Source organism: Glycine soja, chromosome 4 (genome assembly GCF_004193775.1).
Source record: "Glycine soja cultivar W05 chromosome 4, ASM419377v2, whole genome shotgun sequence".
Classification (NCBI taxonomy): Eukaryota; Viridiplantae; Streptophyta; class Magnoliopsida; order Fabales; family Fabaceae; genus Glycine; species Glycine soja.
In genome coordinates, this window is record NC_041005.1 from 42,976,026 (window position 1) to 43,048,114 (window position 72,089).

Here is a 72,089-nt window from a genome sequence, read left to right on the forward strand (position 1 = left end):
TAAAGCTAATCTAAACTTAATACGTTATGGTACCTAAAATTATTCTTAATCTAAAATTATTAAATTACGGTACCTAAACCTATATAAAAAATTTCAACTAAACTTAATCTATCATATAAAATTATTCCTAATTTACCATATAAAAAATTATTCCTAATTTGTCATATAAAAAATTTAAACTAAATCTAATCTATCCTATAACATTAAGAATTGAAACTAAACTATACAAAATTATTATATTACACTACCTAAACTATACAAAATTATTATCATCTTACACTACCTAAACTATACAAAATTATTATCTTACACTACCTAAAACCATTTTATTATCAGAATATAAATATTTATATAAATAAAAACATACAAAAGATTCAATATATAACTTACAAATTTTTTACGAAAATGGAAGAACACCAACAAGAACAGCACCAACCAAGCAGTTCTCTCTTCACACAATATTTCACTCTCTCGGATAACAAGTAAACTCGAAAACGCAGGCAAACAATTGAAGGCCAAACACAATTTATAAACGAAAGAAAAAGCACGAAGCGCCAATGGCACCAGCGCCTTCAACAGGCACGAAGCGCCAATGGGAATGGCGTTTCCCTGCACCTAGCTGCCTAGCCCTGCTGCTGCTGCTTGACGGGACAAGACAGGGTCAAAGCGCCAACACCACTGGCGTTTTGCAATACATGGTCAAATCGCCAATCAGGTTAGCGCGTCCCTCCAGCAGTCAACACTTGTCCGCCATGCATGAAGTCGCCAGTTCTACTGGCGCGTCCCATGCTGGGTACGTGCAAAAACAGCACCCCATGGAAAATATTTCTAAAACAGCCCTAGTTTGAGAAATTCTTTGTAAAAGAATCCCAAACAGGGAAATTTGCCAAAGCATCGCTAGTCTTCCCTGACACGATAATGAGTTGACAAAGACATAATCCAGAAATTAAATAAACATCAAAACTAATCTACCATAATCCAATGGAAAACAATAACTTAAATATATGGACCAGGGAAATTAGGAAAACAATATATTAGATATAGATAGAAAGAATTTAACAGGAATGCAACTTGTACTTGTAAAAGACCGTCTAACTAACAAAACATGAAGGGTGAAGACTACAAATTATCAAAACACCATAGAAGAGAGCCAAGGTAACATGACAAAGTTCTCCAAAATTCAAATAACACATTTTTTAATGTGCCAGTCAAAAATAAAGAATTCAATCTGTGGTTGATAAGATGAGTTAAAATAAATTATAACTAAGTTCTTCCAAATAAACTTGGCATTTTATTGAAGTCATTGATGACATTTATTTAATTAATTTCCCAGGCATAGATATATTAATTTAAAATAAAAAATTTATTTATATTAAAATTATTAGTAAATTCATCAAAATGTTTTATTCAATAAAACATTATTGCACAAATGTAAATCATTAGTTACTTTATTAACTTTTATTAATAATTGAACGAAAAATTTATAAAGTGATCTAATTTAGATATGACTAATGTAAAAAGGTTACTGAATAATTAAGGGAATAAATAATATAATAATTATTATTTAATTATTTAATCATAAATATAAGTAGATTTGTTAGTTATTACTTTTAAAAAATTAATTAATTAGCATAATAAAAACTTTTATATTCATAATGTATATCAATTAAACCATATCTAAAATTACACACTAACTATAAAAAAAATATATAATTTAGTCCAAACATTAGCATTTTTTTTGGCCAACTAAAAGCTTCATTTTTTATTTCTGGATCCATCCCTAAATTTTCTCAACCTCTAATTCATTTGTAGTATAACAAAGTAAAAAGAGAGAGGAATAAGCTGGAGAGAAAATATCAGTTTCCAATAAAGGATAAAGCTAAGACAAAAATGATTGGTGGAGATCAAGCAACGAGATCGCGTCACATAAAAACACACCACGATTGTTACTACTAATTTATATTTAGTCTTATTATTATCACAGAAAATGTCCTTTGTGTCTCTACCTCTGCATCGTCCCACGTGGCAGCTGAGTTGAGATATCAAGCAGAAGAAGCACTCTGGTTCTGAGGCGCAACCTCGTCCCAACAACCATGGCGGTCCCTGCTACATCCTCAGCCCCTGTCCTTCGACCCATCCGCACCAATCACTCCTTCTCTTCCCCTTTCCGCTCTCTCCCCTCTCCCGCCGCCAGAAAACCCCTAACCGTCTTCGCCATGGCCCCCAAAAAGAAGGTACAAATTCCTTATTTAATCCCTCACTAATCTTTTATTTCGTAAATGTCCAGTTCCACAAATTTCACGTTTGAGATGCCTAATTTGTGGCGTGAAAAGATTGTGTTAAAAAATCTCAAATTTAGCAGTGGTATGTTCAAAATTGTGTGTATGAAAAATGTTAGAAACACAGATGCTTTTTTTTTATTATTGGTTCAAATCTATTGAAAATTATAAAATTTTATAGGTCTCATTTTATTTAATGATTCCTTCTCGTGATTGTTTGGTTTTTAATAAGTATTAACCAATAAAAAAAAATAAACATGTTTTACTAATCGGAAAAATGCTAGTGATGAGCAATGGCGGATACAGAATCCTAAGTTAGTGGGAATAAAAAAGCTTACTTGCCACTAGTGTTACTGGAGAGTGAGAAATTAGAGAATACTGAATTCAAATATAATAAACTAGAGGGAGTAAAACACCAGAATTTAAGACATTTAGATGTAACTTTTCAAATTCAAGGTGCCCATAATTTCACACTGAATTATATATATAGGTCTGTGAATGGTAATTATTTTTGTTAACGAGAAAGATTAGAATCCACAATCTTTTCTTCTTTCTCCCTTCTTCTTCTATCAGCAACCTTGATGAATTAAGTGGAAACTCAAAGGTTAAGATTTGATTTTAGTTATGGAATTGAACTTGGTAGGTGAACAAGTACAATGATAAGTGGAAGAAGGAGTGGTTTGGAGCGGGGATATTCTACGAGGGAAGCGAGGAGGTGGAGGTGGACGTGTTCAAGAAGATAGAGAAGAGGAAGGTTTTGAGCAACGTGGAGAAAGCTGGCTTGCTCTCCAAGGCAGAGGACTTGGGATTCACGCTCTCTTCCATAGAGAAGCTCGGCGTCTTCTCCAAAGCCGAGGAGCTCGGCTTGCTCAGCTTGCTCGACCGAGCCGCCAGCTTCTCCCCCTCCCTCCTCGCCTCCGCCGCCCTCCCCGCCTTCGTCGCTGCCATTGCCGCCATTGTGCTCATTCCCGACGACTCTGCCACCCTCGTCGCCGTCCAGGCTGTTGTTGCTGCCGCGCTCGGCGTCGGAGCCGTCGGGCTTTTCGTTGGCTCCGTCGTGCTCGGCGGCTTGCAAGAGGCTGATTGATTGAATGGTGTGGGAATGGTATGTGGATGAATTCATCTTAGATTTTTTTTTTTTTGTCTTTGTAGTTGTAGAATTGAGGAGGAGAGATTATGGCAGTTTCTTTTGGTGTAAAAAAATTGTAATAAAAAAAATGAAAATGACAATAATTTGACTGGAAATGGTTGCATACAACATAATGTAGTAGTGTCTCTGTCTCTTGTGAATGAATTGCTGTTTTCTGATTTATGTTTCTTAATTGAATTAGTAAAATTAAGCACTAGTAGTCAGTTTAATAAATCATTTATTGTTCAGATAAATATATAATAATAAATCTAATCTTATTGTGAAATTTATTGTACTTCACTAAATGCAACATAGTTTTTTTTATACAGTGTGGACAAATGTGCGATTATATGCTTATAGAAAAATATTAGTAACACTTTTTAGTTTTAGTGGAATTTATTTGGAATCATAAAATTGTGTAAATTTTACTCCTTGTTTAACAATTCTTTGCTCATAATTTTATTGTTTATGATAAATTTAATAAAAGATGTATTAGAATGAATGTATTTTTATTTGTTGTCCTGCATTAGGGTGGTTCGGTGGTGATGTAAGATGGTTGCGAAGTGGTGTTTAGATCGACAGTGGTATTGGGTGGAGCCAAGGCTTGTCTGGAAGAGAAAGGGTTATTTGTGTCCGTTCAGGTCTTTGGGGTCCAGAAAGCAATAAAGGAGGTATAGGGAGTAAAAGCCTACTTGAATCTAACTTTCAAGCAATTGATACAAGATCCAAAATATAGGAGTCATCCTCTTGTCACTGCATCACGAGGATGTGTGGTTTAATAGGTGTTGCTATTCCCACCCACACACACACAAAAAAAAAGAAGCTATTTTCACCTAACATATTTCGAATTCCAAAAAATACTTTTGCAATTCTGTTGCCAAAAATGCAAAATTGAAACTCGATTTTATTACACATCGGGGCTACATATAAAGCCCTAAAGCAGAAATGCAAAACAGAATCTTGTGTTGTTAAAAAAAAAAATCCACTAAAAAATGTGATTTGGTTTTGTTATTTTATAACACAACATAATTGTAATTTCATTACATTTTTCATTCAGCATTCAAAAAATCTTGCATTTTTTTGTTATATTTTCTTTTTTATCGAGACAAACTTTTAATGACTAAATACGAACAGTACCCTTGACACGCATGCCAAGAATTTTAACCGTGCAACCTCTTCATCCCGATGAACTAATGTAGTCAACTGACGACCCTTGGATGACCAAGCATCGTACACTATACAAAGATTGCTCGAAGATCATATGTAGCATTTTTTATCATTTAGTCCATGGACTAAATGAGTTGATCATTTAGTTCACGGATTAGATAGTTGACTTGCGTCTGAAAGAAAAAAAAAATAGATAAATAAATTTTAAAAATATGAAATTTAACCCATTTTTCAAATCCTTTTAAAAGTAATTGTCTAACAAAAACAAATTAAAAAAAGTGACTAAAAATTAAATTAAAAATTCTTTTATTAACATTTTATAGTCCAATTGCACAAAGTATTTTGCAACTATATGTTCGGGTGCACAAAATTTACGGTGAAAAGGAAGTGTAGATAGCCGTTCTAACAATGTGACCGTATCTCGCACTCCCACGATTCTTTTATTAGTCTAGTTCTATTTTTGCAGAGTTCGCGGTTAATCCCGTTTAACCCAAAGGTTAAAGCTTAAAAAAACCCACAATTTAATGGACTAGAAATTGATGCCCATGTATTAAGGTTGTGGACGTCCAAATGCATAGCTCTAAACATAAGTCATAAGTGGAAGTAGACAAAGAAAAAATTGAACATTTTAAGAAGAGAAGCATTAGAAATAAATTCTTTTGAATATACTACTTTTTATTGGCTAAATTTTGTTAAAAACTACAAAATTATTAGAATTACTAAGATCCGATGAGTGTATCTATTGACAACATACGTGAAAAGATCTAAATTCAATTCTTACATAATACACTTTTGAGAAGAGACAATAAACTTAAAATATAACTAAGTCTTTAGAATCAAGAATTTATGGTTAACCTAAAGAACTAAAGCTTGTAGTGAGGGTCTCACCTAAGAACTAAAAATTGGTTATAAAAAATGACGTAGGACCCATAAGGTCATGTAATTTTTTTAAAAAAAGATCAATCAATAAGAGAATGTATATTTTTAAAAATATATAAAAACAAAGGACTGAAATTGAAATTTAAACTGTTGGAATACTAAAAAAAAAAATCATCATCATTTGATAAACTAAAACTAAAGTTTATTAAGAGGACGCGTGGATGCCCACAGTAACCATGTGGACAGCCCTAAATTACAGTAAGTAAACAAGGTAAAAACATGCAAAATGAACACAATGCAAAACAAACAAAGGGTCGAATCGAACAAAATCATGAAGGTTTTAATAGCACAAGGGCATCATGGTAAAGCAGCACTCTCATCCATCATTGACCCGTATTATAAACCCAGGATTCCCTCTTCTTCCATGAACACCCCCCCTCAACAAAAGGAAACTCATTCACCTTCTTCTCTCTCTCTCTCTCTCTCTTGGTCTCATACACCACCTTCCATTTTCCTCCTCCAACTCCAACCCCTGCTTCTCTTATTTATATATACATACATACATACATATATATATATATACACATATATATATATATATATATATTTCTCATTCCCCGTCTTCTGAGAGTGATGGGTGTTTGCTACCGTTGTTCCCACACCTCGCACATCACCGCCATCATCATCACCAGCTTCTTTCGCCACAAGCCTTAGAATTATACTATTATCATTCACTCACACCCTCCTCCTCCTCCCCCTTATTTCAACAACAACCGTTGACCACATCACAATCACAATCACATTGTCTTCCTCTGAGGATCCAACCTTCTTCACATGGCGGGTGGGAGCGTCTTCTGCTCCACTTCTTCTTCTTCTTCTAATTTAACAACAACCACTCAGCCTCCTCTCGATTCTCTTTTCCTCTCTGCCTCTTCCCCTTTCCTCGGTACCTTTCCTTCTTCTGCTGTTTTATTTTTTTCTTGTTTAGTTTATAAAGTCTCGTGTCAAGCTAAGTTGGTCGATTAGAGTGAGTTACTGTTAATTATTTTAAATTGTCTGTTTCTATATTCGATTCTTACAAATAAAAAAACTACTTAATTTAAGTGATCGAAATCAACTAATTCAGATTCACAACATCAGTTAAAAACTGAAAAGTACATCTTACACTTACCCCCCAGTTCTGATTGACCCAAATATAATTTACTAACATGGTTGGATAGAATAGGACTTTGGAGTAGTCTAAATTATTAATCTTTTGGTTGTTTGTTGTTATTTTTTCAGGTTCAAGATCTATAGTGAGTTTTGGAGATGTTCAAGGAGGGAAGGGGTGCAATGACTCGTTCTTCAGTTCCTACGATGAGCATGGGGATCATGAGGACATGGACGAGTACTTCCACCAGCCAGAGAAGAAGCGCAGGCTCTCGGTAGAGCAAGTGCGGTTTCTTGAGAAGAGCTTTGATGAGGAGAACAAGCTCGAACCTGAGAGGAAGATTCGGCTAGCCAAGGAACTCGGCTTGCAGCCGAGGCAGGTGGCGATTTGGTTTCAGAACCGCCGCGCGCGGTGGAAGACCAAGCAGATGGAAAAGGACTATGATTCCCTGCAGGCTAGCTACAATGATCTCAAGGCCAATTATGACAACCTTCTCAGGGAAAAGGTTAAGCTCAAAGCTGAGGTGACTTGGTACTTGATAGATATTAGATGCCACTTGTTGAATTCTACAATGTCACACTTTGACTTAACAATTTAGCATACAATTTAGCTCTTGAATGTAGTAACTTTTGTTGAATTGTTGATTTGATAATTAATGTTCATGATTCTACAAATTGGCAATCTTCTAGCAAGTTTGTTGTGTATTAGATTTCAACTAGCAATATATGTGTGCCTTGGTTAGAATCTCACTAGCTATGTCATTACCCCAAGTGCAATATTTTTTATTGATGTTGTGAACTAGTTTTCAACTAGCAATATTTGTGTGCCTTGTTTAGAATTTCACTAGCTATGTCATTAGTCATTACCCCAAGTGCAAATTTACCTTACCAAGTTGTCAATTTGTGAATAATATTGTTCAGTCTAAAAGGATTAATTTACCAAACTGTATGTTAACTTACACTGTTACACTCCATTTTATGATTGATGTAAATGTTTGTGATTTGTGGTCTTTCAATTTAGGTGGCAAGGCTCACTGAGAAGGTGCTTGGAAGAAAGAAAAATGAGGGGAACTTGGAACAGGCTGAAACCAACGGATTGCAGGAGCCACTGCAGAAGTCTTTGGCTGATTCAGCCTCAGAGGGTGAAGGGTCCAAAGTGTCTATTGGGGCTTGTAAACAGGAGGACATTAATTCAGCCAAGAGTGACATATTTGATTCATCAGAAAGCCCACATTGCACTGATGGAATCCACTCTGCACTTCTAGAGACAGGTGACTCTTCTTATGTGTTTGAACCTGATCAATCGGATGTGTCTCAGGATGAAGAAGATAACCTGAGCAAGACCCTTTTGCCTCATTACATCTTTCCCAAACTTGAAGATGTTGATTACTCCGACCTGCCTCATGGTTCATGTAATTTTGGAATTCCGGAGGAGGATCAAGCCATTTGGTCTTGGCCTTACTGAATTTTCTGTAGTAGTATACAATATGTCTCTACCTTCTACTCTCAGGTTCTACTGTTTAGACTTGAGTTGAGATCATGTGTACATGGGTGAGTGAATAATAATACTAAGCCAAAGAAAAAATGGCACTCTACGGGTTTGTTCCCAAATGGTGGTTTCTTGCCAGTTTTTTTTTTTTTACTTTGCAATGTAACTTTTGGTTCACAATGTAATTAAATAATATGTTCTTGTTGAGGATGTAGTTCTGAATTTCATTTCAAGGATGAATTTACATAGCAAACTAGATGAGAAAATGTTGGACATTTTAGTGTAATTAATCTCTTTATTATGTTAAAATAAGAGTGCACGTTTGTTTTAATGTAATAACGAGATGCTCGGTTTAGGCAAATTTTGGAAGTTACATGGAAGTCAAATTTTGGAAGTTACATGGAAGTTATTTTTCAAGAAAAGACAGTTTTTTAAAAAAGATAAACTTCCATCAACCGCCAACCGTTTTTTTTAAAAGGATAAAACTTCCATAACTTCCTTCAACCGCCAAAAACCACCTGTTCTTTGATTATAAATAATCATCCTGGTTCAGAAAGCATAAGATGTGAAAAACATACAAGACCAAAACAAAACTCTTGAATTATAATCTTCTGATTTTATCCGATTGAACAATTTTGGTTGAACCCCGAAATTTGATTCAATCTGAAAGTGTTTATACACGACTTCAGATTTATCCAGGATTATCTCGATTTTCAAATTTAACCAACAAAAGATTGAATCAAATCTTTCGAGATGACGAACGATAGTTCGAAGATGACAAGCAAGTTTGCGAAGTTGGACAAGTTTGAAGGGCAGGATTTCAGAAGATGGCAAAAGAAGATGCACTTTCTCTTGACAATATTGAATGTGGTGTATGTGCTGAGTACACCGATGCCGGTGTATATGGAAGGCGAAACTCTGGATCAAACAAGGAAGCGTTCGAAATGGGAGAACGACGATTACATTTGTCGTGGACACATTCTGAACGGTATGTCTGACTCTCTCTTTGATATTTATCAAAATGTTGAGTCTGCTAAGGAATTATGGGACTCTCTTGAATCCAAGTATATGGCAGAAGATGCCTCAAGTAACAAATTCTTAGTTAGTAATTTCTTTAATTACAAAATGATTGATTCGAGGCCTGTTATGGAGCAATATAATGAACTGCTGCGGATTTTGGGTCAGTTTACTCAACATGATTTGAAAATGGATGAATCCATTGCAGTTTCATCTATAATTGATAAACTGCCTTCTTCTTGGAAAGACTTCAAGCATACCTTGAAACATATGAAGGAAGAGTTGACTCTGGTTCAACTCGGTAGTCATTTCATGATTGAGGAGTCGCTGAGGGCTCAGGAAATTGACAAAGTCAATGATAAAACCGTAGCAGGTTCCTCTTTCGTTAATATGGTAGAGGAAAGTGGAACAGTTAAGCAAAATTACAATGCTAAAGGTAACAAACGAAAATTTCAAGGAAATAAGAACAAAGGTCCAAACAAACAGACAAAATTGTCATGTTGGAAGTGTGGGAAACCTGGTCATTTAAAGAGGGATTGCCGGGTGTTCAAAGGAAAGAACAAGGCTGGTCCAAGTGGGTCTAATGATCCTGAAAAGCAACAAGGTTAGATTGTAGTGAATAATTTTAATTCGAATACGAATTCAAATTATGTATCACTAATATCTGATGCATTCTATGTGCAGGATGATGACGTTGCTTGGTGGTTTGATTCGGGAGCAACAAGCCATGTGTGCAAAGATCGTCGTTGGTTCAAGGAATTTAGACCAATCGATGATGGCTCTATTGTGAAGATGGGCAATGTTGCAACTGAACCAATCCTAGGATTAGGTTGTGTGAATTTAGTTTTTACTTCCGGAAAAAGTTTGTATTTGGATAATGTCTTATTTGTACCTGGTATTCGTAAGAACTTATTGTCTGGTATGGTTTTAAATAATTGTGGTTTCAAGCAAGTACTTGAAAGTGACAAGTACATCTTGTCAAGACATGGCTCGTTTGTTGGATTTGGTTATCGTTGTAATGGAATGTTTAAATTAAACATTGATGTTCCTTTTGTTCATGAATCTGTTTGTATGGCCTCGTGTAGTTCTATAACTAATATGACAAAATCAGAAATTTGGCATGCTAGATTAGGACATGTTCATTACAAAAGATTAAAAGATATGTCAAAAACAAGTATGATTCCTCCTTTTGATATGAACATTGAAAAATGCAAAACTTGCATGTTGACCAAGATCACTAGGAAACCTTTTAAGGATGTTAAAAGTGAGACTAAAGTCTTAGACCTTATTCATAGTGATTTGTGTGATTTGCATGCTACTCCATCATTAGGTCATAAAAAATATCTTGTTACTTTTATTGATGATGCATCAAGGTATTGTTATGTATATTTATTAAATACAAAAGATGAAGCTCTTGATAAATTTAAAATTTATAAGAAAGAGGTAGAACTTCATCAAAATGGGCTAATCAAAACTCTTCGTATGGATAGGGGAGGTGAGTATTATGATCCGGTTTATTTTCAATCTACTGGAATAATACATCAAACTACAGCTCCCTATACACCACAACAGAATGGTGTAACCGAAAGGAAGAATAGAACCTTGAAAGAAATGGTGAATTCCATGTTATCCTATTCGGGTTTAAGTGAAGGATTTTGGGGTGAGGCTATGTTGACAGCCTGTTACTTGTTGAACCGAATTCCTAACAAAAGGAATAAGGTTACCCCATATGAACTTTGGCACAAAAAGACACCAAATTTGAGTTATCTCAAAATTTGGGGATGTAGGGCTGTAGTCAGGCTTACAGAACCTAAAAGGAAAACCATAGGTGAAAGAGATATAGATTGCATATTTATTGGATATGCTGAACATTCTAAAGCATATAGATTCTATGTGCTAGAATCTAATGATTTTGTTGCTGTGAACTCGATTATAGAGTCACGGGATGCTATCTTTGATGAACAAAGGTTTACATCTATACCTAGGCCAAAGGACATGAATTCCATGTCGAAAGTCTCAGTTAATATTGAGGATATACCTTCAACTAGTACTGAAACTAGAAAGAGTACGAGAGTAAGAAAGGCTAAGTCATTTGGTGATGACTTTCAACTCTATTTGGTTGAAGGGTCAAGGAATGATATTGAATTTCAATATCAATATTGCCTTAATGTTGAGGAAGACCCAAAGACTTTTAGTGAAGCAATGGCTTCAAGGGATGCTGTATTCTGGAAAGAAGCAATCCAAAGTGAGATGGATTCCATCATGCAAAATAATACCTGGAAATTGGTTGACTTACCTCCTGGATGTAAGCCATTAGGATGTAAGATGATCTTTAGGAGAAAGATGAAAGTGGATGGTACTGTTGACAAGTACAAAGCCAGATTGGTTATCCAAGGCTTTAGGCAAAAGGAGGGTATTGATTTTTTCGATACATATGCTCTTGTTGCTAGGATATCCACTATTAGACTGTTGTTAGCACTTGCTGCTATCCACAATCTGGTGATTCACCAAATGGATGTGAAAACTGCATTCTTAAATGGTGAATTGGATGAAGAGATATACATGAAACAACCTGAAGGGTTTGTTATGCCAGGAAATGAAAATAAGGTGTGTAAACTGATGAAATCTCTTTATGGCTTGAAACAAGCGCCTAAGCAATGGCATCAAAAATTTGATGAGGTTGTGTTGTCTAGTGGTTTTGTTATAAACCAAGCAGATAAATGTCTATACAACAAGTTTGATACTCATGGCAAAGGAGTTATCATTTGTCTGTATGTAGACGACATGTTGATCTTTGGTACCGACCAAGATCAAGTTGATGAAACTAAGGCATTTTTGTCTTCTAAGTTTGATATGAAAGATATGGGGGAGGCGGATGTGATCTTAGGAATAAAGATCAAACGTGGAAACAATGGCATTTCCATCTCTCAATCACATTATATTGAGAAGATATTGGAGAAATTTAATTTTAAAGATTGTTCTCCGGTAAGTACTCCCATTGATCCTAACCTGAAGCTATTACCTAATAAAGGTGTAGCAGTGTCTCAACTTGAATACTCAAGGGCGATAGGATCACTCATGTATGCAATGATTAGTACTAGGCCTGATATAGCTTATGTTGTTGCTAAACTCAGTAGGTTTACAAGTAATCCTAGTTCTCATCATTGGCAAGCTATGAATAGAGTATTCAAGTACTTAAAGGGAACCATTGACTATGGTTTGACATATACTAGATTTCCTTCGGTTATTGAAGGTTACTCTGATGCAAGTTGGATAACCAATATGGAGGATTATTCATCCACAAGTGGTTGGGTATTCCTCCTTGGAGGAGGTGCTATCTCTTGGGCATCCAAGAAACAGACCTGCATTACAAATTCAACAATGGAATCTGAATTTGTAGCTTTAGCAGCAGCTGGTAAAGAAGCTGAGTGGCTAAGAAATCTGATCTATGAGATTCCATTGTGGCCCAAACCTATACCTCCCATGTCTATCAGGTGTGATAGTCAGGCAACTTTGGCTAAGGCATATAGTCAAGTGTATAATGGGAAGTCTAGACACTTGGGTGTTAGACACAACATGGTTTGGGAGTTAATCATGCATGGTGTGATATCAGTGGAGTTTGTGAGAACTCAGCATAATTTGGCTGATCATTTAACCAAAGGGTTAAGTAGAGATCTCGTGAAAAGGTCGGCTGTGGGATTAGGATTAAAGTCCATCTGAAATCTCTTATGTTAAGATACCCAATTCCCATCTAATATGACATTAGGTGCTGAATTCAATGTGGAAAGCTTAACATGTAGAGATTGGAACACATCATGGAAAGTATCCCAAAAGGAATGTGTTCGGTTCTGTAAGTTAAGGAGGTTGAAGTATAACTTCTCAATGGTTCTTTTGAAAAATTGCATTTACAGGTGCAAGAAAGAAAAGGACTACCTATATAAGCATAAAGTTTAGCCGCTTCAAGAAGCTGGGACTTGGCTTTGATATGCTTATGAAGGATAGGGACACAGGCTAGTAAAACTAGTGTCGAGCAAGAGTAATGTTATAAACTATTGTGCAGATTATCTTCATGTATTCATTATGAATAGAAAGGGTTCAATCCTTAGTGACACCCTGATATTCGAATATTTGAAACGTGTAATTTGCTAAGATGAAATTCAATCGTCACGATATTTCATCTATGCAGTAGTTTGTTGTATATTATGACTTTGGTGATTTGATCGGTAATTACACTAAAATGGGGGAGGTTTGTTGGACATTTTAGTGTAATTGATCTCTTTATTATGTTAAAATAAGAGTGCACGCTTGTTTTAATGTAATAACGATATGCTCGGTTTAGGCAAATTTTGGAAGTTACATGGAAGTCAAATTTTGGAAGTTACATGGAAGTTATTTTTCAAGAAAAGACAGTTTTTTAAAAAAGATAAACTTCCATCAACCGCCAACCGTTTTTTTTTTAAAGGATAAAACTTCCATAACTTCTTTCAACCGCCAAAAACCACCTGTTCTTTGATTATAAATAATCCTGGTTCAGAAAGCATAAGATGTGAAAAACATACAAGACCAAAACAAAACTCTTGAATTATAATTTTCTGATTTTATCCGATTGAACAATTTTGGTTGAACCCCGAAATTTGATTCAATCTGAAAGTGTTTATACACGACTTCAGATTTATCCAGGATTATCTCGATTTTCAAATTTAACCAACAGAAAAGTGGGAAGAAAAAAAGGTTGTCTTCCATTCGAGGCCAGATATTGTGATTCTGTTCTATTGCTATGTGCTCATTGTCTTGTTGACATTTAATTGGTTGAGAACCTCTAGCACTTGGGTGATTCCTCTGTCCACTTGGGTTATGGGTCCCTGTTGATTCAAAATTCAATAGGTGGCAAGCTTGCATGACTTAACGCTTTGAAGGGTTACCTTCCAGAGTTGAGGGACGAAAAAATGGTCACGCTTCTCCTTAGAAGCGTCACTTTCACCAAACTAGCCAAATCACAGTAGTGGCTTCCAACAAATTGAGGAGAATCACCGACTTTTTTTTTCTTCACTCCTCCTTGCATACTTTTGAGAAAAAGTTTTCGAAGTGGTTCCGGATATCGAGTTCATGTTTAGATTATACTATTTCTTAAAAAATGTAGTATTCACACTTCATTGCAAAATTGTTTTAGATATCAATTTACTCGTGTTTAAGTAACTTGTCATTTTATTTTTTTAGTATATTTCTTTTAACAAATCCAGAAGCAATCATTTTTCTCCTCAGCTTTTAAGTACCTAGATTTCAATAATTTATATGTGAATATTATGATGTTTGTTTGATCCATGTAGTTAGTCCCACAAAATGGGAAAGGACAAATTAGGCTTTGTTGTTGTTGATAATCAAACGATTTTTGAAGTCATGAATTCAGTAATATAAGAAGGTCAGCTCAAATTGGCCTTCAAATTACCAAGAATGATTAAAGTAAATTGTGGACTTTGGCGAACTTTAATGTTATTGGTTTTGAATCATGGAATCATCCGTATTAGAAAGACTTTATATATATAAACCATTACTCTAGATTTTTAGAGTGAGTCTCACAATTGTATGTTTGTAGAGATTTAAAAAAAAAAAACTTTTCAATTATAGCTTATCATTAAAGTTGAATCCCCAAACAATTTATTTGATTAAGTTATAGAACATACATGAGTACGTGCGTGAGTTTAATTTCCAACAAGGTGATGCCCTTGTTTCCATTCTCCTATCCCTTACGACTCAAGCCTTTCATTGTAAAAACAAAAAAAAAATATTATCCTTACATTAATTAGTAAACAATAACTTTAAATCATTTTATTATCAAAAGAGTATGTTAGAACAAAGCATGAAAGTTTAAAAAAGAAAAAAAAAAGACTTCAAATCTCACATCGCTAAAATATAAAACTCAATTAATTTATTAATTGAGTATAAAGTATAATTTACTGTAAATGATTTGATATTGTGATTCTCAATGATAAAAAAAAGAGAGTATAATTTGAATACTAATTTAATGCAATAATCTTTAGATGATTAATTAACATTTCAAATTAGCAATTTTCTAAACTACGATGAACGTTGAAACATTTTTTTAATCATATGAAAAAAGTTATTTATTTGATATTCTTTATATACTAACCTTGAGATTTTGTGGCTGAGAAATAAGAATGATATTTTTAAGGTCAACCCCCGACCACTTGTGGACTGCGGGGGTTAATTATCGTCACGTAAATTGATGTTTGAGTGAAAAAGAACCATTCGTGGGTGGTAATTAATAGTAGTAAGGGCCATCATCAAAGTTGAATTGAGACATGAGATGAGATGAGTGAACACAACAAAATGACAAACAGTACTCACTCGGGAACATGAAATAAAAAAACTCCCTTGGACGAGAAACCAGGTGAGTGAATGTTGCGTTTTTCAATGGCCTTATTCCCACACGTTCCATCATAGTACTACCCTACGCTGTACAGTAAACCATGCACCCTCAAATGAAAATATGCCACGTGCACAACATCGTTAAGATTGAGGTTATGTGCACGGTCATGATGCAACAACATAACCGTCTGGAAAAAGAAATTAAAAATAAATAAATTAAGATAAAAATTTTAAATTAAAATAAAATATAATTAATGTGGGTCTCACATTATTTTTTATTTTATTATTTATTTATCTTAATTTTCATTTTTGAACACACCATTGGCTGATAATGATTTTTTGATTTTCTTTTCCTTCTCTGGAAGCAAAATCCAGCACAAGAAGCAAAGGAAAGGAAGATTGAATTGGAGGGAAACTCGACAAGTGGAATCCGGTGGAGCAACGTGACGTGTAGTGTGGGGATCAGGTCCAAGCGTATGATAGGGACCACCACTTTGTTGTTTCGTTTGGAAGTAATCGAGAAATGAAAGGGTTTTTTGGGATGTCGATAGCAATAACCTACGTGAGAGAGAGAGAGATCGTAGAGAGTCATATTTGTCATCATATACACTAGTAGAAAATTACATATAAGGGTCATAAAAAACAAAAAGAAAGAAGATTACAGATAAATATAAGCAATGTGATCAATAGGTCGGGTCGATCGCATTCAGACTCAAGAAGCCCAATCTAAACAAACCCACGGTTGACGTTTTTAGACTTGAACCCACCCAAGTAAACTTTTAGTTTGGAAGGTTTCGTTTTAGGCGGATTTCGGATTAAGCAGTTGGACTAGTGTGGTTGTGAGCTCTGTTACACCATCATAGACGATCGTGCTTTGTTACATTCAGCTACTATTGTGATTTTCGACAACATCTCCCTCCTAATTTCCTCCATTTTTTCTGTCTCTCCAAATACAAAACAACCGTCGCACATGTGGTTACAAACATTTATCGCTCAACAGTAAAAATATACATTTAACATCATTCCATTAACATCAATTATATGAAAACTAATATTAAAAAAAATATAAAAATATTTTTGAAAATAGTAGCCTCTCGTTAACATTGGTTATTTTATAACCTCCATCATCATATGAGAAGTAATATCTCATGTGGGAGGCATTTATGTAAGGACTAATAAATAAATAAATAATAATTAAAGACTAAATTGTAATTGGGTTAAATGGAAAACATTTCTAGAGATAAATGTTATTTGATAAGAGTAGTGATTATAAAGGGATTAATACATTCGTGACAAAAAAAAATGTTCTCTCTAACTCCTAGTCATCATGAATGTAGAGAGACGAAAGAATAGTCAAGGAAGCGAAATATTGTTTCTCTCCTCCTCTTCCAAGGAATCAAAGTACACCGCATTCATTATGGAGAAAGGTACGCACTGTTTATCTATTATTTGTGAAAATCATATATTTCAAGATCCTATTGGTTTCCTATAATTGCTAATCTAGGGAACCCTTAAGTTTTACATGTGGTATCACAACATATGTTATAAAATTTATTATTCTTCAAGAATGATTTATTTTCTTCCAAATATGCATGAATCCTAATTATGAAATTTAGAGATTTTAATTTTTCGCTGCAAGTACGTGTTTTCGTTGTTGTATCTTATGCTAATTGATATATAATAAAGAGAAAGTATTTTAATTTGAATGGAACCAAAGGAATTCAAAAGGTGTAATCTTTCTCCCATGTTTAAAAGTAATTCTTGTTAGAATTCTTTTGGAAATGCTATTCTCAACCCACTTTTTGTTATTCTCAATCCCACGTGCTCATTTTTTTTAACACAATTGTTGAATGTGATTAAAAGATTGAAATTTTATGCCCTAGAATTAAATTAACGTGAATGCTTTAAAATTGTCGGTAGCATTAAATATGTATATGTTATATATATTTGCTTGAATGTGTTTGAATACAAAAAAAATATGAATATTATTTTATGGCCTGGAATAAAATTAATAAAATGGTTATGAATTGTTAATAGCAATAAGTACGTGCAAGTTGTATATTTGATTGGAATTAAGTGTATGATGGATTTGTTAGTCACCAAAGTAGTCAAATCTATAAGGTTATTTAATTTCAAATTAATGATTACTTCAGTTACTCATAGAATAATGAAAGCTAAATTATATGATTATTGGTTTATGGGTAATTGAAATTCATTGTTATAAGTCATTTATGGATCGCCCAAAGGTTGATTAGTTATTCTGATAATCAATGAATATAATTGTAAGTAATTTATGTGTACCATTAGTTTATTTATATATCCAAAGGTAATAGATACTACTAATTGGTGCATATTTAATTGTCTAATAATGTTAAAAAATTTATTAGCATCATTGTATTTGTATGTTGTGTGTTGGTGTATCACCCAAAGGAAAACATCAATATACATTGAATGTTATCTAAATGAATTATATGTATGACATGTGTTTTATCTCTCAAAACGCTTATGTGAATTTTATTATGTAATACTTATTCCCAATTTACTGAATTCTCATGTATCATCTATGTCAATTTTTAATGGGCTTAACTTCTTTGACTGGAATGAGCAAGTCCAATTTTACCTCGGTGTATTGGATCTTGATCTTGCTATATTGGAAGAGAAACATGATATTATTACTAATGCTAGTAGCAATGAAGAGAAAACCTATTATAAAGCTTGGGAAAGATATAACAGACTTAGCTTAATGTTCATGAGTTTGACTGTTGCAAACAATATTAAGACAATTCTCCCTAAGATCAATAATGTTAAAGAGTTTACGGGGTTAGTGGGAGAGTGCTCTCAAACAACTGATAAGTCTCTTGCTGGGACATTAATGAGTACACTAACCACCATGAAGTTTGATGGTTCACGTATTATGCATAAGCATATCATTGAGATGACAAATGTTGCAACAAGACTTAAGACCTTGGGAATGGTTGTGAATGAGAACTTCCTTGTTCAGTTTATTCTGAACTCATTGTCGTATGAGTATGACCCATTCCAAATGAGCTATAATACCACGAAAGATAAATGGAATGTGCATGAATTGCATAGTATGTTAGTTCAGGAAGAAACGAGGCTTAAGAATCAAGGAAGTCACTCAGTTCATTATGTAAGTCACCAAGAGAATTAAGGAGCTGGAAAAAAATTTGTGAAGAAATATGATAAAGGAAAAGGGTCATTAAAGATCAATGTCAGCTTTTTGCAAATCCAGAAGAAGGTATCAAAGGAAAATAATTATCATTTCTGTAGGAAATCTGGACACTTCCAGAAAGCGTATGTCTTGGTTCTAAAAGAAATGTGAGCTTAATGCTCATGTATGTTTTGAATCAAACTTAAATGAAGTTCTCCATAATGCATAGTGGATTGATATTGGATGTATGACTTATGTATCTAATACTATGCAGGGATTTCTTATGATTCAAACCATAAGCCCAAATGAGAAGTTTGTCTTCATGGGGAATAGAGTAAAAGCTCCAGTGAAAACAATCAGGACTTATCATTTAAAACTCGACACTGGACATCATTTAGATTTACTGGAAACTCTTTATATACTTAGTTTATCTAGGAATTTAGTTTCATTATCTAAACTTGATATTACTGGATACTCTTTTAATTTTGGTAATGGATATTTCAGTTTATTTAAGCATAATCATCTCATTGGTACTAGTGTTCTTTGTGATGATTTACATAAATTGAAATTAGATGGTTTATATTATGTAACTATTTTAGCTCTGTATTATAATGTTGGCACTAAACATAGTTTAGTGAATGAACAATCTGCTTTCTTGTGGTATAAACGTTTAGGTCACATTTCTAGAAAAAGGATGGAAAAATTAATAAAGGATGAAATTCTTCCTGATCTAGATTTTACGGATCTAAATATTTGTGTGGATTGTACTAAGGGAAAACAAACAAAACACACAAAGAAAGGAGCTACAATAAGCATTCAGCTTCTTGAAATTGTATATACTGATATTTGCCGGTCTTTTGATATTAATTCTTTCAGAAAGGAAAGATACTTTATCACCTTTATTTATGAGTATTTACGTTATAGTTATTTCTACTTGAATGGAGTAGAAAGACAATTAGACAGAAAGGTGAAAGTTGTTAGGTATGATAGAGGTGGTGAGTATTACAGAAGATACGATGAAACTGGGCAACACCCAGGTCCATTTGCTAAACTTCTTCAAAAACATGGCATTTGTGTGCAATACACAATGTCTGGTGCACCACAACAAAATGGTGTATCAGAAAGGCGTAATAGAACTTTAATAGATGTGGTTAGGAGCATATTAAGCAATTCAACTTTACTCGTATCTTTGTGGATGTATGTCTTGAAAAGTGTCATACATTTGTTGAATAGGATTCCTAGTAAGGCGGTTCCAAACACACATTTTGAACTGTGGACGAATAAGGCACCTGCATGTTTGGGGTTGCCAGACAGAAATAAGGATTTATAATCCATAAGAAAGAAAATTGGATAGGGTTCCTAGTAAGGCGGTTCCAAACACACATTTTGAATTGTGGACGAATAAAGGCACCTGCATGTTTGGGGTTGCCAGACAGAAATAAGGATTTATAATCCATAAGAAAGAAAATTGGATGCAAGAACAATCAGTGGATATTTCATTGATTATCCATAAAAGTCAAAGGGGTATATATTTTATTGTCCTAATCATAGTATGAGAATGTTGAAACTGGAAATGCAAGGTTCATTGAAAATGGTGAAATCAGTGGAAATACAGTTCCACGAGATGTGGAAATTAAAGAAGTTAAAGTTCAAGTCCCTTTAGCTTGGGTCTCTAGCAGTAAGGTGATTGTTCCATTAGTTATTGTTCCAAACAACAATGAAAAAGAGCAACACAATAATGAGCATATGATACATAATGAACCTATTGTGGAAGAACCACAAGAAGTAGCATTAAGGAGGTCTCAAAAGAAAAGAAACCAACTATTTAGAATGACTATGTGATATACCTACATAAAATAGAAGCAGACTTAAGCATGAATGATAATGATTCAATTTCATTTTCACAAGCTGTAAGTTGTGATAATTCTAAGAAGTGGTTAAATATCATGAAAGAAGAGATAAAATTCATGGAACATAATGGTGTTTGGGATCTCATAGAATTGCCAAAGGGTTGTAAGAGAGTTGATTGTAAGTGGGTCTTCAAGACTAAACGTGACTCTCATGGAAACCTTGAATGTTACAAGGCTAGACTTGTTGCTAAGGGATTTACTCAGAAAGACAGCATTGATTATAAAGAGATGTTTTCACCGGTCTCACGAAAGGATTCTTTTAGGATTATCATGACATTATTAGCTCATTATGACTTGGAGCTACATCAAATGGATGTGAAAACTGTCTTTCTTAATGGAGATTTAGAGAAGAATGTTTATATGAACCAACCAATGGGGTTTTCATTTAAAGGAAGGAAACACATGGTGTGCAAATTAAAGAAATCAATATACAGTCTTAAGCAAGCTTCCCGCCAATGGTATTTGAAGTTTAATGATACCATTGTTTCCTTTGGATTTAAGAAAAATATTGTTGATCGGTGCATATATCTAAAGGTCAGTAGGAGTAAGGTTATTTTTCTAATTTTGTATGTTGATGATATCTTGCTTGAAACTGATGATCTTGGTCTTTTTCATGAGACTAAGAAGTTTCTCTGTAGCAACTTTAAATTGAAATATATGGGTGAGGCAAGCCATGTGATAAGGATAGAAATATTCCAAAATAGATCACAAGAATTGTTAGGCTTGTCTCAAAAAGCAAATATCAATAAAGTACTAGAGAAATTCATGATGGAATAGAGCTCAACATCATCCGTTCCAATTCAGAAAGGAGACAAATTTAGTCTCACACAATGTCTTAGAAATGATCTGGAATGAAAACAAATGGAAGCAATTTCATATGCATGATTTGTTATTGCATCTACCATGGAAGCTGAATTTGTAGCATGTTTTGAGGCTACAATTCAGGCTAATTGGTTGCAGAACTTTATTTTAAAGCTTGGAATTGTCAACAGTATTACTAGGCCGCTGAAATGTATTGTGATAACTCTACATCAGAATTTTTCTTTAAGAACGACAAGTACTCTAAGGGTTCTAAGCATATAGAATTGAAGTACTTTGTCGTAAAGGAAGAAGTTCAGAAATAAAGAATGTCAATAGAATATATTAGCACAAACCTTATGATAGATGGTCGTTTGACAAAGGGATTACCACCCAAGACATTTATAGAACATGTTGAAAGTATGAACATTATTGTTATTGATGATCATTAAGTGTAATTTAACTTATGTATTTTACTGACACTTTGAGCTCATTGTTTCTAATTACATGTTCTCTATGTTTGCATGCATATTTGTATTAAAGTAATGTTAACATGTTTTGTCTTGAATAAAGACATCATGTTGGACCAATTATGTACTCCTAACTAATGGTCATATTAAGGAGAAGACTAATTTGTAGTACATGAATTAAATTGTAATTGAGTTAAATAGGAGAAGTTTCTAAAGATAACTGCTACTTGATGGGAGTAGTGGTTATAAAGGGATTAATACCCACAAACGTGAGACAATGTCCTCTTCTTGACAGAAAAATGTTCTCTTTAACCCCTAGAGATCATGAACGTAGAGAGACAAAAATAATAGTCAAGGAAGCGAAATCTTGTTTCTCTCCTCTTCCAAGAAATCAAGGTACACCGAAGATAAGCCTCACTATGGAGAAATACACACATTGTTTATCTATTATTTGTAAGAATCATATATTTCAAGATCCTATTGGTTTCCTATAATTGTTAATCTAAGGAACCCTTAAGTTTCACATGTCTAGCTTCTTTAAGAATCTTATTCAATTAAAAATTTTCAAATAACTTCTTCAACACTCAACTAACCACTACATTTAAAATTCTTTCAAGTCTATATATACCTTGCAGTAATAATTCATGAAAACAACTCATTTACATTTTTTTATTTGTTTGATCCTTTTACTTTCACCATCCATGATGTGCCAAATGATTGCATGGACCATATGTCACCCCTCCTACTTACACCTACATCATCCTAAAATCATTTCACTCTTTACACTCCAAACATGATCAAAAGAATGAAAAATGACATGTGTTTTGTGTGTCACTATAGGGTCATGTCCACTTAAGTTCTCTAATACCCAATCTTTGAATAACAACATAAAACTACAAATACGAAAGAAAATAGGGGTACAATGTATTACACTTGTCCCATCAAAATGGTATGAAAACAAATGATTTTAAGTTCTAACACTTTCATTTTTATCCCTTTCGTGATTCATAAGTTTTTTAACTATATTTTCATTATTAATGTTATTCCATAAAATAAATTAATTTAATAATTTATCTATCATTCTACATGTATTAATGGCATATAAGATAATAGTTTGATTTGGGTATAAGATTTGGTTTGAAGCTTTATAGAATTTTGTTAGCAATGTTATGTAATCATTCATAAATTAATTTCATACTTATAATATAATTTAAATGACAAAATTGGTAAAATGAAGGTTAAAATATGAGGGATAAAGAATGAAAGTGAGAATATGATAATATGATGCATGCTAATAATTTACATGCAACATATGACTTAATTGAAAATTCAAAAGTGCTTTCAGGAATCAAAGCGATAATACATGATTAAGTTTAGGGACAAAATATCAAAAAAGATGTGTTCATTTGCAAAGGAAGAAAGAGAAAAATGAGAAAAATGAACTATAAAATGAGGTGAAATCCACACTTTACACTATACTTTAATTCAAAGTTTTCATCTCAATTCACTTTCTTTCCATTTTTTTCCTTCTACCGAATAGACCCTAAGTGATTAAGCTCAAGGATTAAAAGGATAACAAGTTGTTAAAATTAAATTGAACAATCAACTTTTTAACATATGATAATTAAGTGAATACCATATGACATTTGTTAGTTTAAAAACTAAATTAAAAAGTTAACTTTTAAACATGTGGCATTTGTCTAATGCCATGTCATCACTAGAATTATTAGGTAGGCACATATGTTAAAGTTAACATAGATAAATTAATGGTATGATTAATTTGTCATACTTTTTGCACAATAAAAAATAAATTCAAATTTTTAAATTTTTATAAACTAATTTGTCAGGGCCATACGAATAAAAATATGCATTTATCCTTATACATAAGCTTCAAAGAACATTTTCTGATTTTTTTAATAAAGGCAATTATATTTTTATTGAGAAGAAAATAATGCATCCTTATTTGCTAACATGATAATTCATATACTGAAAGATCACGCACGCACTTGATAATCCTTTTTAAAAAATTAAAATAATCATTTCTTAAAATAAACTGAATTAAGAAGGCTAGAAAAATTAATTAGTACTTTAGAAGACGTGCTGCAGCCTGCGGGTTTTCTCATTGAAATTTATGATATTCTTGGTAACCTCAAGAATAAAAACTCGTGAATGAGGAAGAGAACACCATCATCTTTTCTTCTTTTTTTTTGACAATGAACCGCCGTCATTGAAAAAAGAAAATAAATGAAATAAAGTTTAAACTTATTCTTAAAAAGGGAAATAAAGTTGAAACTTGAGAATTGAGATGATGAAAAATAAGATTATTTGGTTGATCGGAAAGAAAATAAAAAAATAACAATTGCCGAAACAGAGCACTTTTCAAATAAAAAAAGAAGGAAACAGCATAGTAAATTTCAGCTATTTTCGTTCATGTATTGCAATAAAATGAACTTTAGTGGAGCCCAACAAAATTTTAAAACTTTGACTCTTTCCTCTTCCCGTTGTGTGTGTGTCTATATATATATATATATAATTTTTTTCTTTTTTTACCGATTAATTAAGAGTGTGTTTAAAAGATATTTCATCTGGTTTAATTTTTTTTACTAATTGAAATTTTTTTAACTGTTTAATAAACGAATTTTTTTAGTAACTTTTAATTATTTTATGTTATTTGAAGTAAGATTTTTTAAAATGATAACTTTTAGTTTTAAATTTTTTATATTTATTCTCTTTTTATTTTTAAATATATTTTTTAATTTTTTCTATTTAAGGTAAAATTATATTATTTTTATCATTTATGTAATTTATATTTTTTAACTATTATAAGATAATTTTATCATTCGATAAGATAATTTTTTCAATTTTTAATAAGTTCTCTAACTTTGAGTTAATTTTTCAGTTAGTTTTATCAAATGTAACTGAATCATGTTAATTAAATTTTTTTATATTTTATTCTATTTCTTTTCTACCAAACAATTTATATTTTTTATCTTATTTCTTTTTCTTCTTCTTTTTTTTACATTTTCACTTTCATTTCCTTCTTCCTGTGACAACCATAGACAACAAAGATTGTGTCTACTAACATAACGAATAATAAGTTTATGAAACTCTTCAAATAAATTATGAAATATTTGTTTTATCAATATTTAAGATTCCTTTCCTCTAAAAAAAAAAAAAGATTCCTAGCTTTCAAATGAACAACTCAGCAAGGTACAAGGTTGTCGGATGGATAAGGCTACTCCTCAATCTTATTTCCACGGCATCTTATTCGGATCCACTACAGTTTCAAGCGAAACTGCACGCCATGCTAGTATCATTATTAAAATCAAAATTGTTCCTATGATTAATTAAGTCTTATCCCATGTAATTCAAAAGCATTCAACTCAAATTAAAATGTAATCCCTTCTTAGATCAGCCTTGGGGATTCTTATCCTCATAGTCTTCCTTACGATAAGAACGATTACTTTTGTCTTCAATTTTTCATAAATCACTATTATTAATATCATATAAGAAAGTGTTTGGATGGGAGAATTTAAAATTCTGAAAAATTTTAAATTCTAAGAATTTTAAATACTTTAATTAAAATTCTTTTATTTTCAAAATTTTATATTTGGATAAAAAAAAGTTAAAATTATGAGGATGAAAAAAAAGAAAAGATATGATTGGTGTGTTAGTTATACGTGTTCTTCTATGCTTAGACATGTTCCACACTCTCATACGGTGTTTCTTGAAGAAGACTATAAAAAGAGAATTTCAATTTCTCACATTTTAAAAGGAAATTGAAATTCCAGATTTTTAGTTGTTTAAAATTTCAAAATTTTAAATTCTTCACAAAAAAACATCCAAACAATGAATTCTAGATTATAGAAATTCAAATTTTTTGATAAATTACTTTCCTCAATTAAAATTCTGTATCCAAACATACTCTAAAAGTTTTTCCTAGGTAATCATTATGACGCTAGGCTAGGGGATTACAAATGTGACTATTAGTGGTGTGGGGCGGGTCATCCAAAGACCAACCACTAAGGGATGAATGAAAAGACCGATGAGACGGATGGAAATAGCTAGATGATAGGGGACTATATAATGAAAGCTTAAGTTAGTTGGCATATATGTACAAAGAGATGTGAAGTCTTGAGCCCATCGACATATGATAAGTATAATAACAATCGTTTGGTAACTATCATTCCCTAAACATAGATAAGTCGATGGACTATCATAATGAGGCAAATTTCCCAGTTTAGGCTTCTTTTACAAAGTATTTCCCAATCTATGGCTATTTTTAAACTTATTCCCCGGAGGTGTTGTTTTTTACGTAGATGCCATGCATGGCGCCACCACCACTGGTGCCTTCGGGGAAGAGGTGACACGTGGCATGTCGCCACTGCAACTGGTGACACAGGCAGTGTTGTCGCCACTGGTATTGACGCATCCAGGAGGCTGCATGGAAGCGCTGGTTTGACCAGCGACTTCAGCTTTGCAGAGCTTTGCAGGCGTAGGCTGCAGCACCTGCAAGTGGTCAGGCGTAGGCTGGAAGGCGCCATCCAGGCTGGCGAGTTGCGTCTTGGAGGATGTCGCCATTCGTGGTAGCGCTTTCAACTTTAGCTTGGTGGATTTATATATCCCCAAGTGCAGAGAGGGTGCTTGCTTGTGAAATGCTTGTGTCGAGAAGGTGAAAAAAAAGGGTGCTTGCTTGTGTCGAGAGAGAGGTAGCTAGTGTTGGAACTTTGTGTTCTTCCATTTTCTAAAAAGCTTGTAAGTCATATATTGAATATATTTTGTATGTTTTATTTATGTAGATGTTTATATTCTGATAAAGGAATAGTTTTAGGTACTGTAAGCTAATAATTTTGTATAGTTTAGTTTGAATTCTTAATGTTATATGCTAGATTAGATTTAGTTTAAAATTTTTATATGGTAAATTAGGAATAGTTTTACATACTCTAAGTTATTAATTTTATGTAGATTAGGAATAGTTTAAATTCTTATATCATAGATTAGGTTTAGTTGAAATTTTTTATATAATAGATTAGAAATAGTTTGAAGTACCGTAACTTATTAATTTTAGATTAGCTTTAGTTTAAATTTTCTATATGGTAGATTACATTTAGTTTAAATATTTGATATGATAGATTAAGAATAATTTTATGTACTGGAAATTATTAATTTTAAATTAGGTTAGAATGAAATTTTTTATATTACGTTAATTTTAGTTATTATTAGTTTCATATGTTATGTTTAAATTATAATAGTTTTACATATTTAAAATTATTGATTTTGTATGTTAAATTATTTTACTCGTGATTATTTAAAGTCATTAATTTTGTATATGGTAAATTATATTTAGTTTAAATATTTGATATGATAGATTAAGAATAATTTTATGTAGTGTAAATTATTAATTTTAAATTAGGTTAGAATTAAATTTTTTATATTACGTTAGTTTTAGTTATTATTAGTTTCATATGTTATATTTAAATTATAATAGTTTTACGTATTTAAAATTATTGATTTTGTATGTTAAATTATTTTACTCATAATTATTTGAAGTCATTAATTTTGTATATGGAGATTACATTTAGTTTAAATATTTGATATCATAGATTAAGAATAATTTTATGTAGTGTAAATTATTAATTTTAAATTAGGTTAAAATTTAATTTTTTATATTACGTTAGTTTTACTTATTATTAGTTTCATATGTTATGTTTAAATTATAATAGTTTTGCGTATTTTAAATTATTGATTTTGTATGTTAAATTATTTTACTCGTAATTATTTGAAGTCATTAATTTTGTATATATATTATTTTAATTTTTATTCAAAAATATAAATATTATTTTATATATTTAAATTTATATTTGTATGAAATTTAATTTATTTATAGAATATATATAAATTAGGTTATTTGTATAATATATTTTTTTATTGAAATTAAAAAAATATAATTTGTTATTTATGTAAAGTTGTGTTTGGATGTGATTTAATTTATTTGTATAATACATTTAAATTTTCGTGATTGTATATTATATTTTGTTATTGAAATATGTAATTTTTGAAATATTGTATATTACATTTAATTTATTATATTTTGTTATTTATTTTAAGTTGTGTTTGCATGTATTTGAAATTATTTGGAGAGTATATTTTGAAATTATTTTAATTAATTTTTTGTAAATATACTTAATTTGTGTATGTATAATTAATGTATAAATTTTATCGTTAATTAATTGTATTATATTTTATTTTGTAGGATCAATGACATCTTCGTCGTCATGCTCATCAAGTATACAAACTAGGTCTGGTCCAATTGATGGTGACGTTTTGTGGATGCAACCCAAGCATGTTTCAGAACATGTTTGGAATGAGGAACCAGACAGAAAATTACATATCAGACAAGCAGTCCCGACGTATCAAGGTGAAGAACAAATATCATAGGAAATTGTTCCTCTGCTTTGGCAATCTGGGTTTTATTGATAATGAAGATGGGATACCTAAAGATAAATGCGGCATTAATTAGTGCGTTCATTGAAAGATGGAGGCCCGAAACACACACGTTTCACTTGAGATGCGGAGAGACTACCATTACTATTCAAGATGTGTCAGTTTTATTAGATCTTCGTACTAACAGGACACCATTAATTGGTTCAACAAATCTTGATTGGGCCGATTTATGTGAAAAATTATTAGGAGTCAGACCACACGAAGGCGAACTTGAAGGCAGTGTTGTAAAATTAAGTTGGCTAGCTCACCATTTTTCTCACATAAATATTGATGAGGGTAACGTTGAACAATTACAAAGGTTTATTCGTGCATGGATCCTTCGATTCATAGGAGGTGTCCTCTTTGTTAACAAAAGCAGTAGCAGAGTTTCCTTAAGATACCTACAATTTTTACGTGACTTTGAACAGTGCAGCACGTATGCGTGGGGACTTGCCGTGCTTGCGTATTTATATAGAAAGATGTGCAGCGCCACCGATTACAAAGTTAAATCAATCGGAGGTGTGTGCATCTTAATCCAAATGTGGGCATGGGAACGATGCACGACTTTGACTCCAAAGAGGATGCCTCCCGTAATAGAAAATAAACCACTCGGACACAGGTTTGTCATTTAAAAAATTCGATTTGAATTGAAAATATTTAATGATGGAACGTGTTGACAATGATGATTTCATTTTTATTGTAGGTGGCTGCGACAAGGAAATCAACATATTGGCAATGATGATCTTAGAGTTTTCCTTCGCAAATTGGATCTAATTAAACGACATGAGGTAACAAGAACGTAATGTATTGGTTAAATGAAATTTTAATATGTTATGTTTGACTGAAAATTGACAAGTGTGTTGTTATATGCAATTTGTCTAGGAGCCATACACAACAACTGTGATGGCAACGTTGCCTCAAATTTGTGTGGTTGGAAGTGTAGCCTGGTTCGCGGTGGTGCCACTGATTTGTTTCCATGTTGTTGAGTGGCACCAACCTGATAGAGTTTTACAACAATTTGGATTGCAAAAACCTATTCCCGGATGTCCTTCACAACCGCAGAATCTCCATGGCATAACACTGAAAGGCAAACAAGACGAAAATTGGTTCCACCTATTGGCCCCGATCATCAGTCAATGGAACAATAGAGCTGAGTTTAGGGTCGACGTTTATCCTCGACAGGAGGGCCTACTGGGTTTTAACTCGGACAACATGGTGTGATATAGGCGTAAAACAAAGATGTTTGTCGACCCAAACAATGCAAACACAGCGACATTGGTATTTATCTGTTTTTCAATGTTTAACTTCAAATTATTTTGTTAAGCATGAACATTAATTTCTTGACGCTAATAATTGCAAGATGAAGTTGTGGAGACTTTACAGTATATGGTGTCACCACAAGGGAGGAACACATGGACAGTTGATGATCTCATGCCTTACGTGGAAAAGTTAGCGATTATATCCGAAGAGCAAGAGAGAATCATTGAGCCAGTGTCACATGGTCCAACATCAGAGCGTGAATTCTCAGCACAAGAGTTTCACATTCTTCAGTCAAGTGTTGAAACTCAGGGCATAGGCAGACGAAGGGAGCTTGTTGAAGCGGAACAATATTCCCAACAAATGATGGAGCGTGGTCATGGAATGTATTACACGCCAGCAACATTTTCCCAATATCCTTCACAGATGTATCAGTATTCTTTTGAAGGTCATCACACTGATACTTCTGCGAGCGAACATTCGTTCGGTGGTGTTGCGGAAACACAGTCTCATTTTTCATGGCCCACTATGACTCCTTCACAGCAACACGATGCCCCAATGGCAACACCTAACGCCCCATTTGCTCTGCAATGGAATGTACCCGAAGTAATACCTCATATGGGCGACTTATTAGGTGTTGATTTGCGTCAGGAGTTTTCTGCTGAGGCTGAGCAAGCAGAAGCGGGGAGACAACGCGGCAGAAGAAATCCTGATCGTCAAGCGCGAAGATAGGATCGACCATGTGGCACATCCTCACGACATCACGGACCATAATGACTGATTTTCATGTCTCTGTGTAATTTTGTTGTTGTATGTATGACATTTGATTTTGACAGTTAATTTATCGCATCTCATTTATTATGCCTTACTAATGTATACAGTTTATGTGGCGCATCAAACTATAATAATAAAGAAAGTTTAAAAATAAAACTAAAGTAGACAAAAAAAATAGGTAGTTTTAGTAACTAAAGTCGAACACCAATGTCATATGTGCAGATACTCCACATTGACTAAGTCCATAATTCATCATTGTAGCTAGTTCTCCTTTAGTATCAATTTGAATACCCTTAACTACAACATTGGACTCCCCACTTTCACTCAACCAAGGTTTAGGGTTAAGGGGTTATTGTGTAGGGTTTATCGATTTAGGGTTTAATGCATAGGGTTAGGGTTTGGGATTTATGGTTTTTGGTCTTGGGTTTAGGTTTATGGCTTAGGGTTGCGGATTAGGGGTTAGGTTTAGGGCTTAGGGGTTACGGTTTGGGGTTTAGGGGTTAGGGATTAGGCTTAGGGCTTAGGGTTTAAGGCTTAGGGTTGTGGATTAGGTTTTAGGTTTAGGGCTAAGGGTTTACGGTTTGGGGTTTAGTGGTTAGGTTTATGGTTTAGGGTTTTATGGTTAGGTTTTAGGTGTTAGGGATTAGGCTTAGGGCTTGGGGTTTAGGGTTTAAGGCTTATGGTTTTGGGGTTTGGGTTAGGGTTAGGGCTTAGGGTTTAAGTCTTATGGGTTTGGATTAGGGTTTATGGTTAGGTTTTAGGTGTTAGGGATTAGTCTTAGGGCTTAGGGTTTAGGGTTTAAGTCTTAGGGTTTTGGGGGTTTGGTTAGGGGTTAGGGTTTAGGGCTTAGGGTTTAGGATTAGGGTTTAGGGTTTAGGGTTAGGGTTTATGGTTTTGTTTTTAACTAACGAATTCATTGTACCCCACAAATAGCTAATGTACACAATCCAAAATAAGTAATGTTTTTAACTAACAAATTTATTCAACCCCAGAAATTCAATACATTTAAGAGAACTTAAACAAATACAAGTCACTCGACTAACATACATAAATCAATGATTTGAACAACTCTCACGCTCAGATTGCATTGGACAGCGACGCCTGTTATTCCCTTCGGCTCCACATCTACTGCATTTTTGTCGGTGCTCAGATGGTTCGACCCAATCCATCTCATTCCTTATCCTTGTTGATTTTGGTCGACCTTTCACACGAATTGTAGTTGGGTCAGGGATAAGTGTCCATGTGTCATTAGAAGGAGGAATAGCCGCTTCATTCCCAAGAGGCCACCATTGTGCGGAGTAAGCTTTTAAGATGTGCTCATTTGTATAAACAACATCTATATATTGGTATTAGTTCAGGCTCACGTAACCACAAGCTGCAATAATATGTGAACATGGATAGTGAAGCGCAGAATACCTTCCGCATTGACAATAATGACCATTCAAGTTAACTGCCCACTTTTGTCTGCCACATTGCGTAATAGGATTGAAGGTCTCCTCTACTTCAAACCTTGTGGAGTGGATGTCATACACGCGAACAATGTGCGAACAAGCTTGTTCTTGATTGTTTCTAAGTTCTTTAACAAGCTTTGAACAATATACTTGCCAATGTTCAACAAAGTACTTTCGACACCTACTGTACATTGATTTGACCAATGCTGTTATGGGAATGTTGCGACAATCCTTCAAAACCTTATTGATACATTTTGAGAGGTTGGTTGTCATGTGGCCATATCGACGTCCTTCTCTATCATAAGCCATCATCCATTTTTCCTTTGAAATGCGATCAATCCAGGTTGCTATGGCTGGACTCAGTGCACGAAATTTTTCTAAATTTTGATAAAAAAAAATGTGCTTGCAAGGAGTGTAGGCTGCATAAAATTAGTTATGAATAAAAATTTTAAGTATATATGAAAGTTAAATAAACGTGACCATCAAATATGAAATCTTACCCAATTTCTTCAACATTTCTTTTTGTTTGGCATTATTGAATTTCCGATTGAAGTTGCTTGCTATGTGTCACACGCAGTAGACATGATAACCGCAGGGAGGTTGCCAACCAAGTGCTTCGTTAGCGACAACGGACTTTATACTCGCGTGTCGATCAGATATCAGACAAATATCATTTTTATCTGTGACGTGTTCACGCAAGTGTGTCAAAAACCATGACCACACTGTCAACGTCTCACCTTCGACCACCGCGAATGCTAGAGGAAGGACACCACCATTTCCATCTTGTGATGTGGCCATTAAGAGGGTCCCACGGTATTTTCCGTACAAATGTGTGCCGACAACTAGTATGATTGGCTTACAGTACTTGAAAGCCTCTTTACATTGGCCAAAAGTCCAAAAAACTCTATGAAATTGACGGTGTTTGCGACTAACCTTATTCCCAACGATAAAATCGTCATGTAGTATTTGAAAATATGATCCAGGAGAATGATTTTGCATGTGTGTTAGCCACGACGAAAGTTTCGCATATGACTCATCTCAATCGCCATATTCAATTGCAATGGCTTTCTGTTTCGCCAACCAAGCTTTTTTGTACGACACCTTGTACGCAAATTCACTGTTAATCCTCTCTTGAATCAAAGAAACTTTTATTGATGGATCTTCTCTGATCATGCCTGTCAATAACATAACAAAATTTAAATGACAATTAACAAAAAATGAACATAATATGAACATAAAATACGTACCTACTACACAAATGGCAATTAAATATGAATCAAGTTTCTCGTTATCTTGTGTCATGGTCATATTCAGACATGTGTGTGGTCTACCCCATTGTGTGACTTTCCACCTATCTGTTTTTTTTAGATAAAATTGCCCTCATATAGACAGGGCAAGGACACTCTACACTTATATTCAAGCAACAAACCACATACTTGTTCGATTTGCTTTCAACAACTTTGAAACTTTGATGCTCCTTCATAACATATTGTTTGACTGCATTTTTGACCGCATCTTTACTATCAAATTTCATGCCAACATATAATTCTTGGCCAACATTAAAGGTCGACGACATCTCCAAACCGCAAATGTCCTCCTCATCAGGATAACTCCAGTTGATATTGTTATAATGTAAAGCATCATTCCAAAATGGATTTTCAATTCGTTGTGCACCTAACAGTTCAAAATAAAAATTCAAATCATACTTATTTAGCATTAAATACAATTGTCATCAAATAATAAATGTATTGTCTAATTTTTTTATACAGCAAATTATACCTTCTGCTGGGTGAACAATTCTTACTGGTTGAATCATGTCAGTGACTTCATCGTCTGTATCAGATATACCGTCAACACTGTCATCTTCGTCAAAAGACTCTTCAACATATGAGTTAGACACAAGATAATCATCATCATCATCATCTTCGTCTATATGTAAATTGCTCATATTTGTTGGCGGTTGTGTCTCATCATTAGATAAATAATTTCCACATGATGTAAGCGAATTTGCAGAATGAAACATTGAACCACCAGCCACATCCTTTTCTATGTACAATTCCAGAACTGACATTTGGTCTTGTTGTTTAAAACTTTCTAGCATCGTTTCAACATCTTCGTTATCGCAAATTTGCAAGGCAATATATTTTTCTGACACTAAAAATCTACAGCTGATAGCAGAAATAATTTCATTATTTTGTAACTTTACCTTATCTCCATTTTTTTTCTTCAAAGCATTGAAACTAATTTCACGTTTAATCTGAATCGCTTTTTTACTGCCTTCAAATATTACACCATCATTATCTTCATATACCCTTCCATTGAAATACAACACTGTTATAACCGAATTCATCGTGTACCTACAAAAACAACATTTTAACACGTCAAATAAATTATAAAATGGGTATCACAAAAAGTCATTATTGGAACTTCAAAATAAAACTTTATTTTAAAAAAAAATTAACTTCAAATCAATTTCAGATTAAGACACTTTAAAAAAATTAACAATTTCAATGTAGTAATTTTAAACTAATCAAGATGTAATCAAAATTATTAACTTTAAATAAATTTCACATCAACACACTTAAATAACACGAACGATTTTATAAAACTTTAAATCCAAACTAATAAAATGTAATCACAAAAGGTCCATTTATTGGAACTTCACATTCAATTTCTCTTTTAAAAAGATTTAATTAACTTCAAATTAATTTCATGGGACACACTTAAAAAAATGAACAATTTCGAGATAGTCATTTTTAACACAAAATAAAATAATTCATGAACGAAGTTAGTAGTATAAATAATAAATCTTAACATTAATAACTTTAAAATGGAAAAAGGTAATTACAAAATTACTATATAGTAAAATATTTGTAGTACGAGAAAAAACAAAGCATCAAATAACACTTTCAAGTTCAACATTTATAAATTTTTAACACACCAACAAATCAACCTAATCTAATTAAAAAAATACTACAACTTCATATTAAAAAAAATCGTACTCAAAATACTTACTTCAAATAAATATGATCTACAATTTTTTTTTATTCAAAGTTCAAACGTTCATCAATTTTTAACACACTAATAAATCATCAACACCAACCTAATTTAATTAAAAAAATAATACAAATTTCATATTCAAAATATTTTATTTTGACTGAAAATATTTTCTTCAAATAAACATTCTTACACAATTTTTTTTATTTTTTACATTTAAACACACACTACCAAGCCTATCAAACATAAAAGCTAATTTAATTTTTTAAAAAATAAATACTTCATACCACAGAAATTTCCAAAGCCACGAAAATGCCAAAGCCACGAAAACGAAAGCAAAAATAAAGTTGAAAGGGAAAGCGCTAAAAAAATGAAGAAGGGGATGGGGTATTTAAGCACCCTAAAATGCAAATGCTGGTGGCGTTTTCAGGTATTCTGGTGGAAACTACACCTATGTAAGTCGCAGGAACGAATGGCGCCTCCCTCTTGCAAATCGCAACCCCCAATGGCGCGTCCCTGAGCACTCTGTAATGTTGCCCCTATCCCTGACTTGCTGCAGTCTGCCTTAGGGCCTTGCGTTTGACTGAGCCATGACCAACTCGCCATTAGTGCTGGCGCTTCCAAAGCCACGTCAGCAAAAGGGGAGGTGCTGGTGGAAAATTTACCATCATAATGATATAAATTCAGTTACTCATTAAAAAAAATAGTAAAATTTATTTTAAAATATTAACTTATTATAAGAAAATAAATTCATTAAATTGGATGATGGATGAATTCATACAATTTCACTTCTAAAGGCAGAGGATCAAAATCCACACGGAATCATAGTTTTTTTTTTTTTTAAGGCGAATGAACGATTGAAAAATAATGTATATATACTTGTAAAACAATCATAAATTATTTACACGGAATTATAGTTGGCTTCTACAATGGACTCCTCTTCTCTTATACATTTTTTTTTTAATAAGCATCCTCTTCTCTTATACATGATTACATGTTAAGGGCTCTTTTAACTTCGAAGCCGCTAAATTGATTTGTTTTTAGTTTTCTTTTACAATGATTTTTAATTGTAATCCATAATCGTGGCTGTAACCTTTTTATTTTTAATTCACACAACCCTGTCGTGATTGCATTTACAACTAGTATATTAGAAAATATTTTTTTTAATTTTTTATGAAAATGTCACATTTTCATTCCTTCTCCTGAAAATAAAAGTGTAGGAAAATATAGTAACAGTGAAAGTTATAACATTTATCAGAATCAATAATCCCCAAAAATAATTTGTTAAAGTTTGTAGCAAACACGAGTATGTAATATTCTCATCCGACAAAATATGATAAGCTACAAGTAGTTTGGATCCTTTAAGTCATATGTCAAGGGTTCAAGCATTGACTATGGGAATAGAATAACACAAGTGGGGAGAGGAATTTCTCCTTAGTTGGTATTCTATTTTTTCGAGAAATTAGTCTCATGACTTTCAATTGTAAAGATGTTCTACTGTTGGCAAAAAAAATTAATATTCTCATGTTAGATTTATCGAAACAATAATTTTAAATTCTCATATTGTATTTTCTTAGAGCATTTTTAATGCACATATTTCATGAGTTGCTTAAAATTAAACAATATTGCTTAATAAGTTTTGATCATTGGAGTAGAAGAGTTACTAAAGTGTTGCTTAAGCGAGTTGCTTATATAAGCAATCATTGCTTAATTCATCCTTACCAATTAAAGAATAATTTTTCAATTACAAAAATTAATATGGGTCAAGTTTAGCACTCACTCTAGTAACTTTAGTATTGAAATAAATTTTGTGTAAAATTTTTAAATTTATGTATCATTGTAGGACTTACAAATTTAAGAAAAATAATCAATGTTCTTACAAATCTTCCTACTACTTTTTATTGTAAGTTTTAAACATGTTTTATATTTTCAAGACATTATATGCATTATATGCATGTACTTTTCATTCAATACTTACTATATAAAAGGTAATAGAAGGATTTATAAAATGATATAACATTACTCTTATGAAAATCAACTTTTAGGTTATGTTTAACAAAACTAACCAAAAAGTTAATTGCAAATTAAAAAGTTAACCGGTAATTAAAAGTCAGAAGCTGGAAGCTGCAAAAATAACTTATTAAATTATGTAAGTGTAGGATAAAACTAAGTGTTAAAATAATTGAAAAACATATAATGAAAAAATAATAATAAAATCATGATCTATTTAAAAATAGTAACTAAGAAATTGGATAAATAGAGGATAAAAATGAAAAAATATAAAAAAAAATCAGAAACTAAAAGATAGCATTTTAAAAATATTACTTAAAATAACATTTTAAAAATTATTAAAACAATTTATTTATCAAATAATCAAATAAGTTTTTCAAATAATAAAAAAATTAAAAATTAATTAAATTATTTTGTCGAACACAACTTTAATATATGAAACAAACACACTCAATGTAACCACAACACTAATTTAAAATTATGAGTTTGTTAAAATGTATTATTACTATTTGTCATTTTATCCTTGTAAATTTTGATTTTTTGGCCAAACCAATCTTTAATTTACGCTAAAAATTTGTCTCTTTCACAAAATGTATTACATGATAATTGAACCCATTCTTTCCACAAACTCAGCAATTAATAAAATTCTCAATACATTGCTCAAAAACAACATAATTCATTAATCATTATTATTTGAAACTCATCAACAACTTCTTTTGTTCTTTATCTCTCCTTATCATATTACTCTATCAAATTCCTTATTTCTTTTCACTTCCTTTCTCTCTTAAAAGGTATCTAAAAAACACTTTTCTTATCTGAAAGAAACAGCAGAAGAAAAAAAGATGGTAAACACTAATAAAAAAACTAAATACTTGTTTATTTTACCGTTTCAGATCGTTGGCACTAAATTATTAGTTCTCCTTATCCTTGAACGTACATTTGAAGCTTTTCAACTAAAACCAAACACACTCTAAACACCGTCAAAACAACCGTCCACCACAAGATCGTGTCCGGTTACAAACTCGGAGTCACCGCACGCAAGAAACAGCACCGCATCCGCGACATGCTTCGGCGTCAAAAAGACACCTTTCAACCTAGAGCTCTGCGCGTACTGCTTCTGCAACTCCTTCGTCTCCATCGCGGCATGCGCGGCACGTGTCAGCGGCGTGGTCAACCCACTCGGCGAGACGCAGTTCACCCTAACACCATGCGCTCCAAGCTGCGCGCTGGCCGCGTGCATGAGCCCCTTCACCGCGTGCTTCGACATCACGTAGTCGGTTCGCCGCAGGCCGCCGTGCGACGCTGACACGCTCGCCGTGCACACAATGCTGCCCCTCACGCGCCGCTCCACCATCGACCGCGCTGCGTGCTTCACGCACGCTGCCATGCCCCGCGCGTTCACGGCGAGGAGACGGTCGTACGCGGAGAAGTCGAGGTCGAGGATTGTCTGGTCGGAGGGACTGAGGATGCCCGCGTTGCTGAACATGATGTCCAGCTGGCCGTGAGCGTTGACCGTGGAATCCACGAGGTTTTTGACTTGGTCTTCGTCTGTCACGTCACAACGGACATAGCTGCACCTGAAGTATACACAAATACAAATACTGAAATACTTATCTTTCTAAACTATATTTTCACTATTTTATGGTAGTGACCAAGATTATTAAACTTGAAAGTTTACGCAGATTCGTTAAAGTTTGATAGACTCGACTCATAAATCCAACTTATAAATTTATAAGAGTCTATTTTGTATAAAAATAATAATAAAATATATATAAATAACATATTAATTAAAAATTTCAATAATATAATAAAGCAAAACACTAAATTATAAAGTTTCGAATATTTAAATAACCAAGTCTAGTAATAATACATCACTACCAGATAATAACTTGTAGAGGTTATAGTAGTGGTAGATCATTCTCATCGAAGGTTTGATGTTATTAGAAAACAAAGATTTGACATTATTAAAGGTGAAAATTTGTATTTGAGAATAACACACTAAATAAAAGTATGTTGAATACTAAACAGATAGAAAACAATAAAAAATAACTTACATTTGATCTAATTTTTTTAACTTGCTAACTCGTTGACTAGGTGGTAAACTCGAGAGTTTATTAAGTTTACTCAGAGTTTATAGAGTTTACCCTAAGAATTAACGAGTTAACTCGAGAGTTTGATAACCATAATAGTGATTATTAAACTTAGGATAATCATATATTATCATTTATTTTTAATACTCTATTAATATATTTTTTTATCATATTATAAATCTTATTATAATTATATTTTTCTTTTTTTTTCTCTTTTTAGATAATTAGATAGATTATTGAAATTTTATCAAACATTATTCTTAACTGTCTACTTTTCACTATTCACCATTTGAAACAAAATAATCGTTGTCTTTCAAGTTATTTTACACATATTAAGAAAATAATAATAATAATAATAATAATAAATAAAAAAGAATAATTATTTTACTTTAATATTATTAGAAATTTTTAAAAAGATAATTAAAGTTATATAAAAAAAACTAAAATCATAATTATTTTAAAATAATTTTTTTCTGTTACGCACTAATTATTATAAGACAGACAGAGTATTATAATTTGTAAAAGTGTAGAAGATTAGTCAATATATTAGGGGTATTTAAACCTAAATCGATTTAAATAAAAATAAAAAATTACTAAAAAAATCCTAAAATCAAACCAAATTGATCTTTTTATTTGTTTAGATGTTTTTTTTATAATTTATCGGTTTAGTTCAGATTATAATTTGTGTTTTTAAAACTAAATCAAACCTAAAACACTTATATTAGTACTTATATAATGTATACCATTTTATTTTTTCAAACAACTTTTTGAAGATATATTTAGTTTAAAATAAATAAAAATTTGATAAATTTTTATTATAAAAGAATTAAGATTCGTAGATTATTATTAGCAATTTTTTAATGTAACTTAATTTAAAAGATGAAAAGAAACTATATTAATTTTAATAAAATAGTATTTTAGTAAAAATCACAAAAATCAAACCAAATTAAATTGTAAAATATTGGTTTGGATTTTTTAAAAATGAAAATTGAACCGCATATGTTTTATAAATTTGGTTTGACTAACTTTTAAATGAAAAATCAAAGCAAAACAAGCTACCAACATTCCTTTAATATATAGCTCAAATTTAGAATTATTCAATTTGTAAATTACTACCCTCCGGCCTCATATATATGTAAAAAAATTGATTTTTATCTTGGACTAAAATATAATTAAATCTAACTAATTTTATCCCTATTTAATGATATTATTTTTAAATATTTTTTCATTTAATTACAATTCTATTTTTAAGAACTCTATTTTATTCCTATATGAAATTTTAATGAAGGACATTTTAAAATTACTTGACATTTTGTTTATACATAAGTAAAGTTGAATTTCTATCATTTTTTTTTTGTTACACTCATCTAAATTGTAAACTATCATTTGACCAAACGTATATTTTATCATTTTCACTCAAATTATATATGATTTAGATAGTATTTCTTTTTCTACTCTTTTAAGTAAAAGTTAAATTAAGCATACATTAACAAATAACTTTAATAAAGAAAAATGAAGAAATATAACTTCAAAAAAGAAAATGACTAAAATAATTTTAAAAATAGTTAATGCAACAAAACTTTTAAAATGAAATATTGTCGAATAACTTGTATTTTACTTTTATAGTTTTTATTTTAAAATTTATCTTTATAACTATTTTTTTTAAAAGGTTGGGTCAATATAAAATTATGTCCAAGCATAATTTAATCATAACTTTATTAAACATACTATTATTATCAACCTAGCCAACAGTGAAGAGTTTGAGTAATTTTACATTAAAAGTTTTAGTCCAAACCATTATGTGAAATGTGTAAATTACAAAGCCAAACATGAACTTAGTAATAGTAGTAATTTTTTGTTTCCACAGTAAGATTATGCAAGAATATCTTGTACCTGTGAGAGCCAATGGATGCTGCTACTTGGATACCCAGGTCATCTTGGATGTCTGCAATCACAACCATTCGTGCACCATGGTGAGCAAACAGACGCGCCGTCTCTTCGCCGATGCCGCTGGCTCCGCCGGTGATTATGGCAACTTTGCCGGCTAACTTTTTCTGGCCACTGTTGTGGATTGAGTTTGCTGATTCAGCCATTCTATATTATCTTCTCAGTAATGTGAGGCTCTATGGATAGAGAGGACCAAGCCTAATTAATCTCATGTGCTCATATATATATACTCTAGTTATGTCAAGCTTTCTCACAAACAATCACATTAATTATTTCACCTACTACAACCACTGACGTCACAGTACACTCCCACACTCATATTGATTTTAGGAAATAAATAAGTTTTTTTTTAGTCAAAGATTATGTATTGGTGTCTTCTAATCCAGAGAGACTAATTTTACTCCATGATTGTTACTTGTCCCGAAAAATCTCCTACCAGATCTTATATCACTATATATGGATCCTATTAATTTGTAAATAAGTTTTCATAAAGATTAATAATACGTTCTTATCCATTATTGAAATTTATTAATGATTGCAAATGTTAGTGGATTTTACTTCCTTTTAAGGAATAAGTTAATTGACACCTAAACTTATTATAGCCTCATTATCTTAGCAAAGGAATAAAGAAAAAAGAAAAAAGTTTTATATTATTTAAAGGTCGAATATATGTTAAGTTTATCGTTATTTCTCGTTTTAATCTTATATTCCTTTCGAATACTACCACAGAATTATCGTACAAAAGAAACACTACTCAAAATGAAATTCGAAGTTTGATACAGAAAAGTTTTTTTTATCGGCCTATTTTTTTTCTATTATATTATTTATGCACAGAATTTAAGGGGAAAAAATTCTTGTTGGTACATAATACATTGTGTTTAATTTTCCTACATTATCGCTGTAAATATTTGTATACTTTAATTGATAAAAAAACCATTTTAAATATATTTTAAATAATTATTGTAAAGTCTACAAATTTAATACACACAATAATTTTTTTTAAGAATACACATAATAATTAATTATTAGATGATAGTATAAAAACATATTTATACCATGAATTATGTAACAAAAAAATTTATAGCATGAACGTTTTTTTAATTAAATTCATACTTCTATTAGAATTTAATATACACATCTTTAAATACACACACAAAACAACAATCTAATTTAAGGTCGTGATAAAATTTTTTTTTTGAGATAAAAGGTCGTGATAAATAAAGTTATAAAAAAAAGGTCATGATAAATAACAATAAATATGCATGTGCAAATACTGACATGCAGTGTACTAAATTAAATATGCTTTTTGGCACTGGTCTACATTGACATACTGCAAAATAAAAATATTTTAACGTATAAAAAAGTGAACACTCAAACAATGCAATATTTACTATTAATTTGTAGGGTATTAACCGTTGAGTTTAACTGGTGCATGAGTTAATACTTGTGATATTGAGTTTGAGTCTCGATTATATTAGGTCAATTATATTAGAGGTGTTTGGTTTGATTGTTTTTTGTTTTCATTTTTTTAATTGAAAATATAAAATAGTGATGAAAATGTGTTTGGTTGAATTTCTGAAAATATTTTCAGTAAAATTAAAAATAGGAAATGATCAGAAAATGAAAATAATAAATTCTTATTTTTAATTAAGAACAGAAATCTCATTTCGGATAAAATGAAATTGCGGTGATAATAAATGTAATTTTAAGCAAATATAAAAATACAAAAAGATAAGAAGTCAATATATCATAAATTTTCAGTATTTTTATTTCATAAAAATAAAAAATAAAAAGTCAAATCAAACATATTTTTAAAATTTTAATATTTTAAAAATGAAAACAATTTTCAAAAAATAAAACAAAAAATAAAATTCAAACATACCCTTAAATATTCTGAGAGAAAGTACTATTAATTATTACTACCGTAGTATTTTTTTATTTTTTTTTAGTGTTTATATGCCACTTTATTGCATGTAGGTGACACATGAATCAAAGAGCAAAAGGGCAGACCTCTAGCTAAAACCTTACAATCCTCTACCACGAAACCCCAAAAGAAGTAACTATTACCAATTATTTTCGCCATCTACCAAGCAAGAAACAAAATGATAAGCAGATTTAACTCTATATGTTTCCAAATCAGAACATCTTCCATGTCATTCCTCTATGTTGGAATCTCAATGTCCGAAGGAAAAAGAGAATTAATCAAATTAATGTCCCAAAGATAAGTGCCCTTCTAGAAAAGGTCATGAACCAAAAGATGTTGCATATCCGAATCTGGAGCAGGAATGTGAATTTTATGTTCTGGCATAATTGACACCCATTTATCTCCCCATACCTTGTAATTTTACGATCATCCTCCATTAATTCTCCAAAAAGTTCCTTGGTCAATGTATATTAAATATTTGGCTTGCAGTGATAAGATGACTTGCTTGCTTGCAGTGACTCACATTGGGGATCGATAATATTTAGCTTAATTTAGTTCTATTTTTGAATCAACATCTGATGTATAAAAAGTTACGTTGTTCAGAGATTACAACTATTTTATTTATGAGCCAAAATTTTGTTCAAACTAAATATATATATATTATTATTGTTACCATTGTGTGCAGCATGATTTTTTTTTTCAGAATACTTAACATAATAATAATAAATAAATAAACAAACATGTCCCACGAACCACTAGTACCATACTATTACCTTGTCCTATTATAATTGTTATTTTAAATTATTTGAAAATGATCAAGAAAAATTAATAAATACATAATAATTTTACAAAGTTAATTTTATCATATTAGTATTTTTTTTCTCCTTTTTAGCTAATATCATTAATATTATAAGGGCCGGAAATAAGTGAAAAATAATTAATATGTATTATAATAAAAAATTAAAATAATAATTATTTTAAAATAATTTTTTTCTTCTTACAGTATAATTATTATAGGATGAACGGAGTACGATATGACTTCCCTGATTATATAACGGAAAAATCAGATACAGAATTGTGTTAGAGAATTGCATTTTGCATGTGGTATAAAATCTGGTCCAAGTGGCCAACTGAAATGAATGAAAAACACGTTTTGTCAGTTTTGCTTTTATTTGACAGCTCAATACAACTCAATATGTGTCCTTTTTCTTTTAGTTTTTAATATAAAAATTATATATAATGTTTTTCTTTTTATTCTTATACTGACTTTCTTAATTATTTTTTACGTATTTCAATAAAAAATTACTATAAATTTTAAACAAAAAATAAAAAGACTTATATACAATCTCAAAAAATTTCAAGTTGCATGGTGCAATTCACTGCTTTTATTTTATTTTATTCCTTTAAAAAAATTATATTATTTCAATAATACTTTTCTTAAAATATTTTTATTTCTCTTTATTGCATTAATTATTTTATTTTACATTTTTATTTTCACCTTCTCTTTCTCCATTATAGAAAAAAATATAAAAAATTGTTCCAATTGAATTTCTACAAGTTAAATGGTTAATGTAAAATATTTATTAATTTTATTAATAAATTTTTTTGTTAAATAATATCACTTGGATCAATAATTTGTGAGTAACTAAACAAATGTATAATTTATTTATTTTTTTCTGCTCATTTTTTTATATCACCTTTTCCTTGACAAAGTGCATATTTCCCACACGATAACATTAAAAAGTCAATACCAAATAATTGATAATTTACTTTAAACTCTGATAGTTGGGAGTGACTTTTGTACTTTAGTTTGAATGTGAAAAACGTGTTCTTAAATATTTCATGTCTAATTGTGATATGTTATAATAATTGGACAAAAACGTTAAATATAAATCTGTATTTTTATTTTTATTTTCAAAATCAAAGAGTAATTATTTGATAAATTAAAACCTTAGAGATTACTTTTCCCTGAGAAAGCTAATTCGAAGTAACGTATTGGTATTTGCGGACTGAACTAGTTTTAATTTGTTGGATATAATTATAAAGTTTAAATATTTTTTTAGTTTTTCTAATTTAATATTTTTTGGCTTTTTATACCGCATAAAAAATTATTTTAGTTCTTGTAATTTTTTTTGTCCTTTAAACGGTTAATAAATTTTTTTTTTACTATTTAAAGTGTTATCTAAATCACTTTAAGATGAAAAATAAAACAAATATTATTTGTAAGGATTAAAATAAATAAATAAATAATTATAAGAAAAAAAAATACTAAATTAGAAGGACTAATAAAAAGTATTTGAGCCATTCTATTAATTATTACTTTTATCATTCAACTTTTTTAAAATCAAGTTTAATATATTTAAAGCATACTTAAATTGAACAAGATCTTTTTTTTCTTTTCACTCGTTTGAGAATATTAAATTTACTTTTTAATAAAAGACTAAAAAGATATAGAATAAAAGAAAACATGAGACACGAACAAAATTGATTCAGTAGCCAAACGAACAAACTTAAAATTAACTCAGAATTTAAATTATTCACAAATATATCAATATATAAGATGCAATTTAAGAAATAAGATTTTAGAAAATATTACCATGATAATACTAATATGTTAATTTTATCAATATATTTTATATATACAAATAGGTTTAGTTTGAATTGAATTAGATCATTGTTTAGAATTGGATCGAAAATCCAATCTAATATGTAATTTATTCTTCTATTAAAATAGGAAATCGTGTTATTGAGAAACAACACTTTCTTGATTAAGGCAAGGAGGCAAGGGTTCGGGTGATAGCACGGGATGAAGTCCAAGTCTAAAGAACACAAAAAAATAACAAAGTGCTACAAATGCAACTAAAAGGGACATTTCAAGAAAGATTGTTCAAAGTTGAAGAAATATGGTGAAGGGACATCCCGCTTAGCAAATGTGGCAGAGATTAATGATTCAGATTACTACAGTGAGGGAGATGTCTACTATAGCGAAGGAGATGTTTTATCTGGTTCTTGCAGTCAACTGACAGATGCATGAATTCTTGATTTTAGATGTTCTTACAATATGACTCCTAATAGGGAGTGATTCACCACATACAAGTCAGGTAATTTTGGCAATGTCTATATGGGTAACAACAAAGCATGTGTTGTTGTTGGAAGGGGACAGGTGCAGATTGCTATGGATGATGGTGGATTAAGAACGTTATGTTATGTATGATATATCCTTGAGTTGAGGAATAATTTGATCTTACATGGTACCTTGCAGGCCAATGGTTTTAACTATAGAACTGATGGAGATCGAGATACCCTCAGAGTGTGTAAAGGGGTGTTGACTATGATGAAAGCACAATGAATTGTAGGAAATATTTATAGGCTACTAAGGAGTACAATTATAGGCTGAATTGCATCTATTGAGTCTAATGATGATGCTACCATATTATGGCACCAGCGTTTGGGTCATCTCAATGAGTGTGGGATGCCAGAGCTTCATAAGAGAGGACTTTTGAAAGGAGTTAAGAGTTGAAAGTTAGACTTGTGTGAGTATTGTGTGCTTGGGAAACAAAGACCAGAGAGCGGTTTAAAGCTGTGAAACACACCACCAAGTGGATTCTAGATAATGTGCATATTGATGTGTGACATCCTACTAGAGATTCGTCCTTGGGTGGTTCTCACTATTTTGTGACCTTCATTAATGATTTTTCCCGCAAGGTCTGGGTGTACTTCATGAAACAAAAATCTGAAGTCTTTGAGAAGTTCAAGTTGTGGAAGGCTGAGGTGGAGAACCAAACATGTAGAAAGATTAGGTACTTGAGATCCGATAATGACAAGGAATACACAAACTCACAGTTTTAGAAATTCTATAAGGAACATGGCATTCAGAGGCATTTCTCAGTGCGAAAAACACCACAATAGAATGATGTTGCAGAAAGAATGAATAGGTCCCTTAACAAAAGGGCATGGTGTCTAAGGTTGCAAGTTGTCCTTTCTAAAGGTTTTTGGGCAGATGCGGTGAATATGGCATGTTATTTTCTCCATTGATCACCATGAACATCATTGGATGGGAAAGTTGCACAAGATGTTTAGACTGGTAACCCTGTTGATTTTAATAACTTGAGATTATTTGGGTGTTCGGATTTTGTGTATATATCCAGTGATGAGAGATCTAAACTTGATCCAAAGTCCAAAAAATGTGTTTTCGTAGGTTATTCCAAAGGTGTGAAAGGGTTCAAGTTTTGGGATCCAATTTCCAAGAAGATGGTGATCAGCAAGGATGCAGTGTTTAATGAGCAATTCATATTACTAGAGATAGTCAAGACAAATATGCCAATGTTTGATGGAGCTTCCCCCAACTCCATGGAGGTTCAAGTGGACTTTGAGCAACTGTTAGTGATTCCTGAGAGGGTAAAACCATGTAGACCAAGACCTGAGGCCATGACCCCACACCTAAGCCTAGATTGGTAAGACTAGGTGAACCACATTAAGAGTGCAATCTTGTCAAAGATAGAGATCGTCACACCATTAAACCCGTTATCCAATATGGGTTTGAAGAATTGGATAAGTTGGTTGCTTTTGCACTTCTCAATAGTCTTGTAGATCCTTATACTTTTCAAGACGCTATGAATAGCCTGGAGAAAAATAGATGAACGATGGGTGCTATGGTGGAGAAGATGGAGTCTTTGTAGAAGAATCATACATGTGAGCTAGTTGAGCTTCCTATGGGCAAGAGAATCATAGGATACAAATGGGTGTACAAGAGGAAACCTCTAGTATCAAAAAAAGAAGGGAAAAAGTTCAAGGCTCGCCTAGTAACAAAAGGATATGCACAACAAAAAAGGGTTGATTATGATGAGATTTTCTCCCCAGTCATAAGACGCACTTCTATCAAGGCAGTGCTAGCCTTGGTAGCTAGTCATGACATGCACTTAGAGCAAATGGATGTGAAGACAACCTTTCTTCACGGTGATCTAAATGAGAAAATTCACATGGAGCAGCCAGATGGGTCCAGTAAAGATGGACCAGGTCAGTTGGTTTGTAAGTGGAAGAAGTCTTTGTATAGATTGAAGGAGTCTTTAAGGCAATGGTACAAGTGGTTTGATTCCTATATGCTTCAGATTGGCTATAAATGATGTGAGTATGACTGTTGTGTTTTCATGAGGATCCTTGATGATGGCTCTTTTATTATTCTGCTACTATATGTTGATGATATGTTGATTGTTGATTATCATTTGTGTGATGTGAATGAGTTTAAATCAATGTTGAGCAAGGAGTTTGACATGAAGGACTTGGGTTTTGCCAAAATGATTCTTGGGATGGAGATTCACATGGACATGAAATCCAGACGACAATGGCTCTCACAACAAGGCTATGTTGAGAAGGTGCTAGACAAGTTCAACATGAGCAATGCAAAGCTTGTGTTACTCCATTGACAAAATACTTAAGCTTTTTGTAGACCAATGTCTGAAGAGAGATGCTGAGGTGGACTACATGTCAAAGGTTCTTTATGCCAGTGCAGTTGGTTGCTTGATGTATGCTATATATGCACTAGACCAAATGTGGTCCTATTTGTTGAAAGTCCATAATTCAGTCTCTTTTGGCAATGTCAATAACTAAAATAGAGTATATGGCAGTAGTAGAGGCTAGCAAAGAAGTTGTGTGGTTAGTGGGGTTAGTGAAGGAGTTGGACATTGAACAAGGTGAAGTTCAATTGTATTGTGATAGTCATAGTGCTATTGATTTGGCAAAGAATCAAAGATATCATGCTAGAACCAAACATATTAATGTGAGGTTCCGATGGATTAGGGAATTGATGACATTTGGTCAGGCTTTGCTTAGGAAGGTCCACACTTAAGAGAATGCAACTGATATGTTTACCAAGGCGATCACAACCGACAAGTTCAAGTGTTGTTCGAACTTGTTGAATGCTGCTTAGTGCTAGACATTACAGGACCCCAAACTTAGAACACTATGAAGTGTACTTGTTGTTTGGAGTGGAGTGTAAAGGCCACATGTTGTTGGGTTACGAAGCAAGTTGGGGGTGCAGGGGCAAAGTCCCCGTAGAACATGTAATATTGTGCGCGGATTAAAATAAGATCATGTATGCAATTTTAAGATCATGTACATGTATATTATATAGTATATCATGATATAACCCCATTGTTTAATGAACAAGAAAAAAATCGTTATGCTGTCGAGGACGTAGGCACACTTGTTGAACCTCGTTAAATCTTTTGTGTTTGCGTGTGTGTGCGATTTCTATCATTCTCTTTAGAATTTTGGGTGCTATTGCTAATAATTGGTATCAGAGTCGATGGTTCAACTTGGTGATCGACTCGGATGAGTAAAACAGAGGCAGTGGATCCACGGATATTGGGATCCTGTGTATCAAAAGTCTACCTAGCAGGTGAGTCCATGCATGGAGGCCATATAGCGGGTCACGCAGGTGTTGCAGCAGTACAAGGTACTAGAACATGTTGGTGATAATGGCTAGGTAAGCCGGGACAAACACGATTAAGCTCTAAGAACCACCATTAGATACTCGTGGGTTAAAAATGGCTTCCGCTCAAGGGGAAGGCTACCATGTGGAAGGGACTCATATTTGAGGAAGAAATTGTTAAAGTATAAATGTGAGGTGAAATCCCACATCGGGTAAAAATAGAAAAGTTAACTATCATATAAGTGAGGACAAAATCCTTAAAGTTGAGTCTTATGATTTTGGATTAAAATGTGGTGTCAAGTTCATTTATACCTTTAAATTCCAAACATGTTTCATCAATTTCGAGATTTGGGTACCAACCACTCCTTTACATTTTCTCTCACATTCAAGGTATGAAAAATCACAACCTTATGTATCTTAGTTCTATAAAATACAAGGTCATGTCAAGCATAAGGTGGTCCAAGCCTAGCCCTTCTCCCCCTGCTGTTGCAGTACAATTGATTTTTAAGGTAAAAAATCGATTCTTTAGACAAAAAAAAAAATCAATTTTCTTTTACATAATGTTATTTTTCACTTATTTCTTTTAAACCAAACAATATAATATATCATTTTATTTCTATTTTATTTTATTTTTTAAATTATCTCTCTTGTATTTCTATCTATTTTATTTCTTTTCTCCTCTAAACCAAACATTACATAAAGTGTTATGTATTACTTTCATGTGAGCTAATTTCAACTGGAAAAAAATTGGCACACTGAGAAAATGCTTTTGCAGTGACAAAAGAGAAACATGAAATTGAACTTAACCCTTGCTTGTTAAACATGAAATTCCAAGTAGCTAGAAGATATTACGTCGTTCCATAAATTCATTTCTGGTTAATTAAATAATCATGCAGAATGCTAAAAGAAATAAACAAAATAATTAACTGCTCCGTTTGTAATCAACAAATACAGGTTGGCTAACCAAAATGATCTCAATGGAGGTCATTCATTCCAAATACCAGACCATTGCAATGTTGAACTACTACTGAGGTTGTCACATTTGCCATTTGCTACAACAAAAAATTTACAGACCCGCAAGAATGGGGCAAAAGAACACTTGCCAAAAGTTGTTAGCATAGCCATCTTGGAATTGCTGGAGTCATTTAACAGTGATCTGAATGTGACTCATAAAAATCACTTGGGCATGGAGACATAACCTCTTGTTCCAGTATCTGTAACACTTGGTTCATCGATGGACGTTCATCCGCGTTTGCATCAGTGCAACTTGCTGCTAGTTCAAGGATTACTTCAACAGATTCCAAATCTGCATCAGTGCATCTTTTGTCTACTACGTCTTCCAGTCTATTTTCTCTCAGGAATGTGTTCATCTGCAAAATATTATCCTCAGTTTATTAGCTAGGAGTGAAAAAAGAGGAGAAAACAAAAGTTCATGTGACTCTTGTGCATTCAATGAGTTAAAGCTTACCCAACCAACAACATTTACACCTCTCCTTGCAAAGGAAGGATCTGTTGGTCTCTTTCCAGTTACAAGTTCTAGCAATAGCACTCCAAAACTATACACATCTGATTTCTCAGTGGCTCTCCCACTTTGTAGATACTCTGATGTTGACATATAAGAAAAAAATCATCAACTATAAGTTATTTCTCATGAGATTAGTTACTACAATTTAGAATAGTATAAAGTATATAACACTGCATAAAAACATGTTACATTTACAAAAGGAAAGTTAGTAGCTACATTCAAGATGTTTAACCAGATATGAATGGATATTATTTAGAATGCTACTTAATGAATAATTGGGTGAAGTATTTTACATGATTATTTATCTACAAATTTATACCTAGGTAATTTATCTCTCAAAGACACATCAAATATCTAAGTTCAAACAATGACACACTTATAGAAAATTTCAGTGTCCTAATGATTGTACACCCTGAAAAGAGAGATCAGAATCCAGATGCCAGTGGTGTGCAGAACTAAATACATACCTGGAGCTAGATAACCAAATGTGCCAGCAACCACTGTTGTAACATGGGCATCTTCATCTACCAAAAGTTTTGCAAGACCAAAATCAGAGACACGGGGCTCCATGTTCTCATCAAGAAGGATGTTGCTGGATTTTATGTCGCGATGCACAATTTTTGGGCAGCAGTCATGGTGCAAGTAAGCCAATCCCCTGGCAGAACCGAGAGCTATCTTTAGGCGAGTACTCCAATTCAGTGATTGCTCAGTATTTTCTAAAGCAGAAAGGATTCATGAAAAGGTTAGCAAATGAAGAACTGAAGAGTTTGTCATCATGAAACCCCCACACCCTTCTCCTAGACCTCATTCCAAACAAAATTCATAGATCACGAATAATGCTGTCCCACCAAGAAATTTTTTATAGGATTCAACTAGACTTTTGACAAGATTCAAAGGTGGTAGCTAGATAAGTCAAATAAATAAGGACCACTCTGCCATGTAAGAGTCTAACAATGCCAACTCATTCCCACCAAATTTTGCATTCTTATGTAATGGCACAAAAAGATAGATGGTACATAATACATACATAATGAATCATACCATGCAAGAGATCATCTAAGCTTCCCATGGCTAAATAATCATATATTAGAAGCTTAGTAGAAGGTAGGCTGCAGTAACCACGCAGGTTAACTAGATTAATGTGCTTGATGCTACCCAATATTTCTAGTTCCCTTTCAAACCCCTGATCAGAACCTTCACGGCTTCTATCAATCCTCTTTACAGCAAATGTACCACAATCATTCATCACCATTCGGTAAACGGTACCAAATCCTCCAGACCCTACCACATCATCTTCATCAACAGACTCCAACTTTTCTATGATCTCCAACGATGTGTATGGCATATCACCATGGAAGGTGATGAGTTTTGTACCTGTTACAAGACCATTTTAGTATTTACAAAGAAGAAAAGGACAAAAATTTGTTATGTTCTTTTCTGTGCTGAATAGGAGTGTTAAATTTGAAATACCATCATCCTTCCTACTTGATTCTGGATTGACTTGATCCTTCACTTCTATGTATCTCCTGGCAGCTCTTTCCTTCTTTGATAGCAAACAAATCCATAGTAATGAAAGTGTTATAACAAGTGCAAGGCCCATTAGTGTTATTGCACCAACTAGCACCCACTTCACATAATGTGAAGATCTTTTGTCAGGGACTGCATCATACAAATTCAAACAGTGATTACTCTATGTAAATTTGATTATAAGATCTACCAAGCCAAAGTGTACTTAAAAGTAGAATATTTCCAACTCTTAATACAACAATACAACATCTTCCTGCTTACTAAATGAAGAAAATATTGAATTGAATGTTTTTATATTTTCAAAGATATTAAATGCATTTGCTTTTTATATTTAACATGGCTGATTAAAAATTGGGAGAATCAATATTAATATGAAGATATTGTAGGAGGATATAGCATTATTGCTGAAAATACAAAGCACTGGATTCGACTTGCCTGCAGCTTCATCACTTTCAGCATGTGGTAGCACCACTGGGAAACCAAGTGATGTCCTACATGGTTTCTGAACTTGCCTCCCACAAAGATCTAAATTCCCAATAAACCTATTCATATGCAATGAATTTATAAATAGAAGCATATACACAGACAACAAAGCCAACCTTCCACCACTTAGTGCGAGGACCAAATAGGTTAGCAACATAACAAGAACTGATTTAAAAGAAAGTTAACCAAAAATGAATGTTATCTCTAAGAAATTAAAAGAGGAAAGTTATTATTAGAAAGTGTAGCATTTAATGTTATCAAAACATCCCTACTCCAATTGTAATAAAAGCTTTCTATTTATTCATTCATTAATCATTGCCCTAAGGGCAATGCATAACAAAGCCTTCATTACATTATGTAACAGTTTAAATATTACTTGGTCGAAAGGGTAAAACGTATCAGCCTAGACACAACATCATTGGGCAAGAGTGCTTACGCATTGCTCCCAAAGGTGCTCAGTACTCCAATGTCGGGGATTTCACCGGAAAAGAAATTGGTTGACAAGTTCCTAAGACAAGCAGAATAGCACATACTGAATCCCAAAGCTATGGTTATCAATATCATTATCCCAAAGCTATAGGTTGAAATAAACTTACAGAACTCGCAACTGTGTAAGACGGCCAATAGAAGAAGGAATAGCACCCTTCAATGAGTTGCTTGATAAATCCCTGTATTTGAACTTTCCGTTAAAATCTTTAAATTGAGAGTTAAAATGCAGTTGAAATATAAAACCATGTTAAGAGCCCAAACACAGACAGTTCCATAAGAAAGGTAAACACCAATTAAAATCATTGCAAACAAATAGGACAAAATAATGGGGAAGAAATAAAAGATAGGGCCTTACAATACATGTAAAAAGGAAAGATTTCCAATATTTGATGGGATGCCTCCTTGTAAATAATTAGCTCTCAAGTACCTATCATTAGAATCAGATGAAGTATGTCCACAAATTACAACAAAAGGAAAATTCACATATAAACATAAATTTCTAACAAAGCACTGAAGTAATTTTCACTTACAGTGCTCTAAGCTCAGTACAATTGCTAATTTCATTAGGAATAACTCCATGTAAGCCATTTTGATGAAGTGCCCTGATTCATTGCAAACACAAATCAAAGATGTTACATTTTTCAACTTTGGGCAGTGAATGAATTGGAAAGGACAATGTTATACTACTACTTACAGTCTATGCAGTCTACTGAGTTTGCCAATGCTGGGAGATATAATCCCCCCCAGTTGCATATAAGGTAAATTTCTGAACCACACAAGACAAAAACAAGTGTCACACACTCAAACTCAGGAGGAAAATGAGAAAATTAAGTGTCCTTTAGTTTGAGAAATCATTAATTAATGATGAAAAAAATCTTTTTTTTTTCTTCTCAAACCAAGTATAGATATCAGAGAATTTGTACAGTGTGTGCTGCTTACATACATTGATCGAACTCGTTGTTCCCCAAGATGACAAGTGATACCAGTCCATGTACAGTGAGACTCATCAGACTTTCTCCAGTTGCTGAGAAAATTCCTTGTGTCATTCAAAGTGCTTTTGACCTCCAACAATGCCAATCCTAATAGATGAATAAAAAAATCAGAAGTTTGAAAATTTAAATCTGCATTGTTAATTTTATCCCATCTTTGAATAACAAAAGAAGTTAGAGAAAGGTGACAACTGAAAACTACCCAAAATGCAATAATCATTCATCATAAACAATTAAAAAAAATGAAAAACAATACTATTATTAATGCCTTGTTTATTTAGTGACTCAATGGCAACCAAAGCCAGAATATGTATTAGGAAGGAAAAAAAAAAGTGAAGCACCAATAGAAAAGGGTTTAACTTCAACCCAGAAAGAGACAAAAGGGGTTCATATATAGTTCTTACCATCTAGCGTCAGAGCAAGAGAAGAAGGGCACAAAACAGTGGTGGGAATCACCACCATCAACATCAACACTACAAGACCCATTTCAAATCCAGCCTTCAAGATGGACTCTTTTGCTCACAACTTATTTGGGTGGTGGAATTGAAGTGGAATCACTCAGTGAGAAAGTGTCAACAGTGATGATGATTCCAGTTGGTGGAGTTGTGATGGCAAAATGGACCTCAAAGGGTCACCACCATGATTAAAACTTTAAACTAGCCAAAGCTAATAATTTGAACTTTTGAAGCATGGAGAGAGAGAGAAAGCACAGGGAATGCTTCTTTTTCACTCCAATAAATAATTGTTACTAAATTAATATTAATATTTACGTGAAAACTGAAAAAATTGAAACTAAAATGCAGTTTTTTGCGAAAGGTGGCATAAAAAGTGATGCAGTGTGAACTGTGAAGTAGCCGTTTCAACAGTGCAAAATTCAAACATGAAAGTTTTTTCTGGTTTGTATCGTAGTCTCGCGTAAGTGGTGAAGTACTGTACGCGCCAGTAATTCTCAATCTCTGTTACACGTGTCTAGTAAAAGGTGGAGAGTATATTGAAATTAAAAACATGAGCGCGTGGTCTCATGTGGTTGGAATTTTCATACTACTAACTAGCTCCGTATTATTGGGGCAACGGCGTACAATGTTCGAAATACGCCAAACATTTTACGGAGATGCTTATGCTGTTATACAGTTACTGGATGCCAATGACAGCCTCAAACATGGAGCATCGTTTTGGTGATACCCACACCAAAGATGTGACTCGTCAATATGAATACAAGTTTTTAAAGATGTGAATATTAATGATTCAACGGTAAACAGGTGAGTGCCACATGATTAAAATTTGATTTGAAATTAATAGTGATAAATTACATGTCAATTTCTATTTTGTTTTTATTTTGTGGGTCACAAATTGCAGATTTAAGAACTCACATCTTTTTTTCTCCAATCTTAGAACCCATTTTAATTTCTTAATTTACTTTTTAGTAGATCCTACATACTCATTATTTTTAGTCAAAATTATTTTTAATGTAAATTGAAAATTTTATTTATATAAATTACTTATGAAACAACAAACTCGTAAAAATTATAAAAATAATATGATTTTTTTTTATTTATCACTAAAAGTTAAATTCATGAGGAATACATGTATAACAATGGAATTGAGATTAAAAAAAATCATTATTCTCATTCTAAAACTTTCTAGATATGTTCCGTCAAGTTTGACTTAAAATTATTGATAAATCTTTCCCAAATATAAGCTTCTGTTTATAGGTATGGAGCATAATCCTGATCACCATTTGATAATTCTTCGATTGAGATTTCGTTATTTATATAAGCATAATAAAAATTATTATTGTATGTATTTTGTTTATTTTCACATTACGTAATATAATATATGTTAATATTATATGTTTCATTATATTCATATGTCAATTATGTGATGGACAACGCATAATTATAAATCATAGTTCAAGTACATCAAATATTCATTTCACATCATTGATCTTGAGTTGGTCTTAATAAATGTGACATATTTTGAATAAATATCATCTACAAAATAATATTATCGTATTATATGAAATTCTTTTAATGATAAATTATACAGCAAAAGTTTATCCTTTTAAAATATCAATTAACACATTAGATTAATTTATCACATTGTTTAAATCCACAACTCCAAAAAAATATAAGTTAAATTCATAAGTCTTGATACGTAACTTTGTCAAGCATGATCCTGGGTTTAATATGACCATGTGGACAAAATTGGTTTTTTCACGTAACTAAATAATTTTTTTATTCTTAATGCATAATATCAATAGAATCCAAAATATTTGATAAATCATCTGTCTCCTCCAATTTGTATAGTAGACAATCAATGTCACTGTTAAGTCTTCTCTGTTATGTCTTCTCAAGTACTCAACCGAAAACATCTCTTTTGCACCCTTTATAGATAGTGTTTTTGTTAATTCTAATGTGCTGATTTCATATACATTGTCAATGGGTAATCCTTATAGCAACAATGTAGTTTTGTAACGGTAAAAGACTCATTATACCAACTATACCCGCTTTCTTTAAAAAAAATATTCATCATGATTGTTAAGAGAATCTACTATTTAAAGGAATGCAGGCCTTCACATTTGATGCATTTTTATTTATCTTAAAAATATTTTAGATTAAATTATAAAAAAATATCAATTTAAACCAATTCTCTGCACCGATTTCACTAGTTTGACATATTCCCATTGATTCTAAAATGTCTTGATTTTTTATTGTCTAATGGGTCACTATACGAGTGCCTGATTGAACCGGTTCTGTTCCATACAAGATCAAAATTGGAGTGAGCACGGGTCACGTGAGTAAGTTTAATGATTTTATCAGGAATGTTAGATTACAATAAAATGAATGGTTAAGGTTCAGTATTACATTGAGATAATTTAATTCCTCATCTTCTAAATTTTAATAATTACTTAGAAAGTGAAACTTTTATTTTAATTACTTTTTTCCATTTTTTATATTCTCTTTGTTTCCCTTCGTTACATAATGATCTCCCAAAACTTATGGGAATAGAATTAGTTTTTTTTTAAAAGATTTTGCTATTTTAAAAAAAAATTCAGTTATTTCTAAATTAATTATTTTTATTATAAGTATATTCCTATTTTTAAATTTAAAATAAATCTTATTTTATTTTATATTCTAACAATTTCTATTATCTTTTTCCTTCAAAAAAAGTTCTATTATCTTTGAAATATTTTTTATAATTATATTATTATCATCAAATTAAATTTTTTATATTAATTTGGTTTATCGAAAAAATATAATAAAATATTTTAATTTTATATATAATAAATTATTGTTTAAAAATTATGAACGCTACTGTCAAAATAGAATTTAGATCAAACAACACTTTCATGGTAAACTAAAGAGTGTGTCTGTAAATTATTATAAATTTTTTATATCTTATTTCAATTCCTACAGAGTTAATAAAAATTAAAAAAAAAAAAAGGAAAGAAAAGCTCTTCCATAGTCACTTTTCTGCACCAACAATTAATTCGGAAGGATGATTGTCTTAAAATTATCTATGTAGCTTTTAAGTTTTAACACGAAAAGGACGAGAGCTGACAATAGTGTCAAATTTGCATGCTAAATATCAAATGTCCCTGGAAATAAATGAAACCTGGATTGAACATTGACCACGCTTACCTTTAGTTTCACTCCTTTCAAATTTCTTGCCACGCAATGACATACGAACCAACCTTTGTTTTAAATACCTCCCTAATATATATATATTTTTTAGATCTTTCTTTCTTTTAAGTCACAAATTCTATTATATTTATATTTTTTTTTCTTTTCTTTTTCAAGTGTTAAATAAGATACGACGTGTCTATCAATTATTTTCCTTTCTCCCCTGCTTGGTCTTTCATTGCAACTAATTGCAGTGGTTGCTTTCCCATATATTATGCATTTGGGTCAGCCATTGATTCTGACTGATTACCTATTTATTCTGGCATTTGCCAAAAAGGCTTAAAAGTCATGACCATTACCTAATCACCTACTTGCACATGATAAAAAGAAAAACTGATTAAATGAATATGTGCACGTTTAAGAATAATTAATACCTATGATCAACCCTCCCTAAGAGTAAGAAAAATTAAACTTTTTAACAAAAGTAATTAGAGTCTTTAGTTTAATGGCAAGACTCTAAAATATCTTCATAAATTTCGATCTTTTCAACCCCTAAAAATTAGTACGAAGTTTCATACTAAAAATTATATACGTATAAAACTCTTAAAACTCTGTTGCACTATAGAGATTATGTAATGTTCCTAGATTCTAATTTAGGTAACAGCCAAAAAATTAATTTTCATCTAATCTCTTTTGTCTCTTAACCTTCCATTTGTCCTTTTCAATTTTTGGGTAAATTTAGAATATTTCTCAGTCTAAATAGGAAACTTAGCATTAATGAGTCTCTGTAGTGCAAAAATTAGACTTATTCTTAGCATTAATAGTTTCAAAAGAATTATACATTTAGAAAACTATACGACGTTTGACATATTCTAATATTATAAGATGATTTGATTCTTTTATAAGTAAATATATTGGTTATAGAAATATTAAAATTTAATGTGATTTTTGGCTATTATATTTTTTAATTATTTCACTTTGGTACATTAAATTTTAAAAGTTTTATTTTCGTTATTTATATTTTTTAAATGAATTATTTTGTGAAACATAATAATTTCATTTAGTTCATAATCATCTTACTTGAATTGAATATGATTATCTCTTTAAAAAGTACGCGTTGTTTATACCAACATGTAATTTCATTTGGTTATTGTTAAAAAAATTAAAATTAAGATTAATAAAATGTTACCTACAATTGATGAAAATGAATTGATAAATATATTATGATAGTCACAAAGTTTCACGTGGCTTAAAAGTTAAAGTTAAGGGTAATTTATATATGTCTTCCTCCCTTAACCCACACAGGTCCATTTTACAAAAAACAATTATGACGATTCACCAAACACTAGGTAGATAATACCTTGAATACAAAGACCTTAACAATGTCACTAAATTTGAGGTCGGAATAGAATAAAATTGATTATATAAAATAGAAGGAATGTGTCTACACTAGGTCTCCTATCCCTAAGAACAATCTAAGCAAGAACAGATATAATGAAATATTTACTATTTTTGCAAAATGACTGGAAATGAAATAAATTGTTCTTGCTAAAATGTGAAACAAAATAGGACGTTAAAAGTATATCGAATTCCCAATTTTATTTGTAAATCTCATTTATTTTCCGATTCCACTCTAGGTTGATTCCTCTTGTATTTATTTAGAATTTTGTTTACGATCTACAAAAATAAGGCTTTCTTTAGATGAGTTTTTTTGACCGTCTTTCAAATACGTATCAAACTCTTGCATTACTCACGCACACGCAGGGACATAGTATACCCACATGCATAATAGTATAGGCAGACTACCTTTTAAACAAAACTGAATTCTCAACAAAGTACGCATCTCCTCCTAAACAAACACCATAAAATAACGTGATTTTCTTATATTCAGAACTTCAAAGTTTGAACTCTAAAGGGTTTGAGAGTAAAGTACAAGGGAAAATGGGTTTAGAAACATAGAAGATGAACGCCTCTCCCCGTTGCAGTATAAACAATAAAACTGTAGAAAAAAAAGTGACAGCTATAGTGACCACAGGAAACAAGAAGCATATGTAAATAGACCTTACAAAGCACTCCTTTTAAGTGCTCAAAACGGTGAGAGGACATTGAACTCAACTCGAGTGTAAACATCATTAGGTTCTATTCCTCTCAGAAGTCGTCAGCACCATTGGATTGTGCCCCCACCCTTTACAGTATCAGTATGCAAATATATATATAAAAAAAAAAAAAAAAACATATTCAGACTGTGTATGCCTGCTGAATTGTGTCTACATCAATCCCCTTCAATTTCAAAACTGATTCTACGTGCCCCTTTAGTGTATGCAGTTCTCGCAGCCTGAAATCGATTAGGAAACAAATAAGAATTTAATTAGAATGCACTTACAAAATATTATTGACTTCTGTAATAATTACTTTAAAAAATCATATCTTAAATGATTTCTAATCGATTAAACTGAACAAATAAATACAGTTATTTGCGGCTTATATCCTACTGGTAAGGAATGAATTGAAAACTCAACCTTCCATGTATGCATTAAGGAAAATTTTGTGTGTTTATCTCTAACTTATTTCCTTATCACACAAATAATTAATTAAATAGCGATGTCTACCTTGCAATTTCGGCTCTCCTTTTAGCTTCTTCAGCCATTTGATTGAGTTCATTGAAATGTGTGCGCTCGGTGAACATCTTGGTGTCAGGTGGCTGAAGTCCATGCAATGTTCTTTGTGCATGGGCCCATTGAAGTTCCCTTTGTTCCTTTCCAAAGTCCTTTTGCCTTGTGAATGCAATCTACATGACAATGAAATCTATGAGCATGGAGCCAAAGGTACTGAATGCCCTCCTAGGATACAATTAACCACAACAAAGCTCTACTTACCCTTTGCTCGATGACAAGCTCCCAAGCCCTCCCGCTCAAAGCATATCGAATTAAAAACTTGATGGGGTCAAGTGGAATGTAGAATATTATGTTATATAACCATATTACACCAGCCCAACCCCAACCTATGCCTTCAATTGCAGCAAAGCTCCAATTGGCATATACTGCAATCAAAGTGGCAATCTGCAAAAAACAGATTGATCAACAAAGTGATCCTTGATGTAATTGGAAAAATTGTAACAGAACAAGTGCTTAATTATCTTACCAGCTGAGCAATCACGAAAGCTGTCACAAGCAAAATACCAGGACGTTCAACATAAGACCAACCCCGCGACCGAGTCACGAATATTAGGGCCTGACTAATAGTGCTCACTTGAAGATAGATTGCAGAGGCCAGTTTTCGGAAATCATCATGAGCAGTTTTCTCAAGAGTAGAAACTCCAAATACTCGCTGCACAAGTAGCAGGTAATGAATGAACCATCCAAAATAATCAATTGTAGCGGGCATAAATTGACATTGACTAACAATTAATTAGGAATCCTTAAATTGTAACAGTTGGCAAATCATAGGACTCATGGTATAAAGGATCAAGTTACTTCACATGCATGAATGTCGCACAATAAACTCTAATTATGACCAAATTTAATTAAACTAAAGAATATTTTGGGATTGAATGAAATCATCAAAAGATATACCGGGAAGAAATTGGTTTTGTATGCTGCCCAAAAGAATATGACTGTCATCATTGCCAAGTAACTTCCAAGCACAACACCAGTTGTAAATATCTCAGCTAGCTTCCAGCTATCCGGCAGAGGTGATGGTTTTACTCGATCTTTTGAAATAGTCATGATAGTACCTAAAATTCATAGATGTCATAATATTAGCTGCAAATAAAACTCAGGATCACAAAGGCAAGCTGAGGGAGAAAAGAAACAACTAACCGTCATTTAGAATGGCGATAATAAGCACCATAAAAGGTGGAAAATCAAACTTCCATATGAGAGCCAGTAACATGAAACCAAGCTGCAAGCATGTCAAAGATGTAAAATATAGTAAGAATAATATTAGACCTATTTCATCAATGATGATGACATCTAAGGTAGAAATATATTCCAGAGCTGCAAGTTCACTTACTACTATACGAATTGTAATCGAGACAGCATAAATCTGCATTAAAATAAACAAATGGGTCAAAAATTGGTTCTAAGGTACGAGTACAAGGCCAAGTGCATCAGGCCTAAACAAAACAAGTTTCCTCAAAATCAATAGAAAATATGATGAATTACTATAATGGCATAAGTAAAAAGTGATTAAAAACTGCAAAGTTTAATTGCTCACTGTATAATTTTTCATTCTCTGGAAGATAGCTCGGCTTGTCAACACTGCACTAATAATAACACTAAGACCAGGTTCTGTTAAAACAATATCAGATGCACTCCGAGCTGCATCAGTTGCATCAGCAACAGCTATACCAATGTCTGCCTTCTTGAGTGCAGGCGCATCATTCACTCCATCACCGGTCATTCCACAAATATGTTTCCTAGCTTGCAGGCGTTTCACAATCTCATACTTGTGTTCTGTCAAAATATAAACCAATATCCAAAAATAAGCATATACTGCTCAATTACCCCAACTGATGATTAATCTTTCTTCCAATATATGCTCAAAAGCTTTCAAAACAATCAATTGCAATTATCATCATAAAAACATACCAGGAAAAACACCAGCAAATCCATCAGCCTTTTCAATTAGTTCATCAATGGGTAAAGCAGATATGGATTCATCCTTATCCTGCCCAAGCAATGCAGATGAAGGATACATATTGGTACCCATTCCCAAGCGACGGCCGGTTTCCTTTCCTATAGCTAGCTGATCCCCTGAGAAGAAAAAGGAAGACATATAAATGACATCATGAGGAGGATATGGTGTTAACAAGATTAGAAAAATAAATTATGATGTGCCCTTGTTGGAAATCAGATCCATTGCTCTAAACGCAGAAGTTAGAATGAACCAGGAGAATAGATAAATGAAACTTGGAAAGGTGTACAGTATGTTGGAAATAATCCATTACTCTAAGCACAAGAAATGCCAGTTTCTCAGGGATCATTCTTCCACTACAGGATGTTCATGATAACATGGTTATGAAGTTATTTCCCCAAGTCACCCCATGCAAATCAAAATTGTTCATCTACTAGCATGTTGGCTTTGAATCAATCAAATCTAGTTCAATCATGACTCTTGACCTATATACATGATAACTTTACTTCCCCAACAACATGTTCCGACTTCTGAATCACAAAATAACAAGAATGGGACTCAGAAATCACAGGACTGGGATTGCTTGCTTAATACAACTACTTGCTCCAAAGCTTTTAAGAAATTAACTAGCTATAAAGAAAAGTGATTCCAGTGCCACAATACAAGAAACTCAAGGGCTTTCATCATTATATGTAATATACCTGTAATCATTTTGACATTCACTCCAAGGTTTAGTGCCCTGCGTATTGTTTCTGCACTGTCATGCCTAGGTGGGTCGAACAGAGGCAAAAGACCAATAAACTGCCATGGGCCACCTGTACTCTCTTTCCTTCCATCAGGAACATCCTGTGTATAAAATGCAAAAGACCAAGTAAATATCTTTAGCATAAAGTTTAGATATATAAATTCATCAAATGATTGTGCAAGAGAATATGAAACAAATCAATTACCTGGAATGCTACTGCAAGGGATCGTAAACCACGCTCTGCAAACTTATCTATAACTGCATGAACTCTACGTTCAATGTCCGATTTATTGTGTGCAAGATTAAGGATCTAGCAATCACAACATAATTGTACAAATCAGAATGAGAATATGAGAATTTAACAGAAATTTATGAGAACAACATCAACAAGTTACCTGTTCTGGAGCACCTTTGCTTACTCTATGCATTTTCCCATTACGATCAATATAAGTCAATGCTGTCCTCTTATCAGTGGGATTGAAAGGAAGAAAATGTACTTCTTGGATACCAAGACGAGCCTTTGTAGCAGTAAGTTAGACAAGAAAATTAAAACGCAAACTAAAATACAGTAACAATTATGATGATCTGCAGATTACAGTTAGAGGCTTGCAGCTAATAAATATGTCATCAAAAGAATCGCGGTGAATAATATATCAATGACTAACCTCTTTTGGATCAGCCAACATTCCAACTATGGCAGTGTCTATTGCATCTTGATTCTCAAGTCTTGAAGCTTGAGCTGCCATCAAAACCACAGTATCCGCATCCACTCCTTTTGTAAAAACCTTATTGGTTTAAACAAAAATAATTAGAAAATGTGCATATAAGTAAAAAGTTAAGGCCTTATCACTGCAAGTAAAACCATTAAGTATCCAACCTCAATAAGATTTTTGTCAACAGTAAGCTTATTTAGTGTTAGGGTCCCAGTCTTATCACTGCAAAGCACATCCATGCCTGCCATCTCTTCAATAGCTGTCATTCTCTTTGTGATAGCCCCCTACAAAAATCATTATTGATTAACCATTAATTCTTGTTAACATCCACCAAACCAAACATACGCAACTGAACCTAACTGACCTGCTGTGATAGCCTATGAGAACCAATGGCCATAGTCACTGAGAGGACAGTGGGCATGGCAATTGGAATTCCACCAATAAGAAGCACAAGAAGGTTATCAATTCCAGGGCGATATTCTCGATCTTGGATGGGATACATAACGATAATCTCAATAACCATCCCCACAGCAATTGAACAAATGCAGAAGTTCCCAATTGCAGTCAACACCTAAATAAAACAGCAGCAGAAAATAGAGCAAATGAAATCTAAAGCACAAAAACAACATTTAGGGTGCCAAAAAAAAAGGTTCCTGCTTACATGTTAGTTACCTTTTGAAAGTGCCCCACTTGATTAGTGGTATCAACAAGGTGAGCAGCTTTCCCAAAGAAGGTATGGACGCCGGTGGCAATGACCACAGCTTCAATCTCTCCTTGCTTGCAGGTAGAACCAGAATATACTCCATCGCCAGGGCCCTTTGTCACCGGAAGGGACTCACCAGTAAGAGCAGACTGAAAAGGTACATAGCAAAGCAGAAAGCTGAGTGTAATTAAACCATTTGGCATATAATGGACAAAACAACAAATTTATATGATTCAGAAGGAAAACAAAAAAGACATAAATATTAGACACACCTGATCAATTTTCAAAGGATCCCCTTCAAGAAGACGAGCATCAGCCGGTATAATATCACCAAGTTTAATGCTAACTATGTCACCAGGAACCAGGACCGAGGCATCTTGCTCATTCCATCTACCATCGCGGAGGACCTTTACAACAAAAGACACCAAAAGTTATATCTTTTTCAAAGAAAAGATTCTACAACATTTATCAAAAGGCACCAAGTATTAAATTGAAAGAAGTCAAAATTGACACCTTTGCTTTCGGAGCAAGCCGAGCCATGAGAGCCGCCGCAGCATTACCTGCATTGTTCTCCTCAATGAAACTGATAGTTGAATTGATGAGAAGCAAGGTGATGATACCAACAAAATCTTGCCAATCAGGGGGCTTCCCCTGCATAAAAAAAAATTAAAAAAAAAATCTATTGAGCAACAACCATAGTGATTAAAAACTCCCAAAACTGAATTTGCTCAACTCACCCCTCCATTGGCAAGTGCAATTGCCATTATAGCAGCAGCCTCCATAACCCAAGACAGAGGATTCCACATAAACCCCAAGAACTTCAAGAACTTGCTCTCCTGAAAAACACCCAGAAAGATAATTCACCTCAAAATTCAAACTTTTTAAGTGGGGCTCATTCAACAAGTGACAAAGAGAAGTTTCATGGACAGAAGAAGAAAAAGAGAGAAAAAAACAAAGTGAAACTTTGAACCTTTTTCTCTTCAAGCTTGTTGTGGCCAAAAATGACCAGCCTCTCCTCAGCAGCCTCACTGCTGAGACCCTCTTTGCTACATCTCAGATTCTCAAAAACCTCCTCAATGGGAATGTTCTCCTGCATTAAAAAAAAAAAAAAAAAACCATCAATGAAACCAAAAAAGGCACAGCAAGGAAGAGGCTTATAGAGTGGTTCAGATCTGTTACCAAATCTACAGCTTCCTTCAACACAGCCTCCAATACTTGAGACTTGTCACCCATGCTGGACCACTTCCTCTACCTCTCTCTCCCAACTTTGTCTCACTAAAACAAATATAATAAAAACAGCTAAGAAATCAACACAAGGCGTGCACAGCACAAACAGTGAGAGCTGAGACCACAAGCGCAACAGCTAAGGAACATTATTATAGTATCCAAAGAAAGATAAAAGAATGAAGTTGGACAACCTTAATGGTTCTGACCCCAAAATTTTTGGGATCCTGGAATGAAGGGATGTTGAAACTGCAAGTGATTTTCACAACAACAAGAAAGAACTACTCTGCAGAAAGAACAGAAGCAAAGATGGCACGAGAAGAAACGAGACTATGCAAATGCATATGGAAATGGAAATGCAAGCAAGCATGTAGGAGGAGCAAGAGAGCAAGTCAGTAGCTGTAACCACTCACAACTCATTCACCCCTTTTTAACTTCGCTTTCTCTCAAAAAAAAATAATAATTTCTTTTTATGTTTATGCTATTGCTCTTATTATTTATATTTATTTGCGGCATCAGAAAAGACTCCTGAATCAGAAAGAATGTCACCTCTTTTTGTTAATTAAACCGGGTTACTGTTTAATCACGGTTAGTCGGTTACTATTTCTTGTTAGCGTTGCGTCTTCTTGCATCATATTTTTAAGGATTAATTGCCCGTTTGATTTTTTCTTTCAATTTTATGAATTTATTTTTCTAATAGCTTTGGTCTTTATTATTTTGATTCTATAAATTTAATCTATCTATTAATTTGATATCTAATATTTAATAAAAAAAATTATTGATATGATTTTTTTTAAAATCAAAAGTTTAAATAAATTAGATTTGAGGAACTCATGATTGTAAAAACATATATGAAGACTTATTAAACGCTTACATAAATAGTTACATATTATTCATTAATAAAATTATTTATATGAGATTTTATTATATTGTGACATCAACACATCATATTGACAGTTTACTATACTGCTTCATCAACATTTTAATGTTTTTTATTAAATATTAGATATACTTAATTATACATTTTATTACCCCAAATTTTACTTTTATATATTTTATTATCATTTTTTTAATTTTTGAACATTTTACATATTTATTAAATGTGTAACAAAATAATGACTTGTTCCTTAAAAATAATGTTATTTTGTTATCAATTTTTGTAAAAATCATAACATGATAGTAAAATGCATAAAAATTAAAAAATATATATATAATAGTAAAATTTACCAAAAAAACTTAGATTGTAAAATACACAAAAATTAAAAATGTCATAAACTGCGCAAAAGAAAAATATATTTATCTTAAATATGATATTAAAATATTTTATAAACTTCACTCGCTTTAAAATGTTTACTTTGCCACATTAGATAAAACTTGTATTTTCTTGTTTTAAATACTTTTCATTTAAAAATAAGAATTTAATTTATAGACCTTATTAGTGTAAAATATTATTTTACAAGTATTCAATAGAAGTTCACCTTATTATCATATCATATTAATAAATGGAATAATGGAGTAAAGTGATCAATTTTATAAGATTAATATTTTATACCAAAAAAAAAAATCTTATTAGATATTTTATACCAAAACAAAATCTTATTACATATTTTTGCCAAAAAAAATATTGTATATTCACAATGTAGTACTATATAAATCAAATTCAAAAAGTAAGCTTAAATTTAATCATAATTAATCACTTTTACCACGTGGACAGTATTGATTGCTTGTTGCTAGGTAAACATGTAATTATGGATTAAAATTTTCTTCTCTATTAATGGAAGTTTTGTTCAGAAGAGATAGAAGTTCTGGTGAGATTGTCAAAGTCTAATTAAATTCTGTGGGCATCCATTCCTGGTCGCGAAAGAAAAATCAACTTGTACGGTATTATTATTATTGTTCACTTTATTGTTTGGATAAATTTAGAAGTTTTCAAAATTAATTGAGTTGAGTAAAAGTAATTTTAAGAAAAGTATTTTTTATTACAAATTAGTTTTAAATGCAAAACTTTATCAAGTATTTTAAAATACAGGTTGGTCTAGCTTAATCAAATATTTTAAATTTAAATTTATAGTGAAAGATACATGTCATTTAGAAAAAAAATGTAAAACTTATATAATATATTTATATTTTTAAAATTTATTTTATTCTATGGTTAAAAAATAATATTTTAAAATTAATTTATTTTTAATTTAAATTTTTAAAATTAATTACACTGTAATATAAAATAAATGTTCAGTTAATTTGGGTTTATGAAAATAATCCTTCAGAGCTTACAAAATGTAAGTGGGCGAAAGGCAAGTATTTGCGGTAAAAATCATGGAACTCACTGTAATAAGAGCTATAATTTTGAGTTTTTGACATCTAGGACCTATCTTAAAGGAAAAATAACATAAAATTTCAACGCAGTAGATAAAAAGGTAAAATATAATTTAATTCAAATAAAAATTGAGTTAATTAGTCTTAGTTCATAAAAAATTGCCTTCTGTAAAAGATATATGGAGTCCTCATACTAAAAAATAAGAGTTAATTAATTGTAATTATAAAGTTTCTCTTTCGTTTAAAATATTTTTTTTACCAAATTATAAGGCTAACAATTTTTAAAGAACATAAATTAGCTGTTTCGTAAATAAAATATTAAGTGAACGAGTCACCATATAAATAAATATTTTAAAATTAATATAAAAGAGACAAAATTGAAATGGTCCTTGCTTTAGGATAAAATCATAAAAACCTCAATAAAAAGAGTTCATTACAATTAAAATAACCCCCATAACCGATGGTAGTAAAGGAAATTGAAAATTTTAAAAGAAAATATTTTATAAAAAAAAAGTATCTTCATTTAATAGGAAAGAAAATGAGGTAAGAAAAAATTAAATTTTAAAATGTAAGTAAATAAAAACTAGAAGAAAAAATTGAAATGTTTATTATTTAATTTTCCTTCTATTTTTTATTTTGTACTTAATTAAATAAGAGAGTTTTAAAATTAAAAAAAAAACTTTCTGTAATTTTTTTTATCAACGTTGGGGGAAAAAAGTTGACTTTTAACGCAATAGAGTGGTACTGTTTAACTGGTGTAGCTGAATCCTGGCCATGGGCAGTAAGTTGTGGATAAAATTATTGCCCTGCATTGAAAAACTTAATAAATCAATTCAATAAACAAAAATGAAAATGAACCAATAAAATTCATTAAAGTCAACTTAGTAAGAGATTTGAATAGATTAAATGGGATTCTAAATTTAAACATGGTTAGACCTGGACCATTCACCATAAGATGCAGCTGTAAATGTACTCTTATATTTAAACCGATAACTAATTTTCGCCACACAATGCACTTTTGTCATCATTTAAAGAACATGCACTAAGAATTAAAACTAGCATATTTACAATTTCCTTCTTATAACTTAATGGATTGAATTAATCAAAGAGAGACTACCAAATTATTTTTATAACATGATTCATATTTTAGTAAAACAATTTTTTATAGTTTTTAAAATAAATTATTAACAAATTAATTTATAATATTTAATACAATTTACATAAAAAATTAATAACTATTTACTATTTGTTATTAAAAGCATAAAGTAAATAAATAAACGTGTTAGTAATTTTCTATAAATAATCGTAGAAAAATGTTCTATTTAATTTCACAAGAGACTAATTTAAATAAATAAATTAATTTATTAGCATAAAACTTGTCAACTTGTCAAAATTAGCTCGTGTACATGGTGTGTGAAAGTAAAATTATCTTGTGTTTGTTGATTCACATGTTTGGTAGTATATGTGTGTGTATTATATATTGTTGTCATGTAACAATACATTATAGATTAGTTTTCTATCAAAATTTAATGACTAAAATTTATTTTTGGTCCTCTTATTTTGATGAATGTGTGATTTTAGTCCTCCTAAAAAAATTGAGACATTTGATCTTCTTATTTAAAAAATTGAAGATTTTAGTCACTCCATCAAATTGCATGTGTTGATCGTTACTATGTAAATGTTGATCATGTAATTGCTTATGTGACACAATTTTTTTGTATTTATAAACTATTAATTGAGATTAATAAAGTCATTAATTTAATTTTAAATTAATTAAAATTATAATTATTGAAAAAAAAAATTGGTAAATCAACCCTTGGTTTAAAGGTTTGTTGGGAAGAGGAATGAATGCTTTAGAGATATGTTGTGGAAGAATGAACACATTGGCATGTGCATAGGTGGGTGGTTCAAAATATTCATGAACTTGTTAAGAATTGATGTTTGACTTTCTTTTTGGTTGCTTGTGATTGCAACCATGTTGTAGACAGACCGGCAGGTTGTGGAGCCTCTAACAAATCCACAATGAGTATATGGAAGGCATCTCTTGATTTGTGTTGCATGACCTTTATTTGGATTCCTTATGAGTTTAGTTGTTGTTTTCTTTCCATTATTATACCAAAAAAAGAGTTAATTGAACCCTAACCTAACATACAGGTTCATTTCCCCAACCTTATTCCCCTAACCTTCACTCACGAACCCTAACTACAGATCACAACTTCATTTTTTTGCTTCGCTACTGCCACTGCTCATGGCTTCTACAAAATTTTCTTATGCAACTTCGATCCTGATAGTGAAATCGACCTCATCCACATGTTTTTCCACTACAATGCCTTGTGTCAGCGGTGACTGTGAGCCACTGACCATTGCAAACCCCATAGACTTCTACGACATCATGAACAAAGAACAAAAGGAGAAACAAAAAACAAAGCAATCACATAATAAGACTAACAACAAAAACTCATATCTATTTATTTTTTGTATCATGCCTTTGTTTTTTTTGTTGTTGTGGTCAATTAAGGATCATTTCCTATGAGTGGGTTGTGGTGGTTGTTGATTTTTGTTCCCCCAACCCCTTTTACAAACCTTTATCAAACCTGTTTTTCATTTGTTCAATTTTTTTGTTATTAATGTTAATTATTTATTGAAAAACACTTAATCATCAATTCATTAGATGCCTTACAAAGAGGGCAATTAGCTAAAATTATATATCATGATTGGTTTTTCTAATTAGTATAAATAAAGGTGACTAGTACTTTAAATTATATTAATAGATGCAATGCACATCAATTAATTTCAATTATTGCTTCATTCTCTTTTACTTCTTTTAATATTTAAAAGTAATATATTTTCAACAAAATCAATTGGATGGTAAAGGAGATGTATCTGATGAGAAAATCATTTTTTTCATAAAAGTGAGAAAAATAAATTTGTGATGCACCATTATACATAAATGATAAAGTTTAAAAGTTTTTAAAGTAATATGATCACTTAAAAATCTCACATAACCTTTTTCAGAGCTCAATTGTCTTATATATTTTAATTTTAACCATTCACGATAAAATTTAATCGTCAATATCTATTCCTATCACTTTACTCAAGAAAGGCTTTCTAATTTGATATTTCTCCATATAGTAAAATAAAAAAAAATGATGAACTTATAATGAATGACTTTTTCTTCCTTAAAATCTATGAATAATCCTAACAAATAACAAGCATATGGTGTATTATGTAAATATTTTAAAATTGGCTTAATGTATTTTTACTCCCTTAAATATTGTGATTGTGTAACTTTGGTCTCTCAAATTTAAATTGTGACAATTGAGTCCTTTAAGTTTTCTTCCCTTTACAATTAAGTCATTACATTATTCATAAGGTGTTAGGGGTACAAGTAAAATTTTCCAAGTATACTACATAGAAAGTTTATTGGAAAAAAATGGAGTTAAAAAACATGATACTGAGGTTATGTTTGATTATTGATCGAAAAAAAGTATAAACTTACAAGAGTTCGAAGACAAGATCGAAATAACAAAACTGTGAAGGTAAAGACAAATCATGAAGACATGTTATTTGAAGTTGCAAGTTCCTTGAAAAGACAAGTAAACAATCATCAAAGGCCTATAGGTTTCAATCAAGTGCACAAAGACGGTTATCAACGGTTTTCCGTCAAAGAGTGCAAAGATATAGGTGTCGACGTCTTAGATAGTTAGTTAAAATAAATTGTATACTTGTGGAAATCTTGTAAATCGATCGTTGAGTCACATAAGACTATAAATAGGTGCAATAATAATCATTTTTCCTTGGTTACGAAGATCACACAAACACCTCTACACCAACATGTCACACCAGGAAATGGCTACCAGTTACCAAGAAAACGTGTATGTTCAAACTTGTACTTTAATGCAATTTAC

General features: G+C 32.0%; 5 protein-coding genes across 7 annotated transcripts; 2 read left to right on the forward strand and 3 right to left on the reverse strand.

Moving 5' to 3' along the window:
- The first annotated feature begins 1,971 nt into the window (after nucleotides 1-1,971).
- LOC114409752 lies at nucleotides 1,972-4,320 on the forward strand. 2 transcript variants are annotated; one of them, XM_028373332.1, is made up of 3 exons: nucleotides 1,972-2,234; nucleotides 2,923-3,384; nucleotides 3,939-4,320. In XM_028373332.1, the coding sequence occupies exons 1-2, from the start codon at nucleotides 2,094-2,096 to the stop codon at nucleotides 3,364-3,366; spliced, it is 585 nt and encodes a 194-aa protein (XP_028229133.1). In that variant the 5' UTR covers nucleotides 1,972-2,093; the 3' UTR covers nucleotides 3,367-3,384; nucleotides 3,939-4,320. The 2 variants fall into 2 exon arrangements, with proteins under 2 accessions (XP_028229133.1, XP_028229132.1); XM_028373331.1 differs by lacking the exon at nucleotides 3,939-4,320 and having other exon boundaries at nucleotides 2,923-3,589.
- Nucleotides 4,321-5,866: 1,546 nt separating this feature from the next.
- On the forward strand, nucleotides 5,867-8,306 carry LOC114409753 (homeobox-leucine zipper protein HAT5-like). Of its 2 annotated transcripts, none has more exons than XM_028373333.1 (3): nucleotides 5,867-6,400; nucleotides 6,736-7,127; nucleotides 7,625-8,306. In XM_028373333.1, exons 1-3 carry the CDS (start codon nucleotides 6,289-6,291, stop codon nucleotides 8,066-8,068), a joined length of 948 nt encoding a protein of 315 aa, XP_028229134.1. In that variant the 5' UTR covers nucleotides 5,867-6,288; the 3' UTR covers nucleotides 8,069-8,306. The 2 variants fall into 2 exon arrangements, with proteins under 2 accessions (XP_028229134.1, XP_028229135.1); XM_028373334.1 differs by having other exon boundaries at nucleotides 6,736-7,109.
- Nucleotides 8,307-37,650: 29,344 nt separating this feature from the next.
- On the reverse strand, nucleotides 37,651-41,046 carry LOC114409755 ((-)-isopiperitenol/(-)-carveol dehydrogenase, mitochondrial-like). The gene is made up of 2 exons (XM_028373335.1): nucleotides 40,802-41,046; nucleotides 37,651-38,395 (listed from the first exon to the last, which is right to left on the reverse strand). Exons 1-2 carry the CDS (start codon nucleotides 40,999-41,001, stop codon nucleotides 37,789-37,791), a joined length of 807 nt encoding a protein of 268 aa, XP_028229136.1. The 5' UTR covers nucleotides 41,002-41,046; the 3' UTR covers nucleotides 37,651-37,788.
- A 9,000-nt stretch (nucleotides 41,047-50,046) lies between these two features.
- Nucleotides 50,047-54,945, reverse strand: LOC114409756 (LRR receptor-like serine/threonine-protein kinase FEI 1). The gene is made up of 13 exons (XM_028373336.1): nucleotides 54,627-54,945; nucleotides 54,177-54,312; nucleotides 53,928-53,999; nucleotides 53,764-53,835; nucleotides 53,589-53,660; nucleotides 53,341-53,412; nucleotides 53,181-53,252; nucleotides 52,697-52,803; nucleotides 52,205-52,393; nucleotides 51,776-52,108; nucleotides 51,202-51,450; nucleotides 50,678-50,811; nucleotides 50,047-50,579 (listed from the first exon to the last, which is right to left on the reverse strand). The coding sequence occupies exons 1-13, from the start codon at nucleotides 54,706-54,708 to the stop codon at nucleotides 50,355-50,357; spliced, it is 1,815 nt and encodes a 604-aa protein (XP_028229137.1). The 5' UTR covers nucleotides 54,709-54,945; the 3' UTR covers nucleotides 50,047-50,354.
- A 4,750-nt stretch (nucleotides 54,946-59,695) lies between these two features.
- Nucleotides 59,696-66,298, reverse strand: LOC114409757 (ATPase 11, plasma membrane-type). Its single transcript, XM_028373338.1, has 22 exons — nucleotides 66,060-66,298; nucleotides 65,821-65,916; nucleotides 65,612-65,731; nucleotides 65,379-65,477; nucleotides 65,155-65,292; nucleotides 64,914-65,048; nucleotides 64,611-64,790; nucleotides 64,303-64,509; nucleotides 64,103-64,222; nucleotides 63,891-64,010; nucleotides 63,621-63,743; nucleotides 63,431-63,535; nucleotides 63,182-63,326; nucleotides 62,435-62,599; nucleotides 62,061-62,299; nucleotides 61,857-61,889; nucleotides 61,664-61,745; nucleotides 61,418-61,578; nucleotides 60,987-61,172; nucleotides 60,722-60,904; nucleotides 60,455-60,633; nucleotides 59,696-60,180 (listed from the first exon to the last, which is right to left on the reverse strand). Exons 2-22 carry the CDS (start codon nucleotides 65,872-65,874, stop codon nucleotides 60,084-60,086), a joined length of 2,871 nt encoding a protein of 956 aa, XP_028229139.1. The 5' UTR covers nucleotides 65,875-65,916; nucleotides 66,060-66,298; the 3' UTR covers nucleotides 59,696-60,083.
- Nucleotides 66,299-72,089: the final 5,791 nt, after the last annotated feature.

Bases quoted from the DNA above. Each gene is read 5' to 3' on its own strand.
- LOC114409752 (XM_028373332.1), top strand. From the start codon at position 2,094: ATGGCGGTCCCTGCTACATCCTCAGCCCCTGTCCTTCGACCCATCCGC. The intron at 2,235-2,922 runs GTACAAATTCCT...TGAACTTGGTAG, and splicing joins CCATGGCCCCCAAAAAGAAG to GTGAACAAGTACAATGATAA.
- LOC114409756 (XM_028373336.1), bottom strand. From the start codon at position 54,708: ATGGGTCTTGTAGTGTTGATGTTGATGGTGGTGATTCCCACCACTGTT. The intron at 54,313-54,626 runs GTAAGAACTATA...TTCATCTATTAG, and splicing joins TCTTGCTCTGACGCTAGATG to GATTGGCATTGTTGGAGGTC. The intron at 50,812-51,201 runs GTATGTATTTAG...TGTCAACATCAG, and splicing joins ATTTGGTTATCTAGCTCCAG to AGTATCTACAAAGTGGGAGA.
- LOC114409757 (XM_028373338.1), bottom strand. From the start codon at position 65,874: ATGGGTGACAAGTCTCAAGTATTGGAGGCTGTGTTGAAGGAAGCTGTA. The intron at 64,791-64,913 runs GTGTGTCTAATA...GTACCTTTTCAG, and splicing joins ATCCTTTGAAAATTGATCAG to TCTGCTCTTACTGGTGAGTC. The intron at 60,634-60,721 runs GTAAGTAGAGCT...ATTGTCATGTAG, and splicing joins AGCTTGTCATCGAGCAAAGG to ATTGCATTCACAAGGCAAAA.
- LOC114409755 (XM_028373335.1), bottom strand. From the start codon at position 41,001: ATGGCTGAATCAGCAAACTCAATCCACAACAGTGGCCAGAAAAAGTTA. The intron at 38,396-40,801 runs GTACAAGATATT...TGTATACTTCAG, and splicing joins GCATCCATTGGCTCTCACAG to GTGCAGCTATGTCCGTTGTG.
- LOC114409753 (XM_028373333.1), top strand. From the start codon at position 6,289: ATGGCGGGTGGGAGCGTCTTCTGCTCCACTTCTTCTTCTTCTTCTAAT. The intron at 6,401-6,735 runs GTACCTTTCCTT...TTATTTTTTCAG, and splicing joins TGCCTCTTCCCCTTTCCTCG to GTTCAAGATCTATAGTGAGT. The intron at 7,128-7,624 runs GTGACTTGGTAC...CTTTCAATTTAG, and splicing joins AGGTTAAGCTCAAAGCTGAG to GTGGCAAGGCTCACTGAGAA.